This window comes from Harpia harpyja, chromosome 3, assembly GCF_026419915.1.
Source record: "Harpia harpyja isolate bHarHar1 chromosome 3, bHarHar1 primary haplotype, whole genome shotgun sequence".
NCBI lineage: Eukaryota > Metazoa > Chordata > Aves > Accipitriformes > Accipitridae > Harpia > Harpia harpyja.
This window is the reverse complement of record NC_068942.1, coordinates 67,707,548-67,779,636: the sequence shown is the minus strand read 5'-3', so window position 1 is coordinate 67,779,636 and position 72,089 is coordinate 67,707,548. Positions and strand designations below refer to the sequence as shown.

Sequence of the window (72,089 nt, the reverse complement as noted above, 5' to 3'; positions counted from 1 at the left end):
TAACCTCCTCCACCTAAGAAAGTAGGTCTTAAAAGCTGTGAACTTTGTTACCTGGAAGAACAGAGGATTCAACAGAGGATTGGTGGACAAAAGCCAAGAATGTCCAGGTACCAACTGCTACACAGATAATCTATATGTTCCAACTATTGCAAACTTCCCTGCCTGTGCCTTTTTAATAATCAATTGCCAAACACTGATATTAAATAGCAAACATTTTGACAGGGAAAATTCCCCTTCTCTCTTTTATTCCTCTTCTCACATAAATATTACAACTAATTAACATCATTTCTATAAGAGGAATAGAGTTCCTCCACCCACGAGTTGTTCTATCATTTTAAGCTTGGGTCAAATATCTAAAATGTCACACTATCATCATTAAATTGATGTTTTAATCCTCCTTAATACATGACAGAAATGAGCTGTCAATTACAAGAGGAATATTGACATTTTATTCCTGACATCATTTTCAATGGAAGGAATAAAACACCAATTAAACAACAATTATACACCAAGGTATGACATGTTATATATTTGACATACAGTATAATAATAATAAAAAAAAAATCATTTCTTGCTAATAGTAAGGAGAACAGGAGTTTATTAAGAACATCAATTACCTCTTGTCTTGATTCTTTATCTTTGTACACCTTAATACTCCAGTGGGACTTAGGGCCCAAAAACACACCACCAGACTCTTCAGTTAGGAATAGAGGAAAACTACTCAGGAAATGTTAGGCGAGGCAGTGACTGATTTCCAAACTTGGCTCTGAAGAGTTCCAAGAAGGATGGAAGTCCTTCTGCAGGGACAGAGACAGAAGAAAAAAAATATAAGCAGAGTTTAAAATAAGATAACTAATTTTAGGAAAGTTACTTCCATTTGCCAGTGCTTCCTCTTTGACCATGACTTCTTTTAACTTTCAGCACCCCTCAATCTGTGCTCACACATTCAGGAAATGTTTCCTTAGATGCAAGGAAAATGCTGTATCAGCAAATCACATCATTCCAGTGGATTCATCTATGCTGGATTCCCAGCAGAGCACTAGGAAAAGAGTCTGCTATTAGTACCAGCTGTGTGTATACCACACAACCGCTCTCAAGTGATTGCAGGGAAAATGCAAGTATTGGTTGAACTCAGTTGTATCTTTCATTTTAGAGACAGCAAATGGCTATAATGTGTCAGATCCTTCACAACTTCCAATGCCAGCTCTTTTTAAGAAAGCTTCCTCATATTAGGCTTGAATGAAACCCATCTTCTTGGGGGACTGACTGCAAAATGAGAAAATCTAACTATGAATGTAGGGTAGCTAGAATTGCTGCATCTTCCTCAGCTCTCACAAATGAACATTAGAAGCTTTTTTTCTGATGTCAGGATAAGAGGGATTTCAAAGCGTGGCTTTCTATTTTGACAGGGTAAACATTTTTAGAATCCATTTTCATTTGCCTTTATAATTTTGTCATTGACTTTCACTGAGACCAGGACTAGACCTTATTTTTAAGTATCATAGAAAGGCGTTTCCTCAAGGCTGAGATTACAATATTTTTTTTTAGCTGTGGACAATAATAGGAAAAATTCCAATCTTAGACCCCACACATTGCATTGAAGGTCTCAGTAGGACATTGTTAGGAAGCCTGAGAATGTCTTGCAAAATGTATTCAGTAGGATATAGCCAACAGACAAAGTCCTGTACTCAGATAACCACACTGGATGAATTATATTTATATTCAGCTGAAAGCTTCATTATCCTTCTGAAGGTGGGAGAAAACCTTAATCTGAACAAGAATCAGTCCCTAGACTATCATTAGTGTCTTTCAAGTACAGATAAGAAAGCTTAATTCTGATTTTATGCTCAAGTAAAGAAGAAATAACTCTAGTGGAAACTTTTGTGAAAGCATACAGGCTGAGTTACCATGGTTCCAAATATTACCATGCAACAGCTGAATTCTGGTAACCCCTCACATGCGTACTCCAAGCTATACCAACTGCAAAAGAAAAGCTTTGGCGGGGGTGGGAGGGCTTGGTTGGTTCGGTGGGTTGGTTGGTTTGGTTTGGTTCGGTTTTTTAATAAGCTACTCCGTGGGCAATCAATAACTCATTAACTGGAGTAACTCCTTAACTCCTTTAAATACAGTGACACCTCCCCCCCTCCATTTTTCGTTTTGTACTCTTCAGTAAATCAGATCTCTTTATCTACATTAAAGCAAGAGATAGTTGTTGTCACCTGATCTTACCTTCAATTTTTGCATCATTTTCCTCTGGTGGAACTGACACATTTAGCAAACATCCTAAGATATCGTCTCCATTACAAAAGTCTACAGTCCCTTTGCCATTGAAATGGCTGTCTCTCAGATGCAAAAAAGGTCTGGAATAGTGACACCCTTTCTTAGCCTGGATGCGCTCAGGTGATTCTGCTTAGCAAAATACCTTTCCTTTGTTTGTCCCTAGGCACCCTATTTGCAGGCATTATTTCTCTCACAACTGACCTGACAGGCTAACCAACATAAGCAAAAATATGTTTTTATTTATGAAGCACCCAAGAAAACTTTGTTTATCTAGTTGTAAAACACTGTAAGGGGTAAACAGTAAATAGGAAAGAGAACATAAAACTGATGAGCGCTTACCCTCTATTCCCTACTGATGCTTCTACTTAGCCCTGCTTAGCATTTCAATCTATATAAAGTCAATGGGCCATATAACCTTCTTCTATATACACTAACCAATTAACATTATTCTTTAATAGGAAGAAGTTTAGGCAATTCTTTTTTCCAGTTTGATTCAAAGTAACATTGTTACTAAACAACAATGGTGGTGGGTGCAAGAAGATGCACTTGTTCTATGAAGACAACTGATATCTAAACTACTGAAAATATGCATTTATTTTTACTAATAGAGCCACTTAAGCAATAGTTTTTTAATTTTAAGTAAATGGTCAAGGTTCCTATTACAGCACAGTAAAACATTAAACTTACAGGACTACTTAGGTAACCATTAATTTAAATATTTTAAAAAGATACAGCAAGGTATAGTAAAGTAAAAGGGGTTCAGTCAGGTTAAAATAAAAAATTACCTTGCTTGTCTGTTTTTTTTCTGCATGGGAAGTGAAAATAAAGTTTTCAAGTCCATTTTTGTTTAGAGCAAGTTTATAACTCACTTCACTTCCAGTTGTTCAAGCACAAAAATAACGCCTGTTTGCTTGCAAACCCTTCAAAGGAAATAGATTGGATAGTTCTGGTGGTGAGGTTTGGAGTGGGTTTGGTTTGTTTTTTTTTTTTGCTCCTAAGTGTCTAATGTTGGATTACTTTGAGGGAAATTTATCTTGTTGAAGCCCAGATTCAGCAATTTTAGTTGGTACAATTTTTTCAATATTCTTTTCATCTTACTACTGCAATATGATAGTATGATGATTTGAAAATGTGTTTTAATATCACCCCAAAACAGGGCTCAATTTACATTATCTTTGCTCATTCCAATATAATTTCTTTAATTATGTTTTTTAAGACTTAATTGTGGAGGCTGTCAGCTACACCATCCTAAAGAAGGACAGTGCCTCAACAGTGAGAAAATGGTCCAGTGTTTTGCAGATCTCAAGCCACACCATCTGTTTACTAAGTATTTCTGGAACCTCATTCTTATTTCATACCTGAGATATGCTTGCCTGCACCTGCCCTTCAGAAGCAAATATATATGTTTCTCAAGATTCTTCTACAGGGTTATCCCCACCTGTCTTTACTTTTAAAACACTAAATGGCAAATGTAGCAATACAAAATAGGTGAGATTTTCCCTAAAATGGGAAGGATGGCATGTAAAAAAGTGTTCTGGTCATCTTCTCATTGGCTTCTTGTGTACAACATGGGCAGCCACACCTATCATTGAGACATGGAGTGGGAGAGATTACAATGATAATTTAGGCTTGGTGAAAGTTGATAGACTGATAATGCAGGAAACTGATTAATCGATTTAATAACACAGCAGAGTAGTCCAGTATTATTAATTCTGACCACTAAATCCTCAACAGGTAGATATGACATTTTTTTGAACAGTTAGTAAGGAGGAGAGCACAGGACCAAATGACAACAAGGATATAATTTATTGGATTAGCTATGCTGCAAGAAACAAGCTGTCCAACATTTCCTTGGAACACAGCACCAAAGACTCTGGATTTAGATGGAGATTGTAACTACGGAGAAAGCTATTTCAGATTTAATTCTGATTAGTTTGGTCTGACTGAAAATCTGAATGTGCAAAGTAATTTGAACGTTACTGTGAAAAGACTGTCATCTGAAAAACAAGGGAAAACCAGAAAGTATTATTAGAAGAATGGAATTCACAAAAGGAGAATCCAGAAAACTTGGAGAATTAGTGGGTAAAATCCAATGGAAATATGAGCTAAATAAATTACTACAGTAAAGGAAACAACTGACTGAAAGACTATTAATTCAATACTTGGGATACTGTCCCTAAGGAGCTTTTTCCAAATTCAGCAATATTCAAAATTTTCATTAACAGCTTGGATGATACAATAAAGAATAAATTTGTAAAATCTGAAAGAAACGGCAAGAAGGAGCTTAGAATTCAAAACAACCTCAGTAAATTAGAAGAATGGTCTGAAAACAGAAAGAGAAGAGTGCAAACTGCTTCATACAGGGATAAAAAAAATAACGAGCAGAAATCTACAGTGAGCAATAATTGGCTATGCTAGTAGTGCATGCAGTGTTTAGGGGATTATAGGAGATCTCAGACTGAGAATGAACCAATGCTGGTACTGCAAGAAAAGTCAATGTCATCCTGGAATTATTAACAGGAGTATCTCAACAGGAAGAGAGAGTTTTCTCCTCAACTAGGAATAGAGTGTCTTTAGCATAAATTGTGTCCATTTGGGGCACTCTATTTAACCAAGATGTAGACCACATCTGCAGAAGTGTCAAAACCAGCAACAAGTTTAGAAAACATCTGCTGTAAAGAAAATCTGAAGGGACTGAATATGTTAAGAATTGAGAAAAATGAAGAAGGACCATGACAAAAGCCTTCCTGTACATAAAAAAAATTATTATAAAGATAGTAAGCATGACTGCTTTGTGCCCAGTAAGGACAAAAGCATTCTGTTAATTTGCAGAAAAAAAAGGAGGTTTGTTAGATATTAAAAATCTTTCTATGTATAAGACTTAAAAAAATGAACAAAGTTAACTAGGCAAAGCACTATCTCGAAGGTTAGGTAAACAACTATCAAGGACAATTACATATACATTTTAAGAGAAGAGGTGAACAGATCTGAAGGTTAGAGATCAGAGGTTAACTGAAAAGGTAACTGAGTTGCCCAAAGTGTAAGTTTCCTCATACATCCCCTATAAATATTTTTCTCTTAGAAATTAGATTTCTTTGGGTGGTTTTCTCCTCTTTTTTTGGCCCATTTGAAGGCTATTCAAGAATCTGATTATTTTAATAGTTCAGAGGCTTGTTCTCCTTTCCACTTTACATTTCCCCATTTGCCCTCCTGCCAGTGCTTCCTACTAGACACTTACTTCCCTTTTACATTTCTCACTGTTATTTCAGTCTAGATGCAAAATACAGATGAAACATAATTGTATTAGAATCTTTTATAATCAGTGAGGAAAGAAATTATAAATTCAGAAAACATTAATCCACAGAATTTAAACAATTAAGAGTTTCAGATAAGACCCTAAAATGGATAAAAGTTTTGTAATTTTTGACGACCAAACTATGAGTGTCAATTTTGGAACTCCAGATGGTTTCTGAGATTTCTTCTTATTTATGGTTTCTGTCAGAGCCACCTGAATCACTGTTGTTCACTATTGACCTGTCGTTCAGATTTTACTTTATAATTTTGTGTTCCTTTTCATATGAATAAGAGACTGTTTGCAGATATTTAATTTCTCTGGTAGCAAAAGTTACATGACAGTAGTCTACTGAAATAAGAAAAGACTGTTTCACTTTCCTTGCATGTTCTTAATGGACCCTGTCAGCCTACTTAATCATAAGAAAACTCCAGAATCATACTCAAAATAAAATACTCCTTTGTGGTTAAAAACTTTCATCTGCTGTGGCACAAAATTATTGTGAAAGCATACACCAGTTTTCTTCCATAAGTTTCTCTCTCTTTTACTAATGTCCCAGTACATGACCTTGGGAATATCCCTTAACCTCTCTGAGCTGTTTCCAGCTGAGATTGTTGGCCCGTTCAATTAAGATTGTAAACTCCTGAAGCACAGAATTACTTCACCCTATATACCTAATCAACATCTAGCAAGATGAGGCATTAGTTTTGGTTAAGGTTTTTACATACAACTGCACTGTAAATAGTAATGTTTATTGATAGTCATTACAAAATTGCCATCACCTGGTCTGATTAATAATGGGCAACCTGATAATGTGAGAGGATCAAACAGTTTTGTTGTTACACATTTTTGATTCTTTTTTAGGCCTAATGAGATGGTATTTCAATAAATAATGTTTGGTTAATATTAAGTGTTCACCATTTATATTACACAGTATATAGATTTAAAAACAGTCTAACTAAAAAACAATTTCTCAGAACATGGACTACTGCATCTAATAAAAAATTGCAAATAATTTGGGCTTGGACATAGGGGGTAACTACTACACAGCCATGTATACGGGAGAATGGGAAGTCCCTTCCATTATAACTCTAGAGTTTCAAATTTCTCTGTCATAACACAAAAGAAAAAGATCAATGGAATTAAACAAAAACAAATTTTAAACTGATAACTATAACTCCATGCCAGAAAAAAAACCCCAACAACTCTTTCCCCTGAAAACAGGAGTTTGGCAGGATTAAAATAATTATAAATGTACATGGGTAGAAATATACTTAATATCAGATAAAATATTCAGTATCCAATTAAAACAATCAGTATAATTCATCAGACTGCTGGATATGAATCAACTGGAAGGCCTTGTCTAAAGCGTAATGTTGTAAGCTTCAGTTAACGTGAGCCAATTAGCAGATTATACATGTTGGCGGAGACAAGCCCATGACTAGTTTAGCATGTCCTGAAGGCAAAGTTCAACTTAGGTTTCCTGTTCTCTAAACATAAAATTTATGTTGCTATCTACACAAGGCCTAACAAATTTTGGATTACACTGCTGTCCTGGAGTTCCTTATAACCTCCACTGATGCAGCTGCTGCCAGTTAGAGATAGGATATTGGACCAGAGAGATTTAGAAATACTCAGCCTGGCATCCTGGGTAACAAATCTACAAGAGAGCTGCTTAGCTGAAGTTCAGGATTCGAGCCAGTCCCATCCAGCATGACCAATTTTTTCCAGGAAAACCAACTGTGAGTGCTCAGTCACAAATAGCAAATCACTCTCTTTCTGTTACTAGCCAAGTTTGGGATGTTCCTCTGAACCATCGCAGTTCTTCTACAAAAATATTTCTATTTCCTAAGGTGTGTCAGTTTTGGGGGCCATCACTTAATGGATCAATTTTCTCCCTGAATCACATGGAAATACGCAGTGTCAGAATCACTTTTACTCAACAGTAACCATGGGTTAAGCCACATGGCATTCCCACAGTAAAAGAAATTGTATACCCTTTCACTTGCAAGCTTTTTCTGTGAATAAGATTTATTTTTAAAAGAAAGAGAGCATGTATGAGTCAAAAGGTTCATTTACAAGGCTGTCATGGAGACAGCATTTTTAAATAACCACAGCTACATCAAATGATAATCATCAAACCAAATAAACTATATGCCAAAATACTCTGAAACCTAAAAATAGGAGTCAGGTCTAAATTACTCTAATTTCTAATTTCAAAAGGTAAGTCATGTTCTGAGTGTATACTCTTTGTTTTTCATTCTTGAAGAGCAGTGAAGTGGTTTGTGAATCAGGCTTTTAAGACATTTGGCTGTAGCAAAATTGTAATAAAAAATGCATAATATGTACTTAAGAAGGAAAGTAACACCTCTGCCATAAATTGGTTCTTTGAAATATTTAAATTAAAAAGTCTAAAGTGTACTATGCTTGCATAAAACAGAATTAAACAGCGTGTAACTTAGGTATGTGAGTTTCCTCACAGGGATAAATTTAAAATTGGGATTGCTCAAGGAAAGGAAACTTTTTTCATGACAATATCAACATTGTTAGTGGGATTTTCTCCAGCTCAGGTTTTCTTTTGTCATTCTCTGAGAGATCCTCTTTTTCATTGTAATTCATGGAAATTATCATTAACAATGAAAAAATTACTCATTTACTTACATTCCCTTTTGAATAGTGGAGGAATTTCACTGAAAAAAATAAAATTAAAAAGACTCCTTTAATGAACAGCAAAGTATATCTCTATGGCTTAATGCCTTGTTCTACTCTCCAAACACAAAACCTTAAAGTCCTTATACTCAGTTCCCACTCAAGCATAATTCCCACTCAAGTAAACTGGCATTTTGCCTGAATAAAATGAGTAACACGATAGGAATTTAGCCATGAGACTGTATCAGTTTATTGCAATATTTCCCCACAGACCACAAGCAAAACTGTACTCTGGATAACAGAATAAGACTGCCCAGCACATATGCAGCTACTGGAATTCTGCCAGTCGGGCAATATCCATTGTAGTTCTTCAGAATGGAGCAAGGAACACATTGTGAGAGGCAATCAAAGCAGAAGCCCAGGGCAGAGTCAGTTCTGCAACCAAGGGCATATGTCTAAGTTCCATTTTAATATATTTGGGGAAGACATTAAATTTAAAACAAGATGTAGAGAACAGACATATCCTAGGTTCATGAGACTGCATCTAACTTCCAGTTACCAACTAATTCCAACATTAAATATGTTTCTTCTTAACAAAGAGAAAATATGTTCTTTTATAATTTCTCTGTCTCACCTGAAGTTCAAATGGATCATGGATCAGGATCTAATGATATATAATACATACATTAATGCAAATTCAGAATGCCCAGAATACACTATTCCAAAGTGGAAAAGGAAAAAACAAAGTAAACGTAGTTGTAAGTAAGTACAATCTCTCCCTTCTAAGCATGTGTGCGTCTCTTCTATCTTAAGGACTTTGTCTGTTCCATTCAGTGACTTTTATGTAGAACCCCTGCATGTTTTGTTTTGAACTCTTCTGTATTTGTCTCAGTTTAGCCTCTTGGAACCTGTGGTTATTAGTACATTACCAAGGAAAGTCCTGATCTAAAATGAGAACCACCTCTATGGGCTATAAATACAACACAATTAACTTCAACCATGAATTTATTACAAAATGCACCAACTCTCTCGTTACATATTAAGTAACACTTCAGAGGAAATAATGTGTATCAGTAAATATATATTTATTATTGTATTAATTCTGCTTATCATGTTTATATATCCCATACACAAAAGAATTATTAATAGCCTTCTCTCTTCATTCTGTGTATTTTCAGTGGATAATAAAACCTCTCTATTCATCCTCTACATCTTTTCTTGTTCAAAGTCACTTCACTGTGTGTATGACTCTCAGAATATCTTGAAAAAAGGGCAATATTTATTAACTATCCAATTAAATGCATGTATCATATAGTTCCTGTTTGTGACATGGTAGTAAAGAGTCTGTCAGCATTCTCCTTAGAAACTCTGCTTTCAGAGGTTTATAATTACAGTGTAAAATTTGCCTCTTCCACTACAAAGTTTCAACCTGAGGAGAAATTTTGTTCTATAAAGACCTACTTTCAGCTGTCCAACACATATTATTTAAACATGGAACCAAAATTTTCATTAATGGATAATGACATTCATAATATATCAGATTTTCTTTCCTTTAATTTTTAGTTAAAATGAGATGGCCATATCCATCTGTAGCTTGACACTTCGGACACTACTCAGCACCTCTGGACAGCAGTTTCTACAAGGATTCTCATGGGAGCCGTGTGACACAAACAGAAAATCAGTATTTAACAACCAAAATTATACAGCTCAAGTTACGCAGAATTGCTCCTTTTCCAGCTTTTTAGAAGAGGCTGCTGATCAAAAGCACTATGTTTAAATATTACAACTTATATGATCACTAGAAGCTTAATGATAACTAGGTAAATCTTAGCAGAACAGCAGGCATTGTCTCTTAGCTAAACTGTTCATATTTACCTGTCTGCACTGCAAATGTATGTAGTCTTTACTGTTCCACCTTGGCTTGATCTCTCTCACTACCAAATCCATCAGCCAAATTAAAAAGAATAGTAAGCTGCCTATGTAATAAGTGAAAAGAAAGTCTGAGTTGTGGTACTCGTCATTGGTTTCAGGAGCATCCATAGCTGAGAGTATCTCTACTGCAATTCTAACACCCGTTTTTCCGTATTATCCAGGCACAAATGTAGATCTAACTCCTAATTCTTACTTTCTTTTTCACGCAGATCATAGTCCAAGGTAAGAATTTAAATGTGGTTGTTATAAACTGCACTGTATATGAATAAAAGAACTCAGCCATACGTAGGGACCTGCCCTGTTACACTACATTTTTACATTGCAGATGAAAACTTTGCAAAATGGAATCCATATAATCACAGAGAAAAATACTTCCTACATGTATCCCCACTAACACAGCAGTCACCAAAGCTCTTAAAAATGCTGAAGTTGTAATATTTTTCCTAGCTTAATTCTGTCTAAGGCCCACACATTTAAATTTCAGGTACCTCCATGAATTCAGTTTCTTCTAAAATTTGGCACATCTTTGTTTAGCTCCTCCCTTCATACTAGGCCAAAAGTGGGGCTATGCAGCTGCAAGCTACTAGCAAAGGATCCAAGTAGGTGGTCTGTGGTGTATCTATACTGGCCTGCAGAGGCACATGTTCTTTCCAAATATATCAAACTTAAATTGATTCTCATTCCTTAAACAGCATGGTCCCAGAAAAGCTAGTCTGACCTTTGAGAAGAGATGTTAAGCAGTTCCTGGTTAGGAAGACTTCCTTTGGTTTTGATTGGCAGACCCAGCTAAGAACGCTCTTAGTGCATCAGAGCAGGGCAGTTTACAAACAAAGCCAAACATATTTGGGTGAGATGCAGTTTGGCTGCAGAACATGATCCAAGAATGGGTTTTGCTGGAGCTGTGAGAAGAATCACAATTTTAGCACAATGTTTTGCTGTTGCCTTTAACTACCTGTTCCCTGCCTCTCCATGCTTTCTTTTCTTTCTCTGAAGGAGAGAAATTTCCTAACAGGAAAACACCTCCCTCAGGGTGGCCTATGTCATACATATCTCTCAGAATGTGAGTATAACTACACATGCATATATAAAGAGATGCTGGCCTTAAAAAAACAGAGCTGAACAACCTCAAAACTTAAGATTATTTCAGCACAGCTGCCTTTCTGTCTCATATCTTCTAATTTTTTTTTAATGTTCTTAAAGCAGTACACAAAAACTCTGCTGACCCAGCACAGAAATTGAGGAAATCAGAGCCCAGAAGGAATCTGGATAACTTGAAGCATGTTGCTTCTGTACCATAGTCTAACCTAGATCACCTTAGAGGCACCACTTTAGCAGCTTGAGACTGTACTATAATCTGCTAAACTGTCATCGCACTGCATACTCCAACGTTTCCCTCACCGGGCTCTTTCTGTCCTTGGTACCATCTGGCTTGCAAACATGTCCTCAGAAGTCCTCGTTCTATAATGACTCCTGTGGAAAAGACCTTCTTCCCAAAGAAATGGAAGTTTTAGGAGCTCATAAGATCATTCTAGATCATTTAACAGGACAGAGCAACCTCAGAATTTCACCTTGAATGCTTTGTTCCCCTATGCTGCACACCAGAGTGATTTAATGTCAGCTTTCAGACTTTTGTGATGTTTTTGTTTGACCCACAGTGGCTGGAATCAAATCATTAACTATTGCACCTCAGCTTATTTCTAAAACAGAACTAATTCCTAGCCCTCAGAATCACTAAAGAAAGTTTAGAAATGTGAACTCTGCCTTTTCCAAAAAGCAGAAGGCAACTAAAAAGAATTTTAAATGTATTGCTTTTTTAAGTCTCATGAATTTTGAGTCAAACTCCTGATTTTCGCCAATGCTCGGACTTGGCAATACTATCTAGCCTAGCAATTTTACAGTTATGGCTGCATCACAGTGCAGCTGAGATAAGGAAAGATTAGCCCTCCCTCAGATTTGCCAGCGTAACTGCATGTGTAGCTGCCCTCTAATTCCTCTCCTGTCAAAATGATAGGAAGTAGGGCCTTTTCAAATACAGCTGATTTTGACTAATGTAGGTTAGGGAGGAATACACAAAAAAATTTATGCAACAGACTGAAGTAGTGGTAACTTCTGTTGTGGGAGCTATGGCAAACAGATGGAGGAAAGGCAGAGGTGGTAACCTCTTCAGCCAGCTCAGCTGTGTTCAGAACAAGATCTTGAAGACCACCAACTTTATTTAAGACAGACAACACTGGGAGAATAAAAGAAATTATTTGAATATCAGGCCAGGTAGCTATGTTATAGACAACCTCTTACATAACAAATTTTGCCGTAACTTGAGGCATGAATTTAAAAATTGTATGTAGTTAGTTTTATTTTTAATTATTGTTTTATTACAGCATCAGGAACTACTGTTGCAGTTACAGACTAACATCTTTAAAAGTATTTTTATGCTTTCAGCTGTCACAAACAATGCAAAGATTATTCTAGAAGGTATGCCCACTCAATATTTTTTTTCACACACTAAGCATAGTTAATATTAATTCAACATTAAAGATACATTTCACAATGGGATTCTCTGTTGTGACTTTAAAAAGAATTTGTAAACATGTATGTGAGCAAAACTGATCTTATAAATGTAAATCACAAGGAAAAATTTTCACCCAAATTTTCAAACTATTGTCCTTCAGCACAGATCCACACATCATCTGGCAGCAAGAACAAACATAGCCAAGAGTCATCTATAAATCTGATTTTTTTTCAATATACCTGGCTTCTACAACATCTTTATTATTGTGTGACTAACAAGTCCAGCTCTGTTTTCAAGCACACAACCAATGGTCCAGAAAAGCTTTTCTGTTGTTTATGGAATTTTGCACAAGCATAACCATGGTCAGAATCCCAGTTTTCTGTTACAGAGATAAACATTGTCCTTTTGGAGCTTAAAGACAAGGAAAGGGGGAGGAAAATAAAACCAGAAAATAGTAATTCCATATTAAAAATTCATAAAATATACTGCTGTGAAAGACTATAACTGTATATGTAGACAGAGTAAGTTGATTTACTGTATTAACTTCCTTACTACTGAAAGATGTTTTCACCATGGAGTTTTATACAGAGCTGAAGCAGGCTGGCCTGCAGCTGCTTGCCCAGCCCTCTGGAAAACATGTTTTCCATAGAATTTGCCACCTTGAACCACTTTATTCCAAAAGATCCAAAGGATTTGTTATATCGCAGCTTTCAAAACATTTTTTGCCAAAAGTCTTAATGTTTGTCATTAAAGTCGCCAAGCTGTACATAGCATGCAGAGACTCTTGCTGGAGTTTATAGAATCTGACATAGGAATGTTAAAGAAAACAGAGCACATATACAGAGAGTGACAGCTGATTATTTATTTTTACATATTTTTCAAAGTATCAGTAAATCCATCTGAAACTTCATGGGCTTGAGATGTTGTAAGAGCAGCAAACCACAAATTATAATTTAGTTTCATTTGCCTTCTACACAGTTTCCTCCCAGACCCCAAAGAAATTTTAACAGAATATATTCCCAAACTTTTAATAATCAAATTTCAGCATTCTGGAAGGCCTAAAAAGGTGTTATTAAAAGAAAATTATAAAGTAATATTCACTTCACCAGACACCTAGAACTATTTAAACCTCATTTCTACCTTAATAGTTCAGCATGATAATGTAAAGAATAATGAGTTTGATCCACTACAGAACTTGTGTGCCTGTAGTTTACTGCTGAGGATGCAAATCCTGCATCAATCCACAGCCTGTAACATGCATAAAGTGCCAAGTTCAGAGACCATGTATAGACACAATTAGAAGTGAGGCTGGTGATTTGAGGTAAGACATCATACAAATCTAGTCATAAAATCTTGCCAAATTTTAGTCATTTGGGTTGAAATATTCTTTATTTGCCATCTGCTTCACATAGTGAAGGGCAGGCCTTTCTTTGGTCACTGCTGCACCTTATGGTACCACTGTGGAAATTCTTCTACATTTGGACACTTACTAAGCCTTTAATACAACTACATTTTGTACATGATCAACAAGGATCTCTTCAGAGTTCAGCAGCCCCCTAAATATTTTGAACACAGAACCTCTAAAGACTACTTCAACCCTGGGGTCAAGCTTGTCTTTACAAGTAACTGCAAGAAACAGTTATTAGCACAAAGGATACTGATGCAGACTTGTGTCTGCCTTTTCTTGCTTAACCCAGATGCCTGGAACCCAGGCCAGTTACCTCTGAGGACTGGCTCAAACAGTGTCCGAGGTCAGGACCACTAGTGGAGGGGAAGAGAAAAGGCTGCTGCTGAGATCAGCCCTCCCCTGCAGTGCTCTCCCCTCCAGCAGCAGGAAGCATGACTGTCTCCGGTTCTCCTCCCAGCTCTACCTCTTACTATTACTCCTCATGACAACAGAAAAAACCCAGCTGGGACTATAGTTCCTTGTCCCTTTAAATTTTGCCTGCAGAATTGAAAAGCTTTGAAGTGGCTCTGAACACAAAGTTGGCTCCAGGTCTCTCCCTCCTGTGTTCTCAATGGACTGTATGCCTTGCAGCCTGCAGGACAATTCAAATACAGTCGATTCAAATACAGATTGACCAAATGCTAAACCTACTGGAAGAGCAAGAGAGAGTCTATGAAATAACCCAGCATTAGACAAAAATTGAGACTGGAGGCTGCTAAGGAGGGGGAAGAACACAAGGAATAAGTGCAAAGTAAATAAGGCCTAGGGTCTTTCCCTGAGGCATTTTGAAGCCATTCCTCACCTCCCAGTAATAACTTGTGCTTTGAACACCAAGGGAAACTAGAAGGTGCATTTCTGCTACTAGGATTTTCTGGAGATCCCAGGATGCAGCTGAAACTACCTTAGGCAAGTCCTATGCTCTGTACAGGCAAGAATGGCTAGAGGATCTGGACACACACAAAGTGCTTAATTTCATTAAAAAAACCCTACTACTACTTCCAATGCCATCAAACTGGTGCTTTAGGCATCTCATCCCAAACCTGAAATGTAAAATCTTCCTGCTCATCTGCTGCCTGAATTCACCAGAGAGCTTTCCAATCACCTTAGCTTCCCTCAGTGCATTGACTTTCCATTTTTCAAATGCCAAAATTACTCCCATCTACATGGCTTAGTGCCCATCTTCAACTGGGATCCACAAGTAAGGTACACCCTGCAGAAATCTTCTAATAGGTTTGACCTAGCATGTTAGCTGGGCAATGTAGAGATATATTTTGTGATAATATTTTACCCACTATTTAAGCAGAGAATATAACCTCCAGGGTCTCCAGTATATTGTACTACAGCTCATCCCAGAGCATAAAATTCCATGAAAAAATAAATATATTGAAAAGAAAATCTGTATTAATTAGTGACATGCTAGAAGGAAAAGATTTCCTCTTCCTTATTAATAAGTTGCTATATATTATACTCCCTTAGAGCCTGGCATTAAATATAGTTGTTTTCTTTGTTTCCAATAACATCTCAGCCACAATTACTTAATAAATTATAAATCACAATGTAGTTTTTATGTAAATGCATTTTTGTGTTCAAGCACAGGATTAATGTTTGTGTATGCAAATGAACAAAGGATATGTTCAAAGAGGTCGTGGTTCAAATCACTGAAACTTTAAAATGCTTTACTGTGTTAATGGTTGAATATGACACTGTTCCCTTTCTTTTTTTCGCCCTTAACAATTAATAACTTGTTTTAAATGCACCTGTTGCTTATACCCAATTTCTGTTTAGTGCAGCTTCATGGAAAATATGGTCATGTGTCAGTGTATAGTTCCTGCTTGATGTTGCATATAATCCTTATAATATTCTGAATGGCATGTGCTAATTATTTAGCACAATAGCTCATCTTATGGAGCTGTAAGGCTGTAAAAGAAGGGTGGTAATTATTTAGGATGGGAAGGTCTATTTTTTTGTAAAAGCCAAAGTGTGGGAGGAAAAAATTTTTTTAAAAAATAAAGTGGGAGAAAAGATTGAGTAACAGCCTAGGAGCATTGGAAGAGTTAATATTTTGAAGTTTTTATTATCTGTAAGGCTAGATTTGAAGCTTACAATGCAGATAGTAACTGTTACACATTTCTATGTGCTGTACTAAGTGGCCAGCTTCTGTTCTTCCACCACTTCCCACAGGGCTGACAGAGCATAAGCTCTTGATCTACCTCTCTCTTAAAACTTGATTATAAGAGCTCACCTATACACTTTATGCAGGAGACAGGTCTTTGACAGACGTTTAAAGCAGTTTCAAAAATCCATGTGCAGAGAAAGCAGCTTAAACTTACATAGAAGTGAAAAAAACACAAAATGAAAGCAACTAAGAAAACAAGTTCTATGCTAGGCCTAGATTAAAAAAACCCACAAACCTGTATGTGGAATAAACAGAAATAATTAAAAGGATCAAGTCTTATATTTTAGAAAATTATCTCTTGGGCTCTTGAGTGTCACAACTGCTTCAGGCTGAAACAAAGTAAATGCTCTAAACCTCATTCAGGCAAAGATGAGATCATGACTTGGAGGACTCATCTAGAGATTGAGACAAATCGGAGGGAATATGTACAATTTATGGGTCCAATCCTGTCCACGACTATTGGACCTACTGCTTTTAGTCACAAGATCTTGTCAGAAAGGTCACAGAGAGAGGTTAGACATGTGAGCAGAATCAAGATAGACTACCAAAAATATGCATGGAATACAAAAATAGACATAAAAAACCAGAACAGCACAAAGAACACACAGAAAGGAAAGACTCTCAGATTATACTCTGAAAACTCATTAATTGTGTGGAGAGAATAATGAATAAAATCACATGAATACTCATTTAAATCTAGATATAAACACTCTCCAGACCTCTTCTCACAGTAGTCATGCAATCAAGATTTATTAGCTCAAATGTTCAGGGACAGTGATTCTTCAGCTTCTATGTTCTACGATTCACTGAGATACAATTTAAACCCCACACTTTCCAAAATCCTTGCAGCAGAAAGCAGATTAAAAGGTTTCCACTTATCCAGCTGAAGTACAAACAAGGCCATGAAAATCACATCATCAGTCACAACTAAGCTATATATTTTACATTTCTGTGCATTAGGGATTAGTTGTAAATTTCAGGTTAAAAGAAAAGGGTGGGGAGGACTGCTCAGGAAAAGCTGCTTTCATGAATTTCTAAGAATGGAATAAATGTTGAGAAAATTGCAATTTGCTTGTGAATATTTATATAAAAGAACTGGTGAAGTCCACTGAATAGATTATACTCCAGGTTGTAATGACAGACCTTAGATGACATTTTAAATATAGATACAGCCCACAGAGAGGCCAGAAAGTCAATACTTAAATTGAAAAAGGATAAACTAATATTACCTTAAACTGCTCTAGATCATCTTTGATGCAGGACTCAACACAGAAAGACCCAGCTTAAGCTGAAATTTTACGGGACATTTGTGAATAGCTGATACAGAGTTCACAACTAACTCTATGCTGAGCATTTATCTACAACAGGCTTCCTGCTTCCACTGATGATGTGAACATTAAATTGCCACTGACTTCTAACAGAACCAAATCAAATACTGTAATTATACACTTTGTGCTATCTGTTCTGTACTGTATTATTATCTATAATTGATTATTCAACTCAGTAGCTATTGTTCTTTCAAATGCTTTTGACACATTGTAAAAAAAGTGCTATATAAAACCAAGTTGATGAGCATAGAGATTTCGGACATTCTACCACATGTAATGATGAAGCTGGTGCAAAGCAGACTAGTTCCACTTACACAAAGTCACAACCAAATTTTTTGAGTCTGTGTTCCACACTGGTAGCCTTCAGCTGAGAAACAGACCTCACTATTCTGGGTACTGTGCAAGTGTAGTAAGAGAAAAAACCCTACTGCTAAAAACTTTTCTACATAGACAAGAAAAATAATTAGTGTGGGGGAAGAAAGGCAGAAAAAGTATAAAGCAGTGAGTTACTTGCCAAAGAGGTACAGCATCTTAAGTTACAAAAGCACAGTCTAGCTCAAGTTTCTGGAATCCCCATCTCAAGCCACAGTTACAGAGTCATTTTAATCGAGTGTGAATCCACAGAGTCACAGACAAGGAAGGTCTGGCTATCCTTGTCTGCCTGCTCCTGCCTCCCATCTTGGGGCAACCCGCTTGTCGTCATGTGGCTGTGTAGTGGACTGGACCAAATAACGCATCTGGCTGAAAACTAATGATTTTCTTTTGCTGGGTTAGTTTTCAATTTTTGTCCTCAGCCCTTAAAACATACAAATAGGACATTTTCAGGCTCTCTTTAAAAAAAAAAAAAGTCTTTAAATATCCAGTAGTGAAGCACTCAGATTATATTCTCAAAACAGGAAAACACTGTGGCTTATCCCCTTAGATTCATATATATCAATCTGTTTTGCTACGCACAGAAATTTGTTTTTATATTTCTCTTTTTTATATGCCAGTAAGATAAATAGGGGTTGGGTTTTTAAGCCATCTAAAACTAGTAGGCTTAGTTCCAAGTAGCCTCAGCATTTACAAGAATGCCAAAGTAATGTCTACATTATTTTCAGATTAAGAAAAGAACCCTGAGAAAAAAATTATTGTTGGAGTGTAACAAGTTTCCTAATCACAAAAATATTTATTTTTGTGTCTTCAGAACACATACTATTGCTTCCCATAATTAACAAATGAGATTAAATGTTAACCAGTTTAAATCTGTCAAAATATTTTAATAAGGGGGGCAGATGTTCTGTTTTGTTAAGTATCACTATTTACTTTATGAGGTAATAATAACCTTACCTTTCCTCTGCAATAGTTAATAGTAAATGGTTAGAGCTTGCCAAAGAGCAAATAAATCATTACACTAAATACAGGTTGTCATGCTAGTTTAGTACCTTGTACACTCCATTTTGCTTAGATAAATGGCTTAAAATGGGATTTACTGTCTGTGCTATTTTCTAGAAAGGCTCTGGCTTTCCTATTGTGTGTAGTTTCATATCAGATGTTAAGAAAGGTACTATATCAATATGTAGATTTTACACTGACAGGCTTACTTGTTTGGGTTGACTTCATAAATGTACAATTGTGAGACAAGCTGCAGACCTCCCAAGAATGTCATTACAGAGAGTACTTTTGCAGAAAGACCGTGACTTTGGTAAATAAATAAATACACCAGTGCAAAACTCAAGCAAGTTAAATAGTATAAAATCAAGGCTCTGAAACATTCCTTAGAGTTCTTTTTGATTTAACCATATTAATACCTTTCATATTCACTCTTCATCAAATTTGCAGTTCTTCAGCTCCAATAAAATTCACAGCCAGGTTTTAAAACTATTGCTGAACACAGTAAGTGTACATTAGATGTCGTGCTTTTCGGAATAGCTGAGACATTTTCAGGGCAAAGCAGAAGTGGATCCAGCCAACATGAGAGCCTCACTCCTGAGAAGGCTCCTGTCGGGGTATTACACAATTTAAGCCCCATTAAAATCCACCTGTCAGCCAAGAGCTTATTTGTTCTTATGATTATATAGATAAAGGTTGCTTTTTGCAGAAATAGACCTATTTGAAATTTTGTACGAAACAGTATTTGCACAGAAGTATATTTATTCAAGATTCACTATTTCATTTTTTCCCATTTTAAAAGTCCTGCCATCCAACCACAGAAAAGCAATGATTTGGAAAATTATGCAAGGCTAACAGCTAATAATGGTTGAAGGAAAGAGATCACAAGTTCCATTGGCTGACATTTGTATAAACTATTTGCAGAACACTTGAGAAAAGCAACTCTGGTCATGGAAAGAAGGATGAGGTTGTGAGTGATCTGTGAACAAGGAAAAGGTCCAATAAATTGGCTCACTTATTCACACTGAATAATTCAAACAGCTTGACTCAACACTAGACATACTCCTTACTCCTTTTAAAGGATTAAAATATTCATGGTTTCTTCCATCAAATGCCATTATCACTCTGTAATGTCAGGAGCAATGGTTATCTTCCCAAGGGCTGTAAGAGACTTGGATGTGGGTCACCAGCTCCAGTTGTGGAAGCTGCCTGGCAAACGCTGCTTCTACCAATGATCTCAGACTCATATCTGTGTGTCCCACATCGCACTAGTCCTAGCAAGGGCAAGCTGAAACGCTGTCTCCATCTTTACTGCTTATGTTTTCATGCCACATAAGCACTTTTGTGGTGTCCGAGAGCAGTGCGTAGTGAAAGCTCGAAAAGAAGGATATCTCACGTCTATCACAGATGTGACAAGGTCACCTTAAATAATATCTTTTCCTCAATAAAAGAAGAAATTCCGTTCGCCAGCTCAAGAATGAACGTCCCTTTGCCCCTTTCCACAGCCAGGCACACAAAACCAAATGGGAGCAAGTGAAGACAAGGAAGGGGGATGCTGAGTCTTAAGCATTTTATGTCAGGGAAACCCACTACAACTGGTTATACAGAAGCCACCGACTTCCTTAAAGCAGCTGTTAGCATCTGTCCTCAAAATAAAAATGTAGGGGACAAAGAGCTACTATTCAGCACATTCCCAGACATCAGCTCCCAGAGATACTTAGAAGACAACTTTTCTTTAACTGTGTCAACATTACAGTCTACTTCAATTCATGCTTTGCAAGATGGACACACTTTACAAATTCTTTAAGAATTCTCTGTGTATTTGGTAATTCCTCTTTAAGACAATCCAACCTGTTCAGTTTTTCAGTAGATTTTTTTTTTTTCTCTTTCTTCTAAAGACATCTTAATTAGTCTAATCCTGACTGGTCTCTTTCCAATGTTCCTGTTGGCACAGTAGGATTTCAATTAACATTCTGCTTTAGCGCTGCAAACGCCCTTGCTCAGATTTTTTTTTTTTTTTTTAAATGTGCTATTTTGGATGCTATCTCTCTTCTCTTTTCTTCCTCAAAAATTGTTCAGCTTCTAAAAGGTTTTGGAAGCAGAGGTTGTTCTGCCAATTTGTGCTTTCTGAGCTTATCAAGAGATAGTGCATCATTAATTTTTTTTTTTTTTTCACTTGCAGGTTATATTCCTTGTCTTCTCTGACCACATAACTCATCCCCCTTTCAATCCCTCCTGGTTTCACATCAGCAAGTTCAGGTTTCTTGTCCTCAGCTTCAAGGCTCTTCAAAACTCCACCCTTCTTTATTTGTCTGTTCTTGTCTCTAACTGCATTTTTCTTTCTCTCTTTCACACACACATACACACACACTTTCTTCTAATCCACCAACAATAACAATCTTCTCTGCTGTTTGTCAGCTTCTCTCACACACAGCTCCACCCTGCCCCTCACACATGGAGTGCCCTCCCTGAACTGAGCTGTCAGGCGATTGTCCTCGCTTCTTTGAAATCTATGCTTAAAAATCCACCTCTGCTGCAACGCCTAAAAGAAATCAGCTAATTAATGATGGTTATGTTGAGGGGCAGATGGAACAGCTGACATTTACTTTATGATAACAATAATAAAAATAATAATAAAAAAACACCCAAAATTTTTGTGCAAGTCTAAGTATCTTAATCTATGCTAGACTGGTCTTCCAAAGGGACAGCGATTGGATGGAGCAGTAACTAGATCCTGCAGGCTATGCACATCATCCCTGACTGGTTTTAGATCATGGGAAACTCTCTTTTCCTACTCTTCACCTGTTTTGTACGTTTAAACTATAAACTCTGCAGGATAGCATCTGTGGATATGTCTACTGTGCATACCATGTATTAACAGATAACCTTTAAGTGAAATAGGAGAGGATAGTCACAGCAGCATGGAGCTAATTTACTCAGAAAACATTCAGTGTTATGCAATACGTGTCCACAGTAATTAACACAATGACAAGATTATCATAATTTAATTATCTTAGAAGTGCATAGCATAAACAAAAATAACAATACTGAGCTAAGTACCTTGTTACTACTGCAATGCTAAGTAATAAAAATATAACTGGACTTACACTTAACATGCAAAAGGCCAACTGTTCAAACATGTGGGCTTGACTTCAAAGACACTGCTATACAAAAGTATCCACTTATGTCCACTGTATTTATAGTTGCTCACAGGCAAAAAAAAAAAATCCTACTGTAGATCTAAACCTGTAAATTTCAGTTCCAATCCAGACTTCTGTAAAATTCTGCTACTTTAATACAACTGGAAACCTCTTCTATTAGGCTAGAAAGCAGAAACGGACACATCTGTTGCTAACCTTTCCTTTGCATTGCTCTTGGCTATAGAAGTTGGCACACCTTAACCACATGAGCCCAATAAACCAATCAGACCTTTCTGTGCTTACTCATCTTCTCTGGAAAACTAGCTTACATTCTTGTTACATCAATTTTCAATCACTAAAAAGAGTGTAAAATATCTACTGGTTGACAAATTTGGTGCAAAACTTAAATATTTAGAGAACAACAGATGAAGAGCAGTGGTAAACCAGGATCGCTGCCGCAGTAAAACTGTTTCAAACTGGAACAGTTAATCCAGATAGTAATCTGCAGCAGGTGGATGAAAGTTTTCAGCTGTTCCAAAAGATGTGGCTAAGTAGAAAGTGACTAATAAGAAAAGGTTTATTTCCACTCCTTTTATAGCGGCTGAATAGTGCTTACTCTTTGTGACTTTCCTCTGCTTCCACAACCCACTAGAACACTTGAAAATAAATAATAAAATAATTATTAAAAAAACCCCCAAAACTACTGCAATATTCCTCCTGCATTAAATCCAAGTACATTTTCAATTTATAGTCTTACCTGAAAGCAATCCAGATCACCTCCCCATTGGCACTGAACGCTGCTAGGTATTTCCAAGATTTCATGAGAGATCAGGTACAACCATATGGAGATCTAAGAACAACATCACCTGAGAAGCCCAAATAATCATCCTATCCCTTTTCAACACAGTGTGACCCTATTATAACCATTCATAGATGACCACTTCATGGCTGCACCAGGAGTTTCCATTCCAAGGTAGGCCCAGTGAGAATGAACATGCAGCTCGGGTGTCACCTGGTATTTAACATCTTCTCATGAGTCTTTATACTAAGGATCCTCAGCCATGGGTTCTGGGATGAAAAGGAGCACCACTGCAGGAGACACCCAAGCAAGTCTGCCAGGGTAGAGGAGGAAGCTAACTGAAAGAGAGTTTACTCTGTACAAGGATCAAGTGAACATAATTTGGGCCAAAGAGTTCAGATTGTGCAATATGTCAAAGTCACGATTAATTTAGCATCATCATCCTGTAATACTACTGAGTTATTAGTTCTATCTATCAGGGAAATATAAATGTCCTGTTACTTCAGGTTTAGAAAACAACATATGAAATGAGGTGTTTACCCACTTGATATTTTGAGCATGCAAACCTATACATGCTTTTTTTCTTCTTTTCCTTTTTTAATTAAATTGATGGTTCTAGCAGGTAGGGGAGGAACACATAGCTAGCAATGGTAAGGAAAAGAAGTGTGTGGGATCTTCTTTTGAGTATAATTCTTCAGTACATTAAATGAGACGAACAAAAGAGAAATTAAACATAATACTGTGCCATGGTACTGTGACATAAGTGTCAACTTAGAATTTCAAATACAATTATAAGAGTCTTCTAATAATTATATAGGTGGCAAACAAGGCTTTAGGGCAAACATATGTGGCAAAAAATTACTAATGGCATTCTACAGAAAATCAGCTAAGCCCGACCCCTCCTATGCATCATACTGTGGTAGGGTCAACTTGGTGGAAAGGTTAAGAGCAGTTAAACACTGACCCATCCCTCCCCAGTCTTTTCCATATTCATAGGAAACTATCATCCATATTCATGCAACAAGATAAGTACCTTCAACATACAGAGGTTAAAAAAAAAAAAAAAAAAAGATTTTACTTCTTTACAACCTTATTCAGTGCCATGACACTAATTCCCAGAGCATGGATCAGGACATAAATTAGTGTGTCTGTAAGGCTTGCCAGGATGGGTGAGAAGAAAACATGGAGCAGCCTCTGGGTGACACTTAAATATTGAACATATACATTCTGTAATCCTGAAATTGTAACAAGACACATGAAAACACAACTCTTGTAGATGGGCAGAGCACAATGATTTCAGGATATACGATGCATGCAAGTGTCCGCCTTACACAGACCCAGCTGCATGCCTGTAAACACATGGATATCTGGAACCTGAACTTCTAGCCCTTGCAGGTAAGTGGCATGAGAGGCCCAAGGCTACTTAGTGAAATCTTAGGCCAGTATCCCTCAAACAACAATGCAAACAAAAGGCACGGACATTCTATTGCCACTGCAAGACTGGGGCTACTGGTACTTTTCTTTTTTTTAGTAGAGAACTGTCTAATAAAATCATAATGTGTTATGTACCTCTTCTTTTGCTGTTTGCACTTCTTTTGGTGCACAGCACTGAATGCACTTGGAAAGGAACAGGGTTCAGAAACACGTGGTCCTTTTGCAGAACTTACCCTCCATAAACTTTGTTTTGCCTTTTCTGTGAAATAACTTCCCAAACATGAGTTCCCCTTCAGTTTCTCCTTTCTTTCTCTGCCTTCATTTCTATCTCTTAAAAAAATAATTTAAAAAAAATTACTTAATATTAACTTTATATTGAGTTGATATTCCTTTGCTAGAAGTCTTTTTTTTTCTAAACCAAAATATGAGAATCTGAATTGACATTAAAGCAGTTGCCCCACCCCTTTTTGCAGGTGAAAAACATATTGAATTAACTGGTCTTCCCTCCAGACAGAACTTCTTTCCCTGCCTCCAGAAACAGAAAATAATGAACCTCACTGGAAGAATATTTTTATACAGTAAATGCCAGCTTCACTTTCTGCCCATTTTTTTCCAGGAAAAAGTCACCATCTTTCTTTCCATTCCTACAGAAGCATCGACTCCTTCAGTGCATTTCAGTAGGAAAAACAGCTCCATTTTTCTTGCCACTCCACTCATCATTATTAACATAATGGTGGCAAAGCAGTAAGGGAGGCTAGATGGCTAAACTAATAGCTTTCTATTGTTATTATTGGGTATAGATTTATACAGCACTTTTGCAGGCCTCAATTTATTTTACTGATTTTTAAATGCAGATTGTATCTCCCAGGGTTTACTCACAGAAGCCCACATGACTGTGCTGGGACTTTTCTGAGGCAAAAGTCTGGAGCTTTGCACACATCCAGAGCACCGGGAGCTACCTCAACTTCAAATGATTAAAAAAAGTAAAAAAGGAGGGAGCAGGTGACAGAGGATTGGGCAGTGGCAGGCGAAACATGCAGGCAGCGGTGGAGGTCTGACAGGCTGCCTGCACCACAACATGGCGGCCGGGAAAGGCCAGGCTGCTCCCAGCAGATTACCACGGCCCCTGAGGAGAGGGCCCACGCCCTTGCTGAGGCACCCTTTCCCTCTGAATATCAACAAGCTACTAAGAAAAAAGTTTACTCTCTGGGAAGGGATGGGGGTTGCCCTGAAACGCCAGTTGAGGCCCATGGGGTTTCCAGGTGGTTTGTGGAGAAAGGGGCCATGCTGCCTCCCCCATGCCGCAACATGGCAAGCTGGGGCACGTGCCCTGACTTCCCTCCTGCACAGGAGCCAGCCCCATGGGCAGCAGGAAGACACAGGGTGGTCTGCAGTGCTGATGGGGCAGAGGGGCCCACCGCCATTACATCTGAGCACCAGTGCTGCCACCCGCACCTGGTGCCGCACAGCTTCAGGGAGACAGCCAGGGCCGGGGGAGATTGTGGGGAATGGGTGGTTGGGCACCCAGCAGCAGGAAGCCCATAAACTGTCTCTGAAGATTAAAAGGTTTCATTAAAACCTCCACTCTTGTTTGTAATATACAACTAGGCTGTAGGGATTCCTCTAATTCCTACTCATTGGTGTTACGATAATACCGTGCTAGCCTTTGCCACCATTGTAGCAGCCTTTCATTTTCTTACCTTATACTCCTTTCTCTTTTGAAGGACAGGGAATTTTTCCCCTTTTACATTTACTTCAAAGAAAGCAAAGCTGTGTCTATATTAATCAACTTCTGTTCCTAAGGTGCTTAAACGATCCCATGTTCCCCATCCAAAGCTGCAACGTCTAAGTACCTTGCCGTCTTTAATGTATTTTAACTTTGTGATGCCCTTCTGAAGCAAGGAAGCCATCTCATTCCAGCCGGGTGGGAGCTGCGGGGCAGCGGAGCCCAGGTCTCAGCCCTGGGCAGCCCCTTGCCCAAGCAGCCCCTTCACAGCCTGTGCTGGTAGACCCAGCCCCTCAGCCCAACCAGTCTGACCTCAGGGCAGGAGAGTTTCTTCCCTGCTTCGGACTGGGGTGTTCTGCACCTGAAGCAAACGCGATTCCCAGGCATGCTGCAGAGACCAGGCTGTGCGTGGATAAGACAATGACAGCCAAAACTCAACAAACAAGTAAAGCCCAAAAGAACTCTGGAGCTCCCCAATTCACATTATGACTTTTACACTTTTCTCATCTTAGTTCTTTAAAAGACAGGTAAAACAGAGAAAAAGATTAATATCCGTTATTATGTAGTGCATTTTCTAATACACCACTTTATTTTGCATGAGCTGCTGAGGAGTTTCATAAAAAGCACTGAGAAAGTTTATAAATATGTAAGTAAATATTTACTTCCCTTGAGAAACATTTTTTGTCACTAACTGCTGCAAAGGGAGTTTATTATTGGTGAAATCAACTGTCCTGGATGTTCTAATTTAGTAGGCACACACAAAAAAAGTTCTATTTCTGAATTGTTATACAAAGGAAATTATCAGTCTTTTAAAACTTCATAGATTTCTTTTGATGGGGGAGAAACCAGGCAGAGGTAAAAAAAAAAAAGCTCTAAATAATTTGATTTCCTCTTTGATTCTATACCAAGATCTTTTTTGCGTGTTTGTTAGCACTAAAACTGCACTGTGAAGGAGATCACTGATTGCAGAATTAGCTGATGATACTGCAACTAATAAAAACTCTAGAAGAAAATAATTTGGAAAGAAATGTGGCTTTTAAAATCCAGGGATCATTCTTAACCAAATACTTACTGGAGAACATATTACCCAGAGTTGTCTTTAGACAGCAAAAATGAAGAGCAATGGTGAAGGCACACCATGAGAACAGACTACCTAGCATGATAGTTTAGGGTATTTTTCTATATGGTATGTTGAAATGCCATGCAAAGATATCTAAGGCAGTTGGTCACTGGCAGCAATACAGTTACGTTACACCGTTTTACCCTATTTTTTTCAGCAGGACTTAATCACCCCACGCAAAGCACCATGCTGTCCCAGATCACTCATGCCTAGCTCCCGCGTGGTTGTACCCTCAATAGACTCACTGTCCAGATTCATGATTACTTCTAAAAGTTACTGCAGATTGCTAAAACTGAAACATACTTTAAATGCATAACTTTTAGCTCCATCTCACCTGAATAGAGTATTTGAGCCTTACTTTTCTGACTCCACACACCTTGTGGCATTCTCTCTGGAGAGATCAAGTAGACATGTAACAGCAATGTCAGTGAACAGAAGGCTTGCTTCTGCATCAAGGAGAACATACCTGCAAAGAAACATCACGAAAGATAATGGGAATATTATATGCAGCAGAGGAGAACAGCAGGTGTCCAGACTGGGTCCTAGGACATCTGCCCATTTTGCAAATCAGAATTTGTTCATTAGAAGTCCTTCAGCAAATGTTGTATAGTTTAAATGTCTTTAAGAGACTCTATCTGCAGAATTCCACAAGGCTGTAAGAAACTTTAGCAAAGAAACAATCTAACACATTTTGTGCTTTCTTAGCAAAAGAATGGGGAAAGTCCTGTCAGCAGCCTGGGCTATGCAGTGTGGAAAAGCTAAGTAGACATGCTGAGAGTATAGCAATGGTTTAGGTTAAAATACATGTTACCGCCTTGGATTACATGTTTTTCTGTGTTTATTTTAAGTTTCCATTTGTCAACGTATCTATAGCGAATTCTTTGTGGCTTTGGCACATTGCAAGGGAGCAGTACTTCCACTAATCTACAGAATTCCTTCAGTTCTTTGACAATGAGAATTACAGAGCCTTTTACTCAAGTAAATCAGGCACTTCAGGGTTCATGCAGATTTAATGCTTCTCGGAGAAGTTGTACTACATAGGCTCGCTTGCCTTAGGATTTTGAGGGCCTTCAAAAAAGCCTCTCTTGGATAATATCATGCTAAATAGTCCTTCTTTCTGTTTGTCCCTGAAACTTCCAGTTTTCCCCTTCATTCCCAAAGTTCAGTTCAAGATGCAAGGTTATAACCTTGTTTGTTACCTTTTCTCCTGACTTGTCAGTGCCTGGGGGGGCTCTTTTTCTTCTTGCTCTACTGTTCAGAGTGGCTGAAGAGAAAGGAAGCTTTGGCAGCGTGCCCCTTTGCCCATAGTAGGGAATTTAGCAGCAAATGTAGATCCTGACATTGCTGGATATCCCAGCTTCCACAGACAGCACAGTCTACTGACAGAGCACTCCTGCCAGAAGAAGCGAGGGCTTTTGGCTTCTGAGTCTGAGGTCTAAACATCAGCTCCGAAGTCCGTGTGTGCCCTGATCTCCCTCCACTTTGCCTTTTATTCTGTAACTCTTTAGTCCCGTAAATAACAAAGCTCAGGCTGATTTTTACCTAAATCTGCTTCGTGCTTTTTTTAGGATTGCATTTTTAAAAAGTCTCTCCGCCCCCATCTCTTGTAATCAATAGAATGGAATCAATATTTAAGGGTCAAGACCTTTTCTTTTTCCTGTGGCTAAGCTTTTTCCAGCCTTGCATTTTAAATAAAACCTGTATTCCCAGCCATCTGTAAAAAGGATAGGAGAAAAAAAGCCAGCTGATTAGTGTCTCTCTTTTAGGTCTTAGGGTAATGGCTGCTTTTACCTTTCTAGTTTAATTCAGCACATTTACAAAGCATTAAATCTGTCAGTATGGCATTAACTTCTATCATGTGCATATTAATAGGAATAATAATCAAAACATCGAGTGAGTTTGGGTGTTAAAACTGGTAATATTTTCTTTAAGTGCTAGTACACATTTGGCTTGGAAGGTGCTCAATATTGCAAAGGATTTTTAAACTAAGATTTATCTCCTATCTATATAGAAGTGTTTTGCGGTAAACCTGCTCATTTGTACCCCAAAGGGCATGACTTTGTCATCAAGCTGATGTTTTCATGGAACACATTTGTAAAACACAATTTCTAACTTTTGTCGCCTCCGTTAAGAAGAATGTTGATTAAGTGGAATCAGCATGTAAGAAAATATTTAGCAGCTGTTCTCTTATTGCAAAATCATAAATATATGGAAAAATAATCACACAGATATTTTATGCCAATTAGTAAATACTTCTTTTAATTAAAGCATGTTGAACATTACGGCATCATCTTAATATTATTGAAATTCAAATAAAACGTAGGGATGGTGGAATCAGAGAGAAAACATCTTCATCAATATATTAGAAATGTTTTGTTAACAAGCCAGCTGAATGGGTTCAGAGGGATTCCTGTTCTGTATGATTTTTAAAATTTTCCTTCTATACATTTTACATCATTACAATGCTCTCATTAAAAAAAGAAAGAAAAAAAAAAAAAGAAGATATTTTCCCTTTAAACAGTACAAAGGATGAGGAAAAACTATTGCATTACTACAAATTATTTGCAGCTTTGGTGTTGCCAACATATAACAGTTGTAAATCAAGGATATGTTTTGAAATATCCTAAATCAGTTTTTACAAATCAGCACTCTTAGTAACAGCTTTCAAAGAATAAAAGAATACAGCCATGGGAATTCATATTTATCGCTGAGGGTAGGTACAAATTAAACATATCTATTTCACTTATGTTGCAAAGTACTATTATTCAATGGTCCAAAATATTATCAATTTATCTGTATTCACTTTTTATTAGGAAAGAGGTGCAAAACCATGCAGGTTTCAATGATGTAGATAATAATAATCAGGAAAAGAAATACTCCCTGGTGACGACGAAAGGAACACATGCTACCTTCTCAGAGCCTCAGTACTGTATCTTTAGGAAAAGCAGTATACATGCAAGAACATTGCCCTGGAACACACTAAAGGAGTTGACTGGCTTTGTCGACTGCAAAGTAAAAGCCTTTGCTGTACCCTCTGCTCATATCTAATCATTTTTGCCTTGCACACACCACCTACTCACCTAACACTTCACTGACAATACTTTGTCTTTCCCTACTACCCCCCAAACACAATGGAAAGTTAATTGAATGTTTTATGCTTTAGCAATATCAAAGAAATGAAAAGAACGTAGGTTTCAACTGTATTTCAATAATAAGTGCATTAATTTTTACCTTTTAACTGACACTTGTACTAATTTCCTTAAATGCTCTTTTTTACTCTTTTTTGATCTGTCTGGCTTTGTCGGGTCTGATGATGAGGGCTTACTTCAAATGCAAAAAGATTAGCTCTCTTTCCTTTAATAGCACAATTATAGCTTGTGTGATGTCTAAATCATGAAAGATATCAGGGACAGACTTCTAAAGTCACATCAGTTTATTACAAAAGTGGTAGTAATCATTTTAATATCAAAATTACTCTGATTTCCTAGTGGCATTTAGGAATTGTTGGGCATGCATACACATACACACAAAGATTAGTAGCCATTTACTTCTAATTTGACTTAGATAATTGTTATAAATAACATAATGAAATTAAAAGGCTCTGTGTTACATTTTCACCTCTACCCAAGACGTTGTTCAGGCACTAAAAGAGTATTGCCACATCAAAGCAAGAACCAAGAGATCCAGTTCGACGTTTTCAGATATGCCAGAATCTACATCTCATTTTTGGATTTAGTTCAACATGGGACTTAGCACTAAACACTAAAGAATAAATGTGCCTTCCTTAAAGATATGTAATATGTTTAATCCCATCAATGCTTAGTCTACTTTTTAAATCCTGGATTTAATATACTTTACCACAAGAGGGCAAGATTAAGATACCCTTTCTCATACTGGATCATACCTACCTCAAGTATTACCATTAGTTATATTACAACAGCAAGGAGAGTCTCTATTCAAGATGAGGGCTTGCAAGTCATGAAGTAGAATACAAATCTAAAGGGAGAAGGAAGTTTTAGCTTACACTCCAAACTGACTTTGATTCACACACATTCATGGAATGGTCATTGCTGGCCAAGATAAAGAGGGATATCATATCTTGGACAAGGTAGCAGCTATCTTCAAGAACATTCCCTAAAAAGATGACACTTCTCCTGCATTACAGATAAAGATTTACAAACAATAATAATACCCCAAAGCATCTACATAACATGTTGTGTGCGGCAGGTGAAAGCGGAAGACTGTTGCAGTGATCTTTTTCAAATATTTTAGGAGGTTGTGAATGTTAAACAGTAGTTTCAAAGGAGAATTTGATAGTTAAATCCAGGAGTGAAAATACAAATGGCTCTGGGAAGAGCGAGTACTAGCTTTGATAAATTTTAAGTTCATAACAGATAAAGTGGAACAGTTTGACCCATTGTCAGTCTATTTTAAGATGAACATTTGTTAAATTCTAATGAAAAAATGTAGCACTTAAACTTTGGCAGAAGAACAATTATTTTTTTTTCCCTGAATTGAATAAAATCACATGGCACTGATTTTTGCTTTAACTACAAGCAATAAATATGAGCTGCAACAGACTCTAACAGCTATTGGCCATATCTACATGGATATGTCATACAAGCAAAGTTCACTTCAATTTCAAGCACACAAAATTTATGTCTACACCATATAGCTTATCATGCATTAAGCCTGTTCACGCAAGAGCCGATTTTCTAGTGTTAAGAACAACTTGCACCTTTTTGATGTGCAGGCCTATAATCAGCCCAGCCAATCAATGCTGGCTGCACCAAGAAGCAAGAAAAAGACTGAGCAGCTATTACACACCATCAGCTAACTCCTAACCACTTCAGGCAATTCAACCTGAGAACTTTTAACACAATTTACATTAAAACATATCCTTCCTGCCTGTTATGTGCTACAAGCATTAGGGTTATTTGTTTGTTTTGCATTTTCAGAGATTGCTAGTGAAGCATGGTGATTGGGGAAACACTGTGCCTCCAGCAGGCACTTGAAAAAGTTTATAGGGCAAACAAGCTCCCAGTTTCCCTAGTCGCAGTCAGTAGATTTACACATTACTGTAATGAGAATGAACAATAAGCTGTCATTCATCAGCAGATGCTATATGGGTCTGTCCATGGAGAGAAGATTTTGGAAGTGGATAATCTTTGCATTCTTCAGCTCTGCTTTGAATATGTCGACTTAGAGAAAAATAACAGACAAAGACAGGCAGACCAAAAAGAAACAGCAGAGGTCTGGAAAACCTCTGGAAGCAAAGCTGATAGTTAGTGTCATTTATAAGATTGAGCGAAGTAAGTGAGGAGGGGGTTGTCTGCAGAAGTTTCACTTCTGTGACTGACTTTTGCACGAACCCAAGATAATTAGAGGATGCACCAGCTCAGGACTCTTAGCACTGACACAGCAGATTGTGGAATGCATAATGTAAATTCCTATCTTGAATGCTGGCCCACTGTCTTATAAACACGAGGCATAAGCTCCCGGATTCAAGTTTTAAGCTAGCTGGACACAGAAAGCATAATATGGCACTTTGTCAGGCTTGAAAGTGGGCAAGCTGTCCAGGTGGAGCTAGCTAGAGTATTGCTGGCCAAAAGTGCATTTTTCCTCCCCAGTAAGGTTCTCAAAATCATCCAGTGATAACCATCATATATATTCCCATTCCAGCACAACAGAGCAAGGGTAACAAAGCATGGTTACAAGAATATTAATAGAAATGGTCTCTTTTTAATAGGTGAGATATTTATGCTTGAGAATAACAAGATGAATGTTTTATGCTGTTGTTTGTTTGAATTTCATTTTATCTTCTAAATACACTAATTTCCATATTACTTACCATTTGAAAATGATGAATGGGGGGAGAAGTGTTGCTTTTACAAGCTTAGCAAAAAATAATAAGAATTTACAAAATATTTTCCTTTCATTTTAGAAATTCATTACTATAGATAGAAAATAAAATTTTATTTTATCCAGCAATAAGATCAAACTTTTAAATTGTCTTATTTAATAAACTTAATAGAAAATGAAGATAAATTTTCTTCCAGAATTTCCAGAAGAGAAATTTTAAGGGAGAGGCCAGAGCATAAAGGAGTCCCAAGATAAGAACTTTTGACAGGAGCATAATCAGCTCTTACTAGAATCCTTTGCACTGTTTTATGGTAATGGTGATGAAATATACTGCCAGAAGTCTCTTCTACCTTTAGGTATGTCCATGCTTTGCCCTATATACTTCTGCCAGTAGGATCCAGCCTGTTTTCCCTCTCTTGCCAAGCTTATTGAACTTCTATCTGTCTATGTCATCTACAATTTCCTGCTGACTTAATTTATTGTAGCCTACTTCTTGAACCTATTCAATAAGATTTTCAGTCTGTACTCCACTGAAACCTCACTGAAACTTCTCTTAAAGGTTGTTCTATTCCTCTCCCAGTCAAATTTCATGGTCTGAATCTTCTTACATCTCCCTGGGACATCTCAACAGCTTTTCACATAACCAGCCATCCTTTCTCTATGAAATCTTGTCCTCTTCAGTTTTTGTTACTCCAGATTCTCCTTCTGTTCTTCTATTTCTCTAAACAATGTCTTCGATGTCTCACTCAGTGCACACTCCTCATCTCTATCCACTACAGTCTGGGGTGACCTCCCACCCCTATCTAATACAGAAGGTAACATACCGCCTTTTGTAACAAACATCTTTTCCACAATGTAACATAAATGAATAAATAAGTATTTACTGTGTAGTAGCTATGAAGATAGAAAGAAATCAAAGCTATGGTAGATCAGATATTACAGCTGCTTTAAAAAAAAAAAGAAGAAGAAAAAGAAAACAGTGTTAACTATTTGAATGACCAAGTGAAAAAAAGGTATGCATAAGGCTAAATAATCCTCCTTCTAAGCTTCATAAATTCACACATGTGCGCTCCAGGGAGGGAGATAATGCAACCGTAATTGTGTCTTGTTGAACTTGGCCATTTAGATGGGTAACCCTTTTCTAACATGGTCTTTTTTTATATTAATAACTGTTCCAAATGATGTCTTTTCCTATTAAAGTGACATTCTGTCAGCAGTTTGGGCCTGATGAAAAAAAAAAAAAAATGTGAGGCAGCAAAGAAAAGCAGTCTTGGCAAAATGGAGAACACGATATTTGGCAGGATCCATTGTTGTCTTATAAACGTCTTCAAAGAGTGTTTTTAATTTCTTTTCAAGTCAAATGCTAAAAGTAAACTTCTTCTTTCAGGCCCTATTTGGTAAAGGGGCAGAAGAGTCATCTACTGTAAAATGACATTGCTTTTCCAAAAAGAAAAGAAGTGTCAGAATATTTAGTCACTATGATCTGGCTTTCTAGAGATTCCTGGTGGCTTTGCAAAAGGAATGCTCTTCTTTTGGATGGTTTGCATTCTCTTTCTGTGTGTGCTTTAAAAAGTTTACTGTGAGTGAAGGGTCAGGTTTTTTTCTTAACTTTGGTAGTCAGTGTGGAAATAATGTAGTTCGCACAATGGGCTGAGTCCTGGTCTTATCACATATACATACATATATGTATATATGACTTACCTTTTCTTTTTTTCAGGTTTCTAGGGTGGTTTTGTCAATTTTGGATCAAAACAGCTCCTACAGCAGATAAAAATAGATGAGACCCAATCACACAGCAATGACACTGACTTCAGTCAGATTAAATGCAAGAGGAGGTCAATTTTTTTTAATTGCAAGTGGCTAATTCACTGATTGCTAAAAACTATTCATGAATAATTTATATCTCAAATATTAAACTATATATGGGATGAGTTACTGGGGAAAGTAAGGAACTATAAACCTGCAACTCTTCCTCTCTATAAAGTCTGTGCTACGCTTTGACCTGTGTAACATCTACTTCTTAGTTGTTTTAATGATTGATCTTAAAGCATGTAAATAGCCGAGTGATTTATGAAATGTTAGAGAAAAGTATTTTGCAATTCTAAGAAGAAATGGTGATGCACAAAACTAAATGCAAAGAAAATAAAAATCTCATAGGCCAAAATTGGAGCCTGCCATTTATCATTGTGGTTTGCTTGGCAAGGTTTTGGTAGCAGGGGGGGCTACAGGGGTGGCTTCTGTGAGAAGCTGCTGGAAGCTTCCCCTATGTCCGACAGAGCCAATGCCAGCCGGCTCTGAGACAGACCCACTGCTGGCCAAGGCCGAGCCCATCAGAGACAGTGGTAGCGCCTCTGGGATAACAGATTTAAGAAGGGGAAAAAAAAGTTGGTGTGCAACAGAAACTGCAGCTGGAGAGAGGAGTGAGAAAATGCGAGAGAAACAACTCTGCAGACACCAAGGTCAGTGAAGAAGGAGGGGGAGGAGGTGCTCCAGGCACCAGAGCAGAGTTTCCCCTGCAGCCCGTGGAGAAGACCATGGTGAGGCAGGCTGTCCCCCTGCAGCCCATGGAGGTCCACGGTGGAGCAGATATCCACCTGCAGCCCCTGGAGGACCCCACGCCGGAGCAGGTGGGTGCCCAAAGGAGGCTGTGACCCCGTGGGAAGCCCACGCTGGAGCAGGCTCCTGGCAGGACCTGTGGCCCCACGGAGAGAGGAGGCCACGCTGCAGCAGGTTTTCTGGCAGGACTTGCGACCCTGCAGGGGACCCACGCTGGAGCAGTCTGTGCCTGAAGGACTGCACCCCATGGAAGGGACCCACGCTGGAGCAGTTCGTGAAGAAGTGCAGCCTGTGGGAAGGACTCACGTTGGAGAAGTTCATGGAGGACTGTCTCCCATGGGAGGGACCCCATGTTGGAGCAGGGGAAGAGTGTGAAGAGTCCTCCTCTGAGGAGGAAGGAGCAGCAGAGACAACATGTGATGAACTCACCAAAGCCCCCATTCCATGTGCCCTGCACCACTGGGAAGGGAGGCCGAGAATTCAGGAGTGGAGTTGCGCCCGGGAAGAAGGGAGGTGGGGGGGGGGAGGTGTTTTTAAGATTTGGTTTTATTTCTCATTATCCTACTCTGATTGGATTGGTAATTAATTAAATTAATTTTCCCCCAGTCGAGTCTGTTTTGCCTGTGATGGTAACTGGTGAGTGATCTCTCCTTAACCTTATCTAGACCCATGAGCCTTTTGTTATATTTTTCTTTCCCCTGTCCAGCTGAGAGGGGGAGTGACAGAGGGGCTTTGGTGGGCACTTGGCATCCAGCCAGGGTCAACCCACCACATGTTGCTTCACTTACAGATTATGATGACTTTGCCTCTCCATTTTGGCCTACTTACAGCTTTTTTTTTTTTTTTTAATGACCATAATATAGTATATATACACACAAACATACATACACATATATGTATGTGTGTGTGTATATATATATATACATATATTTGCTCCTTACTATTTATAATTGTCTGGGACTTCAGGGAGGATTCAGCCCAGTTTGAAACAAGCCATGACAATAGGAAAAGACAGAGAACCCAAAGGTCTAGGAGATGTATTTCATAAAGAGATTCTTCATCATAACGACAAATATAAGCACAATGCTCAATTCAATTTTTTTGCCAAGCACATCACAAACATTTTCATGCCTTACCACACACCTGTAAGCCACATTTAAGTCTTAGCAGTTCCATTTTACAGCCAAAAAATTAAGGCACAGCAAAGACTGACTTTATAAACAAAGGCACACGGTTTGAGTCATCTGAGGCCTGGCTGATGAAGGTCTGAGAAGCACAAAATTACTATAAATGGAACTGCAGATCATTGGCTTCAGAAGGCCTAGCGAACAAGCTCTCCTCAAATTTACCAAGCAAGAGCAGTAAGCTTGGTGAAGCATCAGCCTAAACAGCATGCTGGACAGCAGAGCTGTGTCTTACTGACCTCTAAGCTTTGTTTCCGTTCCCTATGTAGGCTTTTTGGGCAGAACTGGATCCTGAGGGTAAACGTTGCCCAGACGCAAAAGATGGTCCACACCATAGGCCCCGCTTTTGTCCTCTGGATGGGACAGGTATGGAGGATGCCGCTATGGCAGACAAGCCAAGGACAAACCACACAGACTGCATCCAGTGGAGATTGTACTCCAACCGGGCATTGGCAAACGCTAGTCCCTGACACCCCGGCAGTGCAAGGTGTGGGTCTGTGGGCTAGCTGCCTGCAGAACTGCTGCTTCGTGTACCGTGTGACACCTGGGACACGGGCTCGGACCGATCTAAGGGGAAGAGTGCCACCTACTGAACCACCAACGCGAGCTAGCCGTTCCTGCAGCTCAGGAGAACGCTGTTCCATGGAGAGAGCCTGGACACGGACTGAAGCAAATTGTTTGCCACAAATTTGAGCTAGAAAACAAACATACACAATCACATTGGAATGAAGTAAAAAGATAGGGCTGGATCATAGAGCAGATGTTGCTAAGTGTTACTAGGCAGTGCCGGTACATGCCTGTGACTGTCATGCACATGCCAGTGCGCAAGAAAATAATGTGTCTATTAAAGATACTGAATTATGGTATTCACTCGACTAGAGAAAGACTAGACTGAGCTTTTCTCTCAACCATTTACCAATAGGGTTGCTGAAGCCCACCAGAGAAGAGGACACAGTGCTGAATCATGTGAAAGAAAAATGCAGGGCTTAAGCAACTCCTGTTTAAAAATACTTTTCTTTCCAGTACCTTTATGAGTGCTTTTGTTTTAATCTTGGGATCCATCAGTCTGTCTACACGATTTCATAACTATTATGCAGCTGCTTAGCTTGCACTGCTGAAATACTTCCACAGTTCACTCAGTATGTCCTGTTTTATTTACAGCCACCATCAAAATCACCTGAAACTGACATTTTTCATGTAGAATCCATTATGTGGCAGAGTGCCATATTTACATCAACATCTAAAAATATATACAAGACTTAGTTGGAAAACCCAGCTAGCTTACTTTTCAGTCCTGCTCATCTTCTGAAGTAATATGGAATTTAGATCTTTAGCAATATTTCAACCTCAAATATTTTCAAAAGGCACTATTAAAAAAAAAAAAAAAGACGTGAAATGGTTAAACATTTTATTATTCACATTGCATTCATAGTAAATTGTGTAATAGTTTTCATGTCTTAATTACTTAAATTTTATATTGAGCTATAGTGATATTATCTCTCTTTTTGTCTCCACACAATTGTATTTTATAATAGCTTTTATTAGGGCCTACATGAATGGAATTTAAAATGAACACATCATTTCTGTTACTTCTGCAGTTGAGAAAAGAGAGCGCTTTTCTGATATTTGGCATGAAAAGTGCTTTCCTTTGTGTTTTATGACATATAGCAAATTGTATTAGTTAGGGACATATTTTGAGCAGTAAGGTAACCAAGAGGAGTACAGAGCACTTCTGCCACTTTTAGTAACTCCACCTCAGTCTGAAAGTGGGTGCGATGCCTAGCATGTAATGGGGGTATAGTCCCCCTAGAAAAGCTTGATCTTGTTCTCTTTAAAATAAAAGGCAAAACTTCCACTGGTTTCCACAAGAGAAATATTGGAGTAACAGATACATGAGTTAATGGCATGTTTATACAATCTGCCTACCTACCTTTGAAAGGGAGGTCAGCTCCCCTACCTCACAAACTCCACCTGCTCTGCCAGCAGTGCCTACCTTGATACCATCACGAATGCCTCCACGGTCTCACGTTGCTCCTTGCATTTGGGGTGCCTCCTTGAAACCTGGCTGCTAAGCCATTTCCTTCACCCTTATGAAATTCCTCCTAAAGTCTCCCTTCTGCCAGCACACCTACACTCAATCTGTGTGTAGGATGTGTAAATAAATTTAAATAAACATTTGTTTTCAATTGTTAACAGAACTAGCAAGGCATGCACATCCAGGGCTTAAGCACACAAACAAGATACCACAAGGTAACAAGTTTCTGCTGAGCTGCAAGAACTGCTTGGATGCATGCTATTCCCCCCCAGCAAATGCAAGGTGAGTCAAGTCTGCCTCACACACCTGCAGGGTGGGCTAAACCCACTCCAATTACTATGCATTTGTCACATGGGCAGCTACCACGCATCAGCTGGTACTTGGTAACCCTTTTGTGTACAACTCGTTCATCCAAACTTGTTATTGCTACCCTACCATTTCTCACAGGTAGTTTTGGAATTGTAATATAGTCATTTAAAATGTGTGGATAAGCATGTACTATGAAAACAAGGAAGTGGGAAAGGTAATGGAGGACAGCTTAGAATCATAGAATCATTTAGGTTGGAAAAGAACTTTAAGATCATCAAGTCCAACCATCAAAACTTGAATCTATTAGTTCTATTAAAAACCCCAAACCTGTAGACAGGTTGACTTGTGCTTATTCTTTCATTATAATTCAATAAATGATATTTTAAAAACCTGTTTACAAAAGTTTGAGTGACACCTGGACATAATGACAAACATCGCTTACAGTTCTTAGGCCAATAGGAGAGGTGACCAAGAAAGGAGAGTAGGCAAAGAGCATCATTCCAAAGCATTGATGAAAAATGAAACAAAACCTGAATTTCACTCACCTCTGCAAATGTATGCTTGTGAGCCTCAATCTCCCTATTCAAATGGTGGGCCAGATTCTGCCTTTAGTTATCATGTCAGTAACTGAAGGAAGAATTTGGCTTTTAATTTCTTTTCCCTCCAATGCCAAAAGTTGTGAAACGTCACCTTATTACACACCTCAGCTATTTGTACAACTGCCAGAATTTGCCTAACAGTTCCATTCAGTCTTTCTCTTGCTAAACAAAGTGCCTTCAATGCTTATCTCCAAGAACGGTTGCTCATTCTGAGCATTTTTTATTCTGAAGATTGGTTCCTTTTTTTTTTTTTTTTTATTAACATGTCCACACTGTTACTAAACATAAAGGGTTTCTCAAGGAACCAATTTTACCACATTTGTTTGGGTGTTATATGGATGTTCGGAATAGAAATCAAGAGTACAAAAATAGATTTCCTTGATTTATGAGACATTCCTGTTTTCAATTCACCATCAGTATGTGCAGACACGATGCAGTCAAGAAATGAAGCATCTGGTTCTCCCACGTTTCATTTATGAACTTTAGCACCAGATGTAAATCATTCATAAAATCCCAAAGTGTTGGAAGAGCCTCTTCCTTCATTTTAACAAACATATACTCCAAGTACTGTACCTAACACTTCACATCATTTGTTACAAATGATGGGATCTGAATTTTAATGACTTCCAGAAATAAATTTCAAGAAGGAAGAAAAGAGGAAGAAGGAAAACAGGTGAGTGTGGCATTCCTTGTTTCTGACCGTGAATTCTCTTTGAAACCAAAAGATGTCACTTTAAGTTATTATAAACAAAGTCTACATGTTATTACCTGCATACAGAATGTTTTGAAGAGAACAAATCTATTAGCTTATAACTATTCTTCTCCCAAATCCTTTCCATTAGTGTCACATTCATGTCAGCAAATGCTGATTCAACTTCAAATCTGAATTGCTTTCCTATTCTCATCTGCCAATCGCCCTTCCTCTCCTACTTCAATCCCTCTTTCAGTCCTGTTTGTTCAGAGAGCCCCTCTTGCCTTTCTCTCAACATCTGTAATCCCTTCCTCCTCCCTTCCCACTCCTTTGTTTCACAGTGTGCATTGAATTTCATAGGATAACTCACACTTTGGGAATTAAGCACCTGCCAAAATAATTACGGGATCGAGGCCTATTCTTTATGTCAAAGAAACCTGTCTTATTCTCTGCATACAAGAATCCTTTCAACGATATGCATTAGACAATGCTTTCAACAACAAATCAGTCTTTTCTGGCCCTTTTTTAATACTACATTTCTTACATATTAATTTAACTGCAGAATTATCAGGCATGCGTTTCATGCACTGAGGTTGCCTTACAACTTAAAGAGCTGAGGAAGTGCAAAGAAAGTGCACCAGCAGGTATGGCAAGAAGGCTCCTCTATGAAGGGCCCCTTGCTGGAAAAACCTCTACGTGAGGCAACAGAGAGGTGAAGAGGATTCACAGAATCGCAGATCCTCCTCAGCTCTGCACTCCTCCCTACACCCTCTCTGCCCAGCTGCTTTGCAGGCTGCCATTCAGGGCAGCTCTCTTTGCTGTCCTCTCCCCCATTGTACAGTTGCTACACTGCTAAACTTCTAAAGGAATGGGCGTAATTAGCCCCAGTGTACAGATATCAGCAGTAGAAATCTTATGGTAACATACATATAGTTCCAGTAGTAATAAACACCTGTAAATATTTTTCTTATACATAAGGAATTTCCTTGTACTTCAACAATATCTGGCATTTATTTAGCTCTTTATTAATAGCTAGAGCACTAATCACTACAGTAGCTGAGCACCTAGAGTCCTATATAACACAATATTTACCTCCAAGAATGGATTTGAGACAAGAGCCTTTCCACCAGTGGCCAGGCTGTAGGTAGTCTACATGAATTGATAAGGCCGTGGAGCAGCCTCCAGATAGCTCCCAGCCTGATGTGCAACACTTTCTGCAGGGACATGCTGGGAGCATAGTGAGTTGCTTTAAGCAGGCTGGGAACACAGCAGGGGCAGATCCGTGGGCTGCAGATCTCATGCAGAGATCACAGCTGCGACTATAGCCCACAGTTTATAGTACAAGCTGTAGATCAGTTGCTCGGGTGCCTTAAGCCCTTGGGCGGAGAAGGATTCTTTCCAGTCTCTTGCAGCCTTGTTCTCCAGCACAAACACCAATTGTTCAGCCCCTGCCCAGGGAGAGTTGGAGCTCCAGTTGAGTTAGTTCCCCTTAAAACTAAAAAAAAGAAAATAATCTCTTCTCTCACAGGCAAAACTCAGCAACTTTTGAAGCAGAGCAGATGTTCAACAGTGCGGGCAGCAACGTTGCACTGAACTGTTTAAGGCACCAAATGAATGATACTGTATCGAATCAAAACTTCAGGGGAGATTTAGGTAGGCGCAATATGAATGCTGAAGCTGAAATCTGGCCTGAACATGGGGAGTTAACATCTCCGTTCCTGAGAAATGCGATATGGGAACTTTAGCGATGGCATGTGCTCAGCATCTCAGCCTCCTACGTCACCCCGAAGATCCCATTGCCAGGAATATAGCTGACACCCCGCTGGGACATCAGTTACGGGAGGCAGAGTGTCTACAAACTGCCAGCGTCACCCCTCTGCGGCCATGGGATCTCCTGCCTGGTGTTAAAGGTGGGCTGCCCCAAGGCTTCACATTACAACTTCTGGCCCAATCCCTAACCCAAACCAATGGCTGACCTGGCACAGTGGGGGTCCGCATCTGACTGCGACTGCTGTTGGATTGCTATTAGAGGTGATCAGGCACAGAAGAAAATCATTCCATGGGTGGAAAACACAGCATTTTTTTAAAACGTTCATTTTTGCAGGAACGGTTTTAAAATCATTTTAAAACACTTTAAGAGTGTCTACTATAAGAGAAAGCAAATTTTGCTGAATACAAAGTTCCAACATTCCTTCAATTAAGATTTTTAAAAATTATAAAATCTTAGAATATAATAGAAAAATATCAAGACTTTTTTTTTCTTTAAGAAAAAAGAGGATCTTTTTCTATAGAGACACCTTCCATATTTCACCTTTTAATTCCTACTGGCTTTCCTTACACCCCAGAATTCATCTAATTCATTACTATATGTAGACTGATAAGCCTTCAATCACTATTGCCATGCGTAAATATAAAAAGGTGATCAGTTGCACTCTAAGAGGTTTTCCTGTGAAAGCTTATAATTCCAAAACTCAGATCCCCTTCTCCCTTGCAAGTATTCTAAAGTTGTAATTATACATATATTTATAAGGATACTGTCTCTGTCAGGCTCCTTTTAACTTGGTATTTTTTGGTAACACTCATCCAAATTCTGCAAGCCTTATTTATGTGGAATGGGTACCTCATTCCATAAGTAATTCCCACTGACTTCAATAGACCATCTATGATGCAAGATTCTTCTCAATGTCAATGAGAGCTTCAGACTTCAGCTTCTGTATTCTGAAAATGACTAGTGGCAAACAGTGAAAAATATACATAGTACATCATTAATCTCTTTTTCCTTTTTTTTAATTGCACCTAAACATCAATTTATTTCCAAAATAGGTATAACTATTACACCTTTGCCATTTCTTTCTTTTCTTTTTTTCATTTTATCTATGCTTGCAATCCAATTCACGGGAAAAAAAAAATATTAGCAACAAAGCCAGTTCAGACATGCCCTCTGTTTGAGAAATACCATCAGTTTTATTTTATTCCCCACCTTCCTACCATATTCAGAGGCTGCAGCCTGAGCCTTTCAGAACTCTACAGGCACAACTTACAGTTTAATCTTGGTCCCACAGTGCTTAGGTGGTCTCTCTCAAACTAACCAAGGCAGGAATACCACCTCCTTGATCCGTAATGCACTCATCCATTTCACTTGTCTGCTCAGACATCCCAGGCCAATGATTTATTCACAGACGTGAAGCTAGGAAAACCTCCCCCCTTCCAAACACATGTACACATACTTTTATAAACTGGCTGAAATATTCAGTAACTTCCCAGAGGGGAATGGGTTTCCCCCCTCCCTCTCCTATATGTTTTATATGGTTTCCATTATTATTTGATAAATGTGTTATGACACACTATTTACCTCGGTCAGCAGCTCTGGGGAGCTTTGTGCAGCTTTGCTCCCCACCTCTGCCACCCACTAGATATTTCACAAATAAATCACATTCCCAGATTAAGACAATACAGTTTGGTACTGAAAAGGGATAAGAGAGTTAGGATGAGATATGCTGGAGGAGGCTTTGGTTTCATTTCTCCCTTTCACTTCTGAGCCATGTAGAGCTGATTCTCAGCCTGTAACAGTGGCTCTGCCTCAGTCAACTCCTTTTTTCTTTCAGGGGCAGGAAGACATTCTCTGTTCACTGTGCGAACTCTCCACGTTTGAGGTTCCCAGAGAAATATTCAGAGCTCAGTTTTCCATATGGGCAGAAGCAAGTCTAAGGAGGTCTATCGTACTGCATATATTCACAGGTATTGAAATAATCTTTTCCAAGGGCAGGAAGTGTGCCAGGATGTACCGTATGAAAGAAGGGCTAGAGACCTGACCTGCTGGAAATAAAATAAATATATTTAAGGTGGATGATCACAGACTGGTTTGTGTAGACTTGCTCAATAGTATACTACAGTCAGAAGTTTATGGGGAGGAGGAGGATTTACCCTCCAAAGCAGTTACCAAATAGCATTACTGCACATACGCTCAAAACAAGCGTTGTCAGGGAAACACTTGGTGTCATTGTCACTTCTTTTTGTATGAATTTGATACCAAAATCCAGAGGGAACACCATGAATAGGGTCTGCAGACACAATGAGCGGTTTGGGAAGCATTTTGAAATCAATGATGCAGATGTGTGTGCACATATGTGTGTGTCAGAATGGGGCAATCTCAAACCTGATTAAGCCTGCTCTCTTGAAAATTATTGAAAAGCAGATCCTTCCTAGAGTCACAGGCTGGCTTTCCAATACCAAACACAACCAAAAGCTCAAATGAAATTAGGTCCATGAGAAAAAGCAGCCACCTGTACCAACTGAAACTTTTTCAGAGAACACCACTCTTCCAAACACTGCCTTGCTAATCCCACCAACACATAACAGCATCTGTAGAAAAGGCAAGAACAGAACCCAATCACAGTACTGTTGACTCCAAACATTCAAAAAGTATGAATTAATAGTCTCTTCTTCTTGGCCATAAATTAAAAAAAAACAAAACAAAACAAAACAAGACTGGCTGAGAGTCACAGGAGTTTTGTATTTTTTGTTCCGTGTGTTTTAAAGTTGCAATAATTTTTAAAAATAAGTGAATTATGATAGAAGCATACTAGTATAAGATAAAGGATGTTAGTGTTTCCTCCCCCATGACTTCAGGGTGCCTGACAGCCCCCAGTTAGTTTAGTGGAAAAGAACCTTTGAACTATGCTCGAAGTGAAGTATGTCATGGATGCCAGTGCAGTCTTCTCACCACCTTCACACTAAGATAGCCAGAGTCCTTGCAATCCTTCTTTGAGCTCACAAACAGAATCAACGTGGGGAGACCCTTCCTTCAGGGACTATGTGGCTCAGTGTTCATTACTTTTCCCCTCCTCATGTTTCTATAGAATTTTTAAGGCTTTTCTACTTGATATTTCCTCTTACATTCATCGGAGGAGGTGAGAGCTATCCTTTCTCATCAAGGCTTCCAGGGTAGGCTTCACCCTCCAGGTAAGATAAGCCAGCCTGCAAAGAAAGTAGAGCAGTCACAGACCTTCTGTCCTAGTAGCTCTAAACATCACACCTCTGTGTACGGAGGTGGAAGCTGCTACTGGTTCCTATTCTGTACATCCTAGAATAGAAACCATTAAAGAGCAGCACCTGCAAACTGGATCTGCAGACTCAACAAAACCTTTCCCACCTCCTGTGGACCTTTGGAATATAACACCTATCCCTCTAGTCCTCCATGCTATTAGAATGAAAGATAAAAATGCTCGTATTTATAAGTACTAACCTCAAAAATATGAAATGTGGGTATTTCACTATGAATACAGAAGTCCAGTAGCAAAACCCCAGTAAAAGTATCCCCCCAAATTCCTATATTAAGGAAACAATTTGGCAAATCTTTGCCACAGATAAAATTTAGAAATATGACCTGTGTAATGAATGGGATGCTATATTATGACAGATTATAATAATAGATGGCATTATGCAAAAAGACACAGTATGCCAATGTCAGTTGACGTGGCACACTCTACAGATGATAATTCCAGTCTGTCCCAGCAACAGTATGAAAAGCAAAGCAGAGCATAGAAAAATCCCTACCAAATAAATTAGAGGTAAGAATTAGTTACTGGGAAAAAAATGAGGAAAATCAGTTTGATTTGGTAACTGACTCGTATGCCAACAGTGGTTCTGTGGCATGACAACTAATCTTTCTATATTTTTTGAGTCCAGATTGCTATGGTGTTTATGTGTTCCTGTGCCTTTGTTTCTCCTCAGCCCTATTGAAGAGATGTTCAAATTTACAGTAATGAGAAGAAAATCAAATCCACCTCAACATGCTAATATAATGGAACTGCCAGATTTTAGCTTGCTGTTCATGAGTTTACTACAAAATCAAAATAATTAAGGAGAAGCAAGTGAAGTATATTTGTTCCTTTCCTAATAAGAAACACGGTAATCTCCTGTGAAAAGCACCAGCCTAAAAAACAACTGAGAGATTATGGACAGTTAACAAATGTTAAAGATTAATTAATTGGGGGGGGGGGGGGGAGATGACAATTGTGTGCTGTGATAATTTTGCCATCATTCTTCCCCTTTATAAATTTTAAACTGGTCATGAAAAATATTGTCAAAGCTTTGAAAAAACAGTCAGATTATTTCATCACAAATAAGATAAATGAAACCCTGATGTCTTACAAATGTTTATCCTATATCCTTCTTTTCCCCTGTCAAAATAACCCCAGTTCATCTATTAGCCCTCTTCTCTCCCCATCCTGTGTAACCCCCCAGCAAGCAAAAGATAATTCTTGCTATAGTTAGTCTGGAATAGCAAGCAGGCTGTTTGGCTAGCCAGTACACGTCTACTAATTGGCTTGCTGAGGGATAATTAGCAGAAACTATTTTTTTTAGCCACTTACTCATTTTCATTAAACTTAGAGGAATTTAAATAGGGACTTCAACTCCTCAGTCAAGTTTGTCAAAAGTGGGCCTTGTTTTCAATTGACTTTGGGCACAGCAGACAGAGAGACAGTACAGTTGCATCAACCTTCATTCCTAAGGGAGCTGAAGCAGAAATTGAAGTGTCTCTAGCAAGGAGCATAACCTGAGCGCTCAGAATTAGGTTATAAGTTAAACTACAGTAATTTGTTGAACGTAGACAGAACTGAAAGATTTCCACTAGGAAAAAAGCTCTTAAAAAATACCTAGCACAGAGGCTCGCTTCAGAAACAAGTCACTCCCTGAACTGAATCTTGGTTTGCAGTGGCTTTATAATGCAATTCCCTATTTCCACACCTCTTTCTGTCAGTGTGTATCATCACCAGGTCTTGTGTCACACCACATAAAGTCTCCGCTGCCACCTCATTCTTCCACTTCCTCTCCCAAATCCATAAGGATAACCCAGCTGTTAACACCCCCAGATCCTTCTGTGAGTGCAGAGCAAGGAGCAGGAGGAGTTGTGCTGAGCTGAGCCACACAAGCACTGCCAGACCAGCCAGTGCAGGTGAGATGGTGGCCAGCTCAACAGGGGCACGGAGCAGGTGACAGCTGAGACAGTGTTACAGCCCTTCTCTCAGGAAGGTGCAAAGGCCATGGCCCTGCTTGGTAAAAGCATCAACTTTTAGGAAATGCATTAAGAACTTCATATTTCTGAGACCTCTACCACTTCAACAAATTTGATTGAGAGTGGCCAATGGCTTACAAAGTTACTGGGGGACAGAGGCTGACAGACAGGTAAACATCACGATAGCACATCTCACTTCCTTAAAAAACAGACTAAAAAGATGAGGAGGCTCACGTTCACCTGATTGTAAATGATTTCCTGTCACTGGGCTGTGTTTCTGTGACCCCAGTCATTTAATAGGCTTGCTTTACCCTATGTTGTCTGATTGATAGTGGCTTGGCTGCCACCCTCCCTATGATGATGACTCAGTGTGCTGCTTTTCCTGTCTTATTCTATGAAACACATCATTTGATGTGACTAACACAGTTCATTTTGATGAGTCACAGAGCCAGGAAATGTAAAGAAGATGCGGTTTTCTGAAGAGTGCAGTTCAAACAAATGTTAGAAAAACAAAGCTTAAAAAAATAATTCTTCATCTTAAAATTGTGCATATGGTATAGCTCATGTCTACCTGCCTACATGGTACTAAGTCCTTTTTTTGTTGCTTGAAATCTTTAGTGTTAACATTCCTGGTAGCATGTCTGATAATTTGGGAGATGGTGGGGGAGAATACGTGGAAGGACAGTCTCTCTGTCCATGTTATAAATCTGACAGCCATTTTCTGTCATTCTTAGAAGCTGAGCCTCACTTTCTAATTTCTAATGTACAGTATGTAACTGCTGCCTTTATTTCAGTGCATGTTTTAAGAAATTTGTATTCTAATTTGATGGGTCCATTTAAAAAAAATGGACACACAAAAAATTTTTTTGCCTGTGCTCACAAAAAAAAATCAGACACACCAAGACTCTGAATCCACTTCTTCCCTTTTCCAGCCTAGAGCTATAACCACAAAACTATTCTTCCCCTACATGTGGGTATAGAAGTTGTTCCTGTTACATAGGAAGGGAAACCTATATGGATTTTCACATTTCTTCTTTAAGGATTCTTTACAATTAGGAAAGAAAATGGCCAGGGAAAGGGTGTTGCCACAACCTTCCTTCTCTCTCTGACCTCAAGCAACTGGAAACTCCTCCAACAAGAGGAGGTAGGGCATAGAGGAGAACCAGGACAATAATGTTGCTCTTCTACACAGCTTTTTAGCATTGTTTTACTGGAGTGAAGAAAAATCCCTCTGCTATAGCCACTGCTTCATCAAGGATGTGGAGAGGCTACAGATGCTTTCATTACCTTTGTATTCCTTAGAATACAGGAAAGTTTCTTCATCATCTCCCTTGACAAAACCAGCAGCTTGAAGAGCAGGAACGCAGTAAGAGCTTTTCCCGTACCTCCCATTCTGTCTCCCCAGAAGTTTGCATTGCCACACACAACAGGAGGTGTCTAGCATTTCTCCTCCTTCTTCCTCTCAGGAGCTAATGACAAAACAGAGAAAGCTTGCCAGGCAACACCTCAAAATCACTACTCCCTGCAGAAAGGGAATAGGAGCTTTCTCTAACCAAGCAGAGACCATTTGGACAGGACATTAGCAAGAGCCAAACTGACCTGGTTGGCAATTCTTTGCAAAATAGAAGATACTACAGCTGCAAACAGCCAGAGCACAGTCAAGCAATGGAGGAATGTAGAGCACTGTCAGTAGAGCCTTTTTCTTTCTAAAGGCAGAGACATAGTTGAACCAAGCAGCCATTACCTCCTCTCAAATTGTGACCAAGTGCATGCATTATAGAATATTTTTCTGAATAAAAGTAATGTACTTATTTGAAAATAAAGATGATTTTTTTTAAGGAAATGGCAGAGAACAAAGTGCACAAGGCCAAACTTTCTAATAAATGAGATTTATTATGGGAAAAAAGTCCAATAATTGCATTTTCAGGGGAAAGGTCATTATTACTTAGAAAGAGGTTAATAGAACAATATTAATAGCTTTTTACAGGGCAAAAGAGATAGATGCAGTATTAATATGAATGAAAACAAGAATGAGGATGCTCCCTGTTACCAAAGTTTAGACTAAAAATTCAGGAGGTCAAATTCATCTTTCATACTCCCCAAAATAAAGAATTAGACAGTATAAAGTGTTATCAAGCCTTTTCATTCAGTGAGTTTAACAGAAAGTAGCAGAAATAAAGTGATCAAAAGTTTTAGCCTGAAGCCAACAATTAGAAGCATGGCTCAAGTCCTGTGCCTCTGGAAGACTCTAAGGGAAGATTGTTGAAGATAAAAGTCAACATGACTCCATCATTGAACTTTTACTAAAGGAACTGCAGCAATTCTGTCTATTTGGCCAATATGTTAGATTAGACTAATTTTCTAAAGTAATGGAAAATTGCCAGAGATAAAAAATAATTTGTGATATTCATTAATAATAATGTTACATTACACATCTGTAATGCATTTCATGCAAAAGTCTTAAAGTACTTTATAAACACTTAATTAAGCCTCCCAACACCCTGGGAAGTAGATGATTTTTCTCAACCATTCCCCAACTGGAGAAACTAAGGCACAGACAATTTAAAGCAAACCTTTTGCCTCAATTTATGTAATGACTGGAATTCGTTACAAAGCAAGCACTTAGGAATGAAGAGGGCACATGCAAAAAATACTGCCAAAACCAAATAATTTTTCTAGTCAAAACAAAAAATTTCCAGCATACTTTCCCAGTTTTGAGCACTCAGCAATCTCTTAAATACTTCTGAGAATTTTTTTCCTCATGAACATCTTTAAACACATCCAGGAAAATTTGTCTACCAACAAATAAATACGCAAACAAATAAATAAATAAAAAGTGTCTATTTAAAATACACGTTGCAAAAATATCTGCTCATCCTCACTGGCAAAACTAGCTAAATAATAAAAAAATAAAACGCAATAATCTTGATTTTAATCTCCAGACTTGACCACTAATACTGATTTTCTCTTTTGGATAGTGTTGAGTGAGGAAGAAAAGAGAAATCCAAAGGTGATTATAAAGATGGTTATTAACAACTGTCATGCACATGTGTAAACTATTAGCAAGTCTTAACTACAAGGTTAAGCAGGATCTGTCTAACTAGTAATTCCAGCCTGAATACTCTCAGCAGTACCACACCAGGACTCACAATTATGTAAGTTTGCTATTAAAATGCAAGTTGGAATCAACTGTTAAATCTCCATAGTGACGAATACACTGAAAAGCTGTCCTACTTTGGAAGATTAAATTGACTTTATTTTTGGTTATTACATCTAAACACTGTAACTTGTTTTATTGTACTCTTACTAATTCAGTTTCACTTTACCAAGCACCTCAGACAAGAGAATTTACTTGAAGTCACAGTCAAGCTGGGAAACATATATATATATAGGACATCTTTTCAGAATACTGTAATTACAAGTATGAGTATTTAAAGTCAAAACTCATAATTGTGCATGATGAGGGAAAACTGAGGAATCTTTTTGTTGAATGTTTTGGCTGTAAAGAGATCCGCCAATCCCACCAGTTTGAGGAAGTTTCAGAGCAGATGTCTGTATAGTATTTGGGATGCAATTTTGTCATGGAGTTAAATAAAGAAAATTATTCAAGGGCTACAATACTTAAAAAATCCTGATGTGAAATTTATTTTACTAGCAGCACTGCATTGTATAGTCATTTGAGGAAGAGATTACTTAATATAATGTAATGGGGGAGATTAATGTAAGAGATTAACTCTTCAGCCCTTACTCTTGTACTATGTTCTTTATATACTAATCAGGTAAAGAGATAGATAGTAGCATTTTAAAGGCTTCCTTTTCTGTGATCTATTTCTCTGAGTGAAAAGATGATGTCTAGCCTTCCTCACACTGAATTCATTGCTTTGGTCTATAGGAAAGGGCTTTTGGAAGAAAACCTTAATATAAGTCAAGGCAAATTAAACTGAGATAGTGCAAAAGGCATGATGTGAACAGAAGAAAATATCATGTGAGAACACATAAGGGCTTAATTTTCCCATTACTAAGGCAAGACTGGGTGAAAGCTAATAAATCACGGCAGCACAGCACCACATGGAAATCGGCATCTTACCTAGATGGAAGTCACAGATGATGACTGCTGCAAAACAAAACCCAGGATCCCTTAGTATTATTGAGGTACCCACTCACCACGGCTTTTACAAGGCACAACGAAATACTGCAAAGTAAGAACATTCATGAGTTTTGGCTATCGCAGTGCACGCAGTCTGCAGAGAATCACACGGGTAGTTCAGCTTCCTTAGCTGCTGCCAACAAAAGCAGCCAAGTGAGAAGGGGACACAGATCTGGGTTCCCTCCCCAGCTCTGCCACCTCGTCAGGAAATCGCTGCCCTCTAATTCCTCTGGTTTCTGCCTGGAAAATGGCTTTCTGCAGGGAATTTTAAAGAGAAGTGAGAGCTTTAAAAAGAGACTTCAGAAACACCCGGTGCAATTCAGAGCGTGGTGATGAAAGTATTTTGTTTTCTGGGGCTTTTTTTCCTTCCTTGCCATCTTCACAGGTAGAGAAATCAGTCGATTTTTTCAAATAGAGATATTTCTTAAACATTTTACTGTTCCTGCCCCTAAAACTGACTCTTGCACAGTCAGTATTGAAATCTACTTATGTTTTAAACTCTGTGGTATTATGTGATTTTGTTGGACAGAGAGATGGATACAAAGGAACAATAGACATTGCAAATATTTTAAAAATAAGCTATTTCAAGTCTTTTAATCTTAAAAAGTACTTACTCAATTTAATCAAAATTTTCCTAAAGTACTCTAGTTGTCAGTAAGTCTTAACCCTAAAAATGTGAATGCATAGGGATTTTTATGGGTTTGTTGGTTGGGGGTTTAACATTTTAATTTTTTATTTGTTATTGAGCTGCTGGAGAGGGGAAAAAAGTCTTATAAAGGGACTGTAGCTGAATGCTTAATTAGGAACACTTAATCACCTCTTCAAATAAGCTGAAGAGTTACATAACTAGACCTTACAATTCCTACAGATAAAGACAGTTTAACTTGGCTTCCTATGGAAATAAGCTTTATGTAACTGTTTTGCCTGTCTCTCCATCTTTCTTTTCTCTCCCCTTTACTTTCCCCTTAACAAAAGACTGAACCATTAGCCAATTTGAACTTGAGGGCTAAAAATCTCCAAAATTATATTCCTTCTGGTTTCATGAAGACAGCTGATGAGATAAGAGAGAAAGACCTAAATCACTGCCCTAGTTTCCTCTAAATGAAAACAGTGAAAGTTATAGAAGAAGTGAAAACTTGGTGTGAGATTACTATTTGCAATGCCTGAGCTGCAGAACAGGTTGGCTGCTTTAGATTTCATGAGCTCAATTTCCTTGCACAGAGAAATAAATGGACAATTTGCTGGCCTAACGGAGGCCTCCTTCAGATCATCGTCTTCTCCTGGGTCAGTGCAGGTAAACTCTGCCTTTATGTCAGGCTCAAAACACAGGCCTTTAGGAAGCACATGGCCACAACTATAATAAAGATGAATTATTTCTGTGATTTTCAATTTATTTGATTACTAATACACCCTATATTGTTTTGACTTTTCTTTTAGCTGAATGCAGTGATAATAGCTGGTGGATAATGAACTATCCAGAAGTGCTCCTGATTGTCTACTTCGGCATACACTGAGGCAGAGCCAGGTCAACGTTGAGAGCAATTTGGAAAATCAGAGCCCAGAGTGATAATCCTTTGTTTATTCCTTAGAGTAACATCTTGACAGGACAACCGTCCCCATATGGTAAAGCCAATCTACTCTGATGTTAAGAAAACCTGTGGTTCAGTCATAGTGCTGTTCTCTATCTTTGATTTGAAAATGTCAAGGAGAGAAAATTGAATTGAGACAACTAGTCATTGTATCTGTGAAGTATTCCTCTCCATTTTATGTTTCTCATAGATGTATAAGAGATACACTTTTAACTAAATATAAGCCCAAACCAAAATTCCTGAATTTTCAGAAATATTTGCAAATTGCTGGGTTTTGAGAAAGTTGAATACAATCCAAACTCTGTAGATCATTCTTGTCTTCACTGGTCTAAAGCAAAAACCCATATTCTCATGTTTTGGAAGACCTCCCATGAAGATTTAAATAGGGCATAAATATATTTAAATATGTTCATAAACAAAGAACCTGGAAAAAGCTGCATCTTAATCTAGTCAGAAATTTAATCTAGTTTCATTATTGTACTGACTGTCTTATTTCAGTATCCTTATATATCATTATATTCTTGAGGGTGAATTTTCTCTCATCTTTTTAACCTGGTTAGTCTGCACAGCTGGAGATGAAACTGATCTAATGTGTGAAACACTCTTGGCATCATCCCATAGGCAAACTATCATGGACCTACTGCCAAAGTGAGCCAGAGATGCAGAATATTTGTTGTCCATAGGAGTGCTATTTTTTTTTCCTCTGTGTGTTTTTCTCAATTCTTTTTCATTAACCATCATACTGTTCTACTCTACCAGTCTACAGCTGTAATTTTTCTACACCTCCTTTCTGTGTCACAAAGTTCACAACAGACCAATCTTAATATTATTTCATATAGGATTACACATAGAACAGTTTCATGGTGTTCAAAAACTGAACATAGAGACCTTCACAACTGCTTCTTTTGAGATAGAAGTGAGGCAAAAGGTGGTGGAGCTTGTGAGATGGCTGAAGCCATATATTTGCTGTAGGCACTAAAAGTGTTATTTTGGTATGAGGGAAAAAAACCACCACTTATTTACCAAAGGTAAACTCATTAGAAGAGTTACAGAAATACAGATATGTCTATCAGTATTATGGTAAGATTGTACCAAACATAATCAGGTATGTACTCAGACCATAGCATTCAAGAATCAGTACAGAAGATAAATATAGTAAAAACAACATAAATGAGCAGTCATTGAAATATCCTCAAACAATGAAATATGTAGAAAAATTATGAAGAATATAGTGCCTCATATATCCGCATGTCAAAAAGAGTAGTAATGTTTCTTGCATTAGTAGAAAAATGAATAGTTTCTCCAAGTTTTTATCCTGATAAAGATTTTTTCTTATGGCTATAGAAATGTACTGAAGTATTTAAATCACCTGTCAAATGTAAACCTACTTGAGTACTGACACTTTAAAAATATAATGTGAAATCAGACATCATTTATACTTGCTAGGATTTCTCGTGTTGTCTTATAACATATAAATGGTGATGCTAGATGCAGAAACAGTAGATTTTCAATTTTAACCTTTTTTCTCACTAATTTCCAGAATGTAATTCTGCCCCCAGCTGGTTAAGACATAGCTGACATAGGAGACTGAAAGTGAGAGAATATTGAACCTATGAACTCTGCTTCTTCTCGGATGATGACTACAATTTGCATGCAAAGTATCAGCAGCTTTACTGTTCAGCACAGGTGCTAATAGATTCTAAGTTCTTTATGTAAGTATATACTGCGCCCTCTTCATTATAGCACTAATAGCGCAAAGGTGAAACTGTTTTCAGGAAACAGAGTTCATTGATTACTCCTACAGAACATTACAATTAATGACATTGGTCTGTGGTAATTGCTACACCTGTATCAGATCAACTGAAAAGTAGAAATTTAATACACAGTCTTGTCACCATTAGATTCCAGAAAGTTGCATACATCTACTGCCTGGGATGGATTTTTACATGCCTATTTGTCTTCCTATTGCTCTTTTTCATCAGATTCTAAGTGTCTTTTTGCAAACAGAACATATGTACAGAAGAATTTACATGACTTTCACTCCTTTTTCAGGTATAACTGCAGCCCATCCTTATCTCCCAGGGAGGCAGAAAAACAAAGGAAAAAGGAAAATACGGCAATAGAAAAGCAGGGAGATAAGTTATTACTATTACCTTTTGAAACAAAAGCTTTCATTCACCCTTCAACCTCTCTTCACTATCTTCTATCATATTTCAGGACATCTCTTCTGATGCAGCTGAAGAATAGATTACAAATACCTTCAAATTCATCTAACTTACTTTCCATTCCATATATCACCTTTTCATATGCAGCTGTTTCTGTCACATCAGCAATCCACTCCCTCAGTAACAGCCCTGATGCATCCTTTCAGGTTCTCAGTATTAGTTTTCAGTACCATGAGACTAAAGGGGGCAATGACAGGAAGCTTAGCCCCTGTATTTAGACTCCGTATATTCAAATAAATAAGACTGGCAAGAATATATGTGTGTGTATGTGTAAGTATATGTGCATATATGGTGTAAGTGGAAACATTCATTGGAAATAGCTTTCATAGAACAAGACAAAAAGAGAAAAAAAAAAAGAAAACATAGAAGAAAAAGTGATTCTGAAAAAAAAAAATTAGTCCAGATTTTAGCATCTATGCAAATGTTAGCATTAGTACAAAGTATGAACAAAATGAAACAGTCCCACTAGTAGGGCCCGACTGGACTATACAGAGTCTGGTAACTCCTGCTTTCCAGAGTTCCCTGCTGCATCCATATCCTGGTGTCCCAAGTGGGCTCAGAGGAGAGGGCAGCCACAAGGACCCATGGTCCATCTGAGCCCTGCAGAAACTGAGGAAATGGAACTGGACATGATGAAATTTTGCAGAGCACTACAGGAGTATGAACACTAAGTGAACTTAGTGAGTTTACACAGCAGAGAAGTGGAATTACAAGATAGAACAGAGCTGCTGAGGAAGCACACGATTGAAGCAATGGGATGTGAATACTCAATCCATTAGCCTTGACAGAAAATCTCTAGTGTAGGTCTGGGAAGAAGCAGAAGGAGGAGGAACGCTGTTGGGAGGTGAGCAGGGGACAGATCTGCTAGACACAAATAGTTGTTAATGAAGAATGCTGCAAGCTCACCAGATTACTCCTTAACCGAGCACTGACTACATGCTGAGGATGCCAGAAGAGAAAAGGGAACATATGCCTGAAGTAGGAAGCAGCAGACCCAGTCAGCCACATCATGAAATGACTGGATATCACAAATTTATCAGAACAAAGAAATATGTCTCTAAAGATGTAACGAGTGAGACAGGGCTGACACTGCTTGGTAGGAAGCGGGTAGGTATCATGCTTGCTGGATGAGAAAGGTGGACTCCTGGTCAATATTTCCTAACTCTGGGGATACAACTATCCCATACCCAGCATATGGAATTTTTGAAAACCTCCTATAGTCGATTTTAAAGGTTTAATTTCTCTTTACCATTTACCTAACAGCTCTGGTACTGATTTTCAGTTTTCTCCAGATAAACCCTGTTGCAGGTGAGTTTTTCCCTTACATTCCATAGCAGCTGGAGTTTCTTTGTTTTCCTCCACCTTTTGCTTGTCACATAGCAGCTCTTATGAAAAGTGTCCAATCAAATGAGCACTGGAAAAACTATCTTCTCTCCATTGTCCTTTTTAAAAGGTCTCTTCATTGTGCCTTTCATTAGAGATGATCAGGAGATGAAGCTAGGGGAGGGGCTGAGCACACCCTGAAGACATTCAGAACAAAACTCTTTTGACAAATAGCCAGGCTGTGAACTACTGTGTCTGCATAGGGAAAAAAAAACCCACAAAACAAGCAAATAAACAAAAAACCAAAACCAAACAAACAAAAACAACAACAAAAAAAACCCCTGTAAAAGCAGATAACTTCCACTCTGACAGCAAGAATCCAATTAAAAAAAAAAAAAATGTTCTCCATTACGTGTTATCTCTTACGTCGCGATTATTTTCCACAGGGCCAAATTCTCTACTGATTCATCTGAATACAACTGCCCTGATCTACACTAATACAAAATTTGGGCCATAGTGTGACCTTAAATTATAGTCCTAAATACTTGCAAAGTACACAAACTGTACAGGCCACTAAAAGGAGTGATACTAGCCTGGGTAATCTGTCACATTTCCAGTCTGAGGATTTTTAATTTTTTTTGCCTTTTAACCTTTTATTTTAAAGACTACCTCCATATTATAATCCTAGCAGTTCTGGTTCCACAGCTCTCTTTTTCAAGGTTTCCCTGACACACCACCCCCACCCCCAAATTCTTTTAAAATCCTGGCATAATTTGTGGTCAAAACTAAATCTAAATTAAGTCCATCTGGGGAAAGTGGAAAAACCTGAACTCCATCTTGTTGTCTTGAACATCCTATGCTTGCATAATAACAAAATGCCTTTGTTCTCACAACTAAAGTATGCATCAAGAATCAAAGAAGCAAGAAAAAAAGGGAATGTTCCAAGCTATTACTGTAACAATCCAATTACAATGCCTATCAAACTTAACTTCACAGGTTATAGCTCCTAATTGCCTGACAAAAATTGACACTTCAGTCGCAACAGCATAATATAATCAGAGTCCAAATTAAATTTGATCGTGGGCAGAAAACGATGCTATCATTCGGCGGCATGGAAACAGGAGATCAACTAGCATGATATCAAGGATCAGAAATGAAAATTATTCATTAATGGCAATGGTTTTCTGATAATGGAAATGACACAGTTCAGACGGCTTCGTAAAAACACTATTAATTAAAAAGATGATAGACCTAACAAGGCATAGAAACCAGTGGAACCTTTCTCTGTGCTTGTTAAGGTGAAGGATGACAATGTTTAAGAACAGAAGTTTATGCACTTTTGTGAAAAGTATTCCGCTGATTCTGTAGCAAGTTTACTGGTTCTTGCTTAGTGAAGCATCTTTCTCTAGGGTGCTATGTTATAGGGACATAAAAAGTGTCTAAGGCCATAATATGGCATTGTAATAAGCATGAATACTACCAGCTATAAAACAGAAGGGCCCAATTCATAAAAAAATGCACATGGGATTTTTGCATACTCCCAAGAAAAAAGTGCAGAGAAAACTATTTTATTTCCCTGTGCAAGCAGCTCTGTCCCCATTTTACTTTGGAGAAACACAGAGGTGCTTTATGCTGAAGAGAGAACAAGCCAGAAATCCACCCTCAAAAGTTTCCCTGATCAAGAAAAGGAAAGGCCAGTGTCTCAGACTGCTGAAGTTCAGACAATGCCTCTGTGTTCCTTACACAGAGCTCCAGATATTACCACAATAAAAAACTCCAATACTAATACAATGCCACAAGCATTGTGTTTGAAATAACCATCTCAAAGGGTTGATTGCTATACCATTGAAACCACTGGGTGCTTTTGCCACAGCTGGAACAAATCAAACTGCTGTTGCCCAGTTTGAGGAAGAAAAGGTCTTGCTAACAATCTCCATGATCTCCTCCCACGCGTTATGTTTGGGATCTACACCCTGCAGGACGGGTCACTGCCCAACACATGAAACTAGAACTACTCTTGAGGACCCTCACCTCTTTCTTCTTCAGTAGCTGAGAGAAGCAAAGAGGCATCCCCTGCTGCAATTCCTTGCTCGACAGGCATCTGCTTTGGAAATGCACCAGCATAGGCCTCTGAGACTTCTTGCTGTGGGAAACCAAAAATTCAAAAGCCTGAAGAATAAAGGACTTTCAGAAAGAACAGAAGGGATGAATGGGCAAAGATAGATGTTTCCTTGGAAAAGGATGACTCAAAGCAGATCCTCCTGACCCTAGAACGCAACTACAGTAGGTTTTAGCAAATCAGAGACCCAGGAACAAATCTTATGTTCCTTAGATTGTCTAACTGAGCCTCACTCAAATCCAAAATGCATCATCCCAAGCTGCCTCTAAACTTGCTTCACCTGATAAGTAACACCCTTGAAGATCACCTTACTTACAAAAATAAAAAATAAAATAAGTAAAATAAAATACTTCACACTAGTTTGCTTGGAGCAGCTATAAAAACTGAAAAACATGCAAATAATGGATATATTTTTAACTTCCCTTGACTATTTAATAGTCTTTCTACAGAGTGCACAAAGCTTGCCTGAATTGTCAACTTTGTTTAAAAAAATAAAACCTCAGAAGGGTGATGATACTACCTAAACTGTATATCAGCATTGCACTGTACCTGTAAGAGCTCAAGGGCAGGTCCTCCAGTTTCAGTGCATTTTATTGAAATACTCTATAGCCCTTTAAACATGATCATTTAAGACAGATGCAACAAGTGTTGGAACTCAACATGCAGACAGCTTAGGAGGAGACAGTAAGATATTAATGGAGAAAACAACTACCCTATAACATCAGCTAGCATGTCATTAAACAATATTGCAGCTACCACATGATTATCTCTTGGGTTTTGATAACTTCACCTCATGAAAGGGCGTTTATAGATACATCCAGAAATTTAAAAACACAGTGTATTGATAACATTTTCATGATTTTTTTCATTGTATAACAAAGTTCAGACCCAGGAAGAATGAAAAATGAGGAAAGAAAATAGAGACCAGAGTTTGTGTTGTTTTGATTGGGTTTTTTTAAAATAAATAATTGAATTATACTGCTTATGATGTATTCTGGGCAATGAGGTAAACCCCTTTCTGATAAGAGTGGCACTGTTCAGCAGTGAAAGTGGGCATACGTATCCCTGCAGCAGGGAATTTAACACAGAGGCAGCCAAAAAACAAATCCATTTTGACCATTAATCCTGCAGGCTAAGGTTATAGATTGAGTCATCTAATGGATAAATTCCCTCTCTCAATTCCAGCAAATAAAATCCCAGATATGTTCTTTAAGGAAGCCAGGGTCAGATGCACACCCACTGACTCTCAGGCTTGGCGGGAATTTTCTGATTAAAAGTTTTGGTTGCAAGAAATGTAAGTTCATCAACTTTGACATGTTTTGTGGGCATGCTCTGTTCAAGGGTGGTGTTCCAGGTATAAAAGAGAGCCAGAACATCTAGACTAACAAACAGGTCAGCAGTTAGGATGCTTTGCAAATTAATAAAAGACATCCATGTCCTTGTCTCTGCAAGGCCTCATCCAGGGCACATTGGTGATACCAGATTACTGCATCACCTCTTACTCCACCACCTGTCTGTTCACCACATCCCCCTTTCCTGTGAAAATTTCAAGTGGTCTTGAGTTCATGCTGACAGCTCAACGTATCACATGAAGCAAAAGCCATCTCCACCTTATCTCTGCTAACAGTGTAAAATCACAATTACCATTCTTTAGTTCAATCCTGGCAGCAGGAGAATCACTGTAAAAAGAGATTCACTCCCCTGCATCGCCCAGCCATTGACCTCCAAGGAGTTAACAGGAGGAAAACACCTTGCTCAGGTAGGCCCACTGTGGCTAGCAGCCCTCCCACAGTCTCATTGCAGATTGTAACTTGTGATGGGTACAACCTGGAATTCTTCAGTTTTCCAGCAGCACTCACTGAACCAGGAAATACACAGCATTAAGAAGAAAATAAATAATGAAATTAAGCTTAACAGGGCTGCTGGCCCATTTTCAGATCCCCCATTCTAAAACTTGCAAGTATAACCATTAGGCACATTGCCAAGTCTATTTCCCTGGTGAATTCAGGCTTATGCACCACTCAAGAGGAGTCTGTTAATGACTACAAAGATCCACAGCTGTTTACAGTTTAGACTCAGTGGTGGACCAGGCAATAAGCTTGATCCAACAATGAAGTTGTTGGACTCTCACAGCAAGAGGAGACATTGTGTCAACTATTTGCTTGCTCATAGTGTGAGTGACTACCAGGACAGCTTAGCGGGGCTGTAAGAAACACGGAAAGGAGTAGGTATGGATTGGAGAGAAGCTGTGCAGGGCCCTGAAAATGAAAGAAGAAATGTGTAAAGAAACCAGGCTTAAATAGCTTGCAGAAGCATAAATGAAGTAACAAAATAAATAGGCCAGGGAAGTTCTTTACTATGCATCCAAAGAGAGATAAAATCTATTCAGAAAAGTATTTCAAAATCAGAGCTATATTCATTTGTAGAAGTCTGCTGTGACATTATCTACGGCAAACTTTTTTTTTTCTTTTCATTGGTTGCTCGCTGTGGGGTTTTTCTTGTGGGAAGTTAGGGGTTTTTCATGAATGAATAAATAAGAGCAACAGCTTTTCACAGTAGGGTCTGGTCTTCAGGATAATGATAGAGAAGGACAGACAGATTACCAAAAACCTGCAAAAGACTAGTGGAAAGCATAAGAGAAGCTTATATTAAGCTTCTCATTTTTAGACATGGAAGGGAACATAATATCAAAAAAAGATATGTAAGAAGGTATTTGATGTAAAAAATAAGGGAAGCAGATAGAAAAAGCAAAAATGATCCTGTCAGGGGACACAATCTTTCAACAACATATCAAAGTAATATAGATTGAGAACATCTCTTCTAGCCATGCTCTGGCTACAAGTCCAAACTGACTGCTGACTAGGAACAGATGTAATAATCTACTTTAAAAACAAAAAAAGTACTCTTCAAAGAAGGATTCCTAGATATCAAGACCAGGAGCTCTGAAAAGAAGCTTCAAATATTAACAATTGATGAAATGAGAAAATTTGCCAAAGAGGCATCTTTATTGATGCTAGATTTTAAAGCATGACCTGACAATATGCATTGGTCCAAGTTCGTTTCACTTAGAAGCAGTGCATTTATCATTAAGGCAGTGTTTTCAGTCCTTTCAGTTAAGATGGTTCCCAGAACTTCTACATCTGGTGCCAAGGGGCTGTTACAAACTTATAGAAAGCTTTAAAGACATATCTGTGTGGGTGGGCAGCTGCTCAAGTAATTTATTGATTAGCCATATAGTATTAAGTACAAAAATTCAAAAGGAAAGGATGAAACTATTTCTGGTAAGGTGAAACCCTCCATATTTACCGAATAGATTATCCACAACAGGAAATGCTTACTTGATTGCTTGATTGCAAAGTCAGGCAGGTCCTCAGCCCCACTGACTTCGCTGGAGCTATGACAATTTACCAACGGAAGATCTGTGCCCCAAGATAATTTCTTAATGCAATGGCAAGCTCTTAAATTTATAAAAGGCAGGACATAGGAAATGCAAACATGAAAAATGTTTTATTCAGCCACTTTTCTCACACACAGGATTTTCTAATATACACAGCTCCAAAAGGCAGGAAAAGAAAATAGTAGAAATGTGTAAACTCATGAAATTCTGTTTCAAACTGAACTCTCATTTCTGACTCATATGAGAAGTGCACCTATAGTATAAAAAGAGGAGCAGAATAGCTACAAAAAACCAACCTCATTCAAGGGTGCAGCTGTGCTGAAGCTTTCCTTGACTTGCTGCCTGCCTGAGCCCTTGAGCACTCAAGACTTGCAGCACAATTTTAGAGTCAGAGCACTGCCCGCCTTCAGCTTTGAAAATTCCCTTTTCATGTATGGAGGCTAAAACTGGATGCCCAAACTCCAGCATGTGCTTGTGAACTGCCCACTGAAAATGTACCACCCTACCATATGCCAGTGATGTTAAAAAGAACCATCAACAGAGAAGATAAAGGGATTTCTGTGATCATCCAGCTTTTCCTAATTCAAGCTCATGTCAGAGAGTGAAGGAATGCCTTTGTGTGGCACCTGCTCATATATTTTCTGGAGTGACTACAATCTAAATATTGGCAGCCAATAAGAATGAGAATACTCTACTGTGCCATAAAACACTGTTCGCCATGACTGTCCAAGGCAATTATTATTAAGCAGTTGGAGGTCAAAACACAAAAGGCAAAAATCTGTACCATAAATGTATCATACTGGAGAGCCCAGGCCTCATGGACCAAAGTATTGCATGGCTACACAGTTTCTCTCTGTTCCTCCACCCTCATTTGACATTCAATTCTTCAAGGGTTCAGAAAACTCTTTCAGTATCAAGTCAGTCAGATCAAAGCAAACACATAATATGCATGAACAGGTCCACTTTGTATAATATTAACAACATAATTTCTGTCAGAAAAATGAAATTAAGAATGTAAAAAAAAATTAAAATGTGATTAAAAGCAACAATACAGAAAGCAAAGCAAAAGATGTCTGTACTTTGGGAGGAAGCTGCTGTAACAGACAAGGTTTTTTGTCATCCCACACAGCCCTCTCTATAGCCCCTTGCTACAATAGCATCTCAGATTGTAGATACTATTCTGTATTGATACCTAAGGGACGAAACTGCAAATGGTCCCCATTTCAAAAGTTTTCTTTTCTGTATCCATTTAAGATGTCAGTTTATACTCCCCGACAATAATGGAAACTACTTTTTTCGTAGACTCTTCTCTTATCTCAGACTTGGTTAAAGTAAAGCACAAGTCACAACACTCACGCCCTTTCCTCCTACTCATTTTTACCTGTACATAGTATAGTAGAAGCAGCTATTGCAGTGAGTGCATGCCACTGTGTCAGGTTGTGGGATATCATATGATCTAACAAAACCTGCTAACAAAGTAAATGTGCCATGATTCATCAATTAGGTGAAGAAATACTGCTTTTCTTTTTTTTATTTTATTAAAAAATAAATAGGTACTTCCCCATGGCTAAGATCTCATTCTGCAATGCATAGGAGTTTGCTGCTATCTGCAGGTAAAATACTCTATTACTGAGTAAAAATCTGAAAAGGAAGTCAGGCATTTAGCTTCTGTTTTTAATTGCAGCTTCATACAATTCCATGTAAAAACCCCAGGTCTAGGCAAGACGAATGAAAATACAGATGCCTCACATGGGGCTGAGAGGAATGTTTTCTCTCTAGTATGACAAGCTGTAGGCACACCAATCTTAGGATGTTTTGCTACCAAGATCTGTTGGTAACCATGGGCAGGGTCAAGCTTTCATGCAGCCATCCAGGGCAACTCTGACACCCTCTAGCTATTGCAGAAGCAAAGAATTCCTGGGACATGAGTGTCCTTCTGATGCTCAGTAGCCCTCAGATGTCCTCTGAGCTGTGACAGGCTGCCAAGTGGATGGGACATAGAGCTGGTTCCACAAATGCCAGAGCTTTCAGGGAGGCTGTAGGCTATATCAGGAAAGGCAGTTCAAAAGGGTTACAGACAAACTGTGATTTACCCCTCTGTTCACACAGCAGGCCTAGAAAGCCTGCTGTCATACAGACCATCCCTCATAATCCTCCACTCCACTCATTCCAGTACACGGCATGGTAGTGTTTTCTTTTTTTTCTTTTCTTTTTATTTTTAATCCTCACTTTGTCCTACAAGCATGGAATGAACTGAAATACATTCAACACTCTGAAGGAGAATTGTTACTGAATTTTCCTCGCTTTAAAAGTCAGAAGCAGACAAAAGATTCTGCATGTGCTTTACAGAACTCACTATGTGAAATACTACTCCTGAAGAGTAAAATATGTTGCAAATAATTTCTAGTTTTCTAGTTATACTGCTACAGCTCTTTAGCTGTTACAAAAAGTGTCCTAGGAATATTAGCTTAATTCCTTGGGAATACTATGGATGACATACTTTGTCCTTGTCTTAAGCATGAAATGGATTGTTTAAGATTTGTCCCAAATGCAGCAAGACAGTTTTGACTTGTCTGTGGCTAGAAAGATGGACATGATAGAAGTCATTAAACAACACTTAATCAAGCCAGATCGTATTGGAGGAGTTATTACAGGAAATATTGACTACAGGAAATTATATGCCCCACATTATCTCATCAAGGCTTAGATATTCATCTGCAGTTTTGCAGTGCTGTGTTGCAGTGCTATAGCACAGCTCTCTAGCTTGCTATCAAATGCACATCTCCAAGGCTCTGACCAAAAATTAGAGTCACTAATGTTAAACTTTTCTTACCCCACCATTTTTAAAATGTGGCCTCAATTTATGAAAAGATGACATAACTTTTGGGTTGTTTTCAAAGAAGAGTTTCAATATGAGCTGATTTCAGCTTGTGGATAAGAGGTGGGAACCAGAATCACTTAACACAAAAAGAATACGTAAGAACACAGTAGAAAGAAAATTACAAAATATCCATCACCAAAGATTCTCCTTTTAACCTTTAAGTGTGGTCAAAACCTAATGACTTGATAATTGTCAGGAGTTTAATGATGCCTCTAAGCAGAGGTTGTGCTACAGGGCACAGTGTCCATGAACCTCTAGGATCTGGGGTTACGTCGTGACTTCAGCCTGCAGTGAATGCTCCTCTTCCCCAACTCTGCTTCTAAGAAAGCTTTCAACCCACCACTCCCCTCCCCATTGTTGCTACCAACAGTGAAGGAAACAATTTTGAACTCTGGCGTAGGCTGGGCTCCAGATGGCTGCCAGCTTTTTAAGCGCTGTGTTGACTAACCTTGCTCAAAGCAGGTCTACAGAACACAGTGCTTCAAATATCAGTGTCTGCTGGGATTGCATCTATATGTGTGGAGTCCCACAGTTCCTATCACTAGCATAGGTGAATGAGTGAATCAGGAGCAAGAAGGATAAAATTGAGGAAAATGCATGAGACTTCTCCCTCTCTGATATTGAATCAGCCCATTAAACAGCAGGGAGCAGCTGAGCACAGATTTTCATTGAGCTTGCTGACCACTAAAAGCAAATGAATATAGCCCAGGCTGACCCTGAGTCTGGGAAAGACCAAGAGGTTGGCTTCCACATGGAGATGAAAAGGACTGTCCCGAATTCAGCCCAGGTCAAGGAAGTGGTTCAGGATGGAGCAGACAAATTTATTCCTCCTCAGAGCTATTTTGTGAGAACAGAAACCATGGGCAACGACTTGATTATGATATTTATAATTGTTCTTATGGATTGACAACAATAAAAGCACCAGCCAAACCATCCTGGAATGGAGTCACTCACTTTCTGAGAATAAAATTTATGGGGACAGTTAGATGCTGTTTCCCTGGAGTCTGTCAGTCTGACCTCAGCCACAAATAAAGTCTTTTCAAATGTAAGGAAATAGCTCTGGGATATGTAATATCTGATGTAAAGAGAAAAAGCACCATCTTCATCCCTAGCCGCAGGAAAGCCTGTTTGCTTTGGTTCTTGGCCCATATGAGAGTTAGTGCATGAAATATAAATTGCTGCTCAACATTTAAGTTTGGCAGAGCCAATTAATACTGCCTTCTCAACATGGGCTTGGAGTTTAAGCCAATTAAATCCTCTGTATGAAAGTAGTTGCTGCACACTGGATTTCTTGGTATTTCTGAGAGGCTGTCCTTAGTGGGTAGTTTAAGTTCTGCAGTGCATTCATCTCTTCTTTAGATTACTGCAGCCTCCCTCTCTCTCCGTGATATCTGTGTCACCCTCCTGTAGGCCATCTGAACACTGCTGCCAAAATGATGGCCTGCATCCTCTTTCACATCAGCTCACTGTTCTGATCAGATCTCTCAGTCAGTTCCCAGTGATCCATCGTCTTGCTTCATATTTTCGTCCTGCTCCTCCAAGCTCATCTCTTCCATCTTTCACCAAAATAACATGTTCTTTTTCTGTTCTGAGAGTCTGCAGACTTTTTGAAGGATAACTGACTACCATTCCAGCAAGAAAAGGGAAATTTTGTGTGTAAAATATGGAATAAAACAGGAGTAGGGAGTCTAGGGAGTCATTCAGAAAGCCACAGTACTGAAACTATTTTCTCTGTATTTCTGTAAGGCTTTCTAAAGTCATGCTGATTCAACCAGCTCCTTGAAAGGAAACAAGGACTTGATACTCTGCCAACACCAGAAAATCTTGAACCCAGAGTAAAGGACACCTTATTTTTAATTTCCTCTAAAGGCTCATCATGTCTGCAAAGTCCACAGAAGTCATCCTCATTCCAATTTCGCTTAAATTTACTATTTAGTTTGAGGAAAATAAATTATCTTCTTGTCAGGATGCAATCCTGGCTCTCATCTCTCTGCTGTCCTGCTGACTTCCGCTATAAGCTTGGACATACTGCCTATCAGTCCCTGCTTCAAGTCTCCAGTAGTGCTATAGGGATAACTGTGCTCCCCAATCTAACAGAAACTGTGTGATGAGGAATAGATTCCTGACTGTAAGGTCCTAAGGCTCTGCAACGGCAGTATGGAGAAAAGTGGCAGGGCATGTGGAAGTATTGCAGAGACAATAAACGCCTTAGCTACCTTGCATTCCTGTGGCCAAAGTCCAGCTATGGTAGGCACCCTCAGATAAAAGAAAGTGTGATGCATCTCACAATTATAGATGTCTAGAACTGAGGTGGTTCTATAGTCAGAGGAAGGAATTAAATACTTTCCATGTACAATTCATTTGGCTACTTTTAGTTATCCACATGGCACTTTATTTCTCTCCACACACAACTCAGGGAGTCTGTTGGCTTGTGAGATCTGAGAGACAGTGAAGAGATTTAATGACTTGTATTTGATCCCTTGGAATAAACGGGATGAGGAAGCGCAAAGAGTATATGTCACCTATTAAACATATTTTGAAAATATATACAGAATATCAAGGGAACAAATATTTCAGACATTCATTTCTGTATTCCAATCATTCACCTCAGCCTTTAAGAGGGATCTTTAAGATCCTCCTCCTGTCACACAAACTGGGTCTTCCTTTTATCTATTCATGTATCAGGAATACTAACTCTATAAGATAGTTGCTTACCTGCATACAACTGTGTCTCACAACCATTATGCAGAACAAACATTCTTCTATAATTCTTTGGTGGGCTCTAGTTTGCTATGTACAACAGTTACCATGTTCTTGGATGATGAAATTAAGCAACAGAGGGTCTTTTAACCTTTTATCTTAACTAAAGCTGCAATATTCATATATAGAGTACTTCACAGAAATCATCAATAATGTGCTAGGTATTATTGTGTAGTGAAGGTGATACCTTTGAGACACATCAGATCTGTCCCATGCAAGATGATGAATTTCTCTGCAATACTTAGCCGGATGTTGGAAAATCTGATCCATTTTTCAGAGTCCTCAAATCAAGCCTGGTCAGAAAAAAAAGGCATCTCTCGGAAAAATGTCCTCCAATTTACAGCCCAGTAAATCTGAGATTATAATCTTTGGTGCATCCAGCATACACAGGACCCTAGGTTCTGAACTTCATCAGTATGTGTTATTAAGCATCTCCTGGTGAGATGGATCTATATTTCTTGAAGGCACCTTCAGACAGTCCACCAGACAATTTTGAGTACTGAAGGTGCAATGATCAGACTTTGGCTGTTCAAGCTGAGCTACATGAGGTGCCTAGGTCTCAGAATTCAGTATTTGGTTTTGACTGTTTGTCTCTTGAATTGCTTTGCATTGTAAAAGTATCCTCAGTCCTTTGAATGTGAAGAAAACTGTTTTAGGAAACTGTTTTTCCAGCACTGCCTTGAACCTCCTTTGCAAGAAGAAGAAATCACCATTAAATTAGGGACTTCCATCCAATCTTTTTGATGGCACTCCTGGGTGTACTTTGTAGAGCTGTAAGCGAACATACAGGTTTCAAGACAATGTCAATTCTCTTTGACTTGATTTTTCTTCATTTACCTCACCAGTCCATTTGTCTCTTAAACCACATGAGAACAAGTGTGACCACTGAAGATGTTAGCTTGGTGAGGTGTACGTACTGTGCCTTAAACAAAGATAACACTAATGAATTCACATTCAACCTTTTCAGCCCAGTGATAGAAAAAGATTTTCAGTCACTTTAGCCTGAGCTACATTTGCACTCAGGGTCACCTAAAGAAAAGGACAACACATTCATCTTTATCCTCCTTGAGTTGTGGAACCACTCAGATAATCTATAGTGAGTTACAAAGTGAAATTAAATACCTTAAAATGCCATCTATCTGATCCCCAATTAAAACATAATCTTTTTAAAGCTGTCAATAGCTGCTGACCAGAATCAATAAGGGGAAGATTATGACTGGCACTTCTCCAGGGATCTTCAGGCAGACAGGAAATACATTGCTGTTTTCAGGTCAGTCAGAAAAGAGGAAAACTGGACCCCAAGCAGAACTACATCATAGACGAGTGGAATTTGAGATCCTCTGCAATGATCCTGCTGGGCGGTTTGGGGCTTTATTGGTTTTTTTTTGGGGGGGGGGGGGGCTTTTTTTTTAACTAAGAAGCGAAGGAATATCATACGTGTGGAGGTTTTAAAGAAATAACCCTGGAGTCTTAAAATCATGAATCTTTAGAAAAATATTTGTAAAAGAAGTTTTACTTTGATCCTTCTTATATATATACACTGAAGTTCCTGAGTCAGAGTCAGCCAGTGTCTTAAGAATTTGAGGCATACTTCCTTTTCATTTGCATTTGTGAAATATAAGCTTACACTTATCTAAGTAGATCCTGGATGTGGCTCATCATCGCTACAGGAGTTAAAGTTTTAGCTATCTAAATCTAGTGTTTGACATCAGTGACATGAATGATCCCTACTACAGCGTGTAAGCTTAGGGTAAGAGGCCTAAACTACTTCTTTTCCTCCTGACCTACATTAGGATTGCTTTTATTTCTAGGCCAGATTGGAAAGTTCAGGATAAAAAACTGTTTCCCGGTGTGCAGAGGGCTTAGTAGCCTTTCTACCCACAAGCTGTTGCTTTCCTCCAGCCTTCCGCAGTACAGATTGTGGCACAAATGCTCCAACCTGCCTGTGAAGTTAGAGCAGTCAGAGCAATATACTTATTGCACTGACAAAAAAATCACCAGAGCTCTACCTCTAAAGAAAATTCTTTCAACGCAATCCATAACTGGTGTTAAGTTGTTCAACAGTCCTTACAACTACATGCTGAAGAGTGGCTCATACATGTGAATTTTCCTGCTCTTGCTGCAAAGGCCATGAAGTAAGCTCTAGACCCAGAAAGAAAGGCTACTGCAATGATCCAAACTTACCTAGACCTTAGGAATGGTGATCCCAAGTACTTGGTCTGACAGAGTGCATGCAAAACACTAAATCATTTCATCTCCATGCATCACTTCCCATCTGCAGAAAAGTGGGTGACAAATGTTCCGTGCCTCTGCTGATCTGGGGAGAAGTACAAGAATCATTCAAAATGTGGACTTGATAAGCACCTAAAATCAACAGAAGCAAAGCTGGGGCCTGAAACTCTTTATGTGAGAAAACACATAAGAGATTGTAGCACAAATGTAATATGCTGAAACAGCACTTTTAGGTGCTGCTTGCATTTAAGTGCGCTGATGAATGACATATCTGACTTTTCTCACTGTTATCCATCATTTAAATATAAGCTTTAAAATTACCCTTTTTCTTACAAAACTTTGTGATATTTTGCAAATAATTTGGGCAAGAAGATCCCTTTGCAAGTAAAACAGCTCATTCTAAAGTTACTTTCTCCAAAAAACTTGTGAAGCACAATATGTAGTTGTATTTTCCTGACCACAGGAAAACTGACACAGAAGCATGCATAGCGTCTCAAAACACAATGGCAAACATGCCAGCATAAAATTTCTGAAATCAATCTGACGCTGTTCTTTTTATAGGTGTGGTTTGGACCCCTGCAGATTTGCATATTCCCCTGCAGATTTCTCTGATATTGGTCACTTCTGTTACTTATGGGATGGCATTATGATAGCACTGTTTTGTTCAGAGCACAACTTTTCTGTCTCGTTAAAACAGTAGAGACAAGGCTTCCTACAAAATGACTGCACTGCATTTACATTTTGTAGCTCCTCTCTGCTTTTTCGTTAGCATTACAGAAAATGCTGCTGAAACCACACAAAACCGCATCTGGACAAGGTCAGTTTCAAAACTAACTCTTCATACTCATAAATCACATGCAAATAATCTAGTTATTGCAAAGTTAGAGTTGTCAGCACTCAACTAGCAGAACATGTAATACCATGATCCCTACCAAACTTCACCCAAAACCTACAAAAGAAAAAAAAAAAAGAAAAACTGCTAAATGTTGTTCACTACAAATTTAATAATTTCAGTCTTTTCTGTGTTTTCTACTGTTCGCTCTGCCAAACTTTGCATTCAAAAGTAAGGCTCCATCCTCTGAGAACAAGGTCCCTTATTTGGAGGCAACAGCTTCCAAAATATTTTGTCTATATAAGACTGCTACATATGACAAATAATCACTGAAATCAGAATGAACCTAGACAAAGTGACTAGAAAGAGACTTTGGACACAGGCTGTTTCTTAAAAGAAGAAAAATAGATCTTTCTCATTTTTCTTGATCAGGGGAAAACAATGGCAAGAAGCAAAACAGTAATATCCCAAAATGGTTGAAAATTCATCTTATGACTTATAGTGAAGTGACGTTCATATCAGAAGGGCAGAAAACATCCCAAATAGGCCTGCTTCCATAATAAGTAGAGAGGTCTATTGAAGAGAAAAATCAGGCCCAGGAAAAGCAACAAAGTTGCTTTCAAAGTCTAACTTTAGCCAACCAGGTTTGAAAATATTGGCATACGCATATAGGAAATTCTTATCCTGTGTTTGAACACGGGGTATCTTACTGTGTGTTTCAAGCAGTATTTTAATGGTTCATCAATACATTATTAATTGCAACAAACAAAACCAGAGAAATAAAAAAAAAAATAAGCCAGTTGTAAACAGCTGCAACCTCTTGTTCTTCTTAATCATTTAATTCCATACACCTATATTGAAATTTCACACTATGCCTTAGCAGGGCATTGTCACAGCAAAACACTAGAATGCTGATATTGTGCTAGGTCAAGAGTTAAGTAAGTTCATTCCACCCCTGCTATTTTGTGTTTTAAAGCAGTCCTTACTCTAGGCAGTCTCTCTCTCTTATTATTACTTCTTGAATGATAAGAGCTGGGATTGACCTTCAAAAGAGATTTAAATGGCCTTATCCGAAAAACAGTCTGTGAACATCTATAAACTAATGTGCTGCCTTTACACCTCCTTTC

The 72,089-nt window shown here is 38.5% G+C and overlaps 1 long non-coding RNA gene across 1 annotated transcript; it reads right to left on the bottom strand.

Moving 5' to 3' along the window:
• Nucleotides 1-42,737: 42,737 nt before the first annotated feature.
• Nucleotides 42,738-51,736, bottom strand: LOC128140241 (uncharacterized). Its single transcript, XR_008234661.1, has 3 exons — nucleotides 51,545-51,736; nucleotides 45,336-45,416; nucleotides 42,738-44,255 (listed from the first exon to the last, which is right to left on the bottom strand). It is a non-coding gene; the product is annotated as an uncharacterized LOC128140241 (long non-coding RNA).
• Between the last annotated feature and the right edge of the window lie 20,353 nt (nucleotides 51,737-72,089).